Here is a 68929-nt window from a genome sequence, read left to right on the forward strand (position 1 = left end):
GGCAGGAGCTGGCAGGGAGGTGGAGAATGGCTCTAGATTCCTGCCTCTCCACTCTTGCCTTCTTGTGTTAACCAATTTCTGAATCTCTGTGTCAGCCTCAAATTATCTCAAATACATACATACCATAAAGTGTTGCTCTTTATAAAAATAACACTAAAATAAAACATCCATCAATTCATTGAAATAGCCTGCAGTAAAATACAAGTCATATTCCTCCTGGAACCTCTCCACCAGGCACCTGCTGAATCTTTTACAGTAAAAGCTAATACACTCAAAAGTGTTGGGATTTGTGTTTGGAATTGAGTAAATTTGTTTGTACTGCCTGTCTGTCTGTCCATCCCCCACTTTATTTATTTATGTATTTACTTTCAGAGACTTACAGAGATTCTATGTATGGAAAAATATATATTTTGATCGTGTTTTGGTTTTTAATACTCCAAGTTAAATCTGTAAATCCAATACAATTCTAATCAGATACCTGTTCAAGAATGGCTGTGACAATAAAGTTTTGAAAGTGACAAATGCTGAAATGAATGAACAAAATATTGTGCAGTAAAGGAAAAATGTAGACGTATTTATCAACATGAATAGATTTCCTACTACAATGTTGGGTGAAAGAGTTAAAAGCTGAACGACAGAAATAACACTATTCCATTTATACAGATTAAAAACACATGAAATAGACATATATAGTATTTATAATATGTTTGTGTATTTGGGAAAGAAACAGAGAGTCAAGAAAGAAAATGCATGCGAGAGTGTGTGTGTGTGTGTGTGTGTGTGTGCACGCATAGGCGGACAGAACATAAGTCTGCACGGAAGACGGCAGACTGACGGGGAACAAGCCATAAACTGAGTAAAAAAAAAGTGAAATTTCAGTCCTCCTCTGTCACTTATTAAACTGGGTGACCTTAGGCATGTTACTGACTCCTTGATAAAACCTGTTTTCCAATCAGTTTCTTTCTTTCTTTCTTTCTTTCTTTCTTTCTTTCTTTCTTTCTTTCTTTCTTTCTTTCTTTCTTTCTTTCTTTCTTTCTAGATAGGGTCTCCCTCTGTCACCCAGGCTGGAGTGCAGTGGTGCGATCATAGCTCACTGTAACCTCAAACTCCTGGGCTCCCCAGTAGCTGGGACTACAGGTGTACCACCATGCTCAGCTAATTTTTCTATTCTTTGTGGGGGGAGGGTGGCACCCTGGAGTTGTGGGTGGGTATCTTACTATATTGCCCAGGCTGGTCTCAAACTCCTGGCCTCAAGCAATCCTCTGGCCTCAGCCTCCTTAAATGCTGAGATTACAGGTGATTACAGGCGTGAGCCACCACACCTGGCCGGTTTTCTAATCTTTCTCGAATGCCCTCCTCACTCGGTTGTTATGAAATCCAAATTATATTCTCTACATCAAAGTTTCTTTATAAACTACAAGGCGCCATGTGAATGCAAGTTTTCACATGTACTGCAAATAACTTACATGACTCAACCTACATCGATGCTTCTTACCGCGCCACATTTCATACTGAACGGGTCTCCCACATGCCCCCAACTCAGTGGCCCAGAGATCCAGATGGAGGGGATCCTAGGCCCTGAGGCGCTTGGGCTCTGGGGGATAGAGGTGAGTGGAGAGTGTGGAGGGTTGGGCAGAGCCGTTCATTATCACCTTATTTCCCCTTTCCCATTCCCCCCTCCCAATCCCTCCCCTCCCCAAGCAGTTTGTCCCTTCCCCCCTCCTGGCTCTTTCTCTGCCTGGCCTTGAAGTATGCGGAGAATGGAGGGGGTCCTCCCGGGATACCGAGTTGGAGGCAAGTGGGTGGGAAATAGACTGAAATTGCAGTGGGAGGGATATAATTTGGATTCTAAGAAGAATCTTCTGACTTTTCAAGGCAAGAGACCCAATATCATTCTCTCCCCAGAGAAGAGTCCCCTGAACACCTTGGGAATGAAAAGGGGTGGGGGCAGGGGGTGACAGTGAAGACACCCAGCGCACCCAAAAGAGGGGGAGGGGGGAAAGGAGAAAAAAGAGGCTCTCAGAGGGCACAGAGAGAATTCTTATTTCTGTGCTCTCTCAAGAGGAGAGGGGCTTGCATCACGCAGCTAACGAACCTCTTCCCAAATTCTCTGTGCGGGATTTGGCCGCTCCCAGAGGGGGGTCTTTTCTAACAAGGTGCCCCCGGGCCCTGCCCCTCCCTCCCCAGGAGCTGAAGCCGCCAAAGGTTCGTGGAATATAATGGATCATTTTCCAATTTACCAGGGTCTTAGAGATTACGCCGCTAATCCCATCAAAGACCATCTGCTTACATTGTCCCTCCTGAGCCAAAATAAATAGATCCTTTACTCCCTCCACTTCAACTCCTCTGGGGTATTGTAGCAGGAGAAAGTTCGACAAGGCCCATCCCATTTCCCCCTCCCTCCTGCTGCGGGCTGGACAGAAAAGGAGAAAACAAACTTAGCTTGTCTGAGGTGTGAAAGGTCACTTACGCTCCTGACCTGTATTATTCTCGGGAGCCTGCGACGATGGGAATCGGGGAGAAGGGCGGGCCTGGGGCTCTGGGGGTCTCTCAGGATCAGCCCCCCTGCAGAGGTGTGTGGGACAGGCTGTTCTGTGCCCCACTGTCCTGCTGTCTCTGCTCTGAGGCCACCTTAGCCCTGGCCCATTTCTGGTCTCTTTCTAGTCTTTTTGAGTTTCTCCCACCTGTGATTGCTGGGAAATAATTATTGAAATCTAACTTTCACCCCTTCCTTGGCAGAACTGTGGGAAAAAGGACAGGAAAATCTATATAAACACTAATTTGATTCCTTCCAAAAGTCATTTGTTCTATAGGCTTTTTACATTTATTCTCTTATTTGTTCTTACTCTGTTGCCAAAAGGGACTTCGTAAGTGGGGAAGAGAGAGGCTCTGGGAGTGTGCCTTCTAGCCCAAGGTCTCAGTCTCGGGGAAGTTGCTGACTAGAATCAGGAGTGTGTATGGGCAAATCGGACTTCAGGAATTAGATTATGCAGGTTGCATATTAAAAGATGACAACTGCTATGGAAAATAAATGAAACGTAACACTGTGTAAGGGAGTGAGAGGTGGGGCCCCATTGAGAAAGCAGCATTTGAGCGAAGACTTAGAGTAGGTGAGAGAGTTATTAGCGAGGAAATCAGGAGAAAGAGTTCTACACACAAGTAATATCCAATCTTTTCCCATAATTTCATGTCTTGGCTGCTTCTACTCATTTTGTCCTTCAACCATCATTGTTACCTGTTTTCTGACCTGCTCAAGAACCTAAAGGGGCTCCTGGCAACCTGTCTTACCCTCTGCAGGGCAATCTGGAGAGAAAGGTCTCCCCAACTCAGCCAAACAACTGCCTGCTTGGGGTGACTCTGCCCCAGACACAACTGATCTCCGGAAGAGACACATGCTTTACTTCAGAAAGGCAGCACAGGGTGACAGAAACAACATAGGCATCAGAATCAGGAAGATCTCAGTTTGAATCAATCTCAGTTCTGCTACTTGTGAGCTGTGTGATCCTGGGTATGGCTCCTCAACTCTCTGACTCTCCATTTCCTCATTTGCAAAACAGAGATCATGCCTACTCATAGGACTGCTGTGAAAATGGAATGTGATAATGTACAGTTCCTGGTGGGTGCTCTGTACAAAGCACTGTGCAAGACGGAGCAGAGAATGAGCCCCATAGCCATAGAGAAGTTAGAAAGAATTTACTTAAGACATTTAACAGGGATGTGTAAAGCATTTCATTTAGAGACAAAATATGAATTTCCCAGTTACAGTATTTGTTCATTTGAAAGTGTTTGCTGGATACCCCTGTGTACAAGGCACTATGGGACATAAGGGCCAGAATAAGACACATGGCCCGATTAAAGAGCAAAACAAGGACACAAAATACTGCTCAGAAAATATAGACAGAAATTCTATGAAGAGAGAAAGAGATCACATTCAATTGGGATAATGTTGAATCAGGAAAGGTTTCATTAAAGCGGTGGCATGAGCTGGATGGATAGGACCCAAACAGGCAGAGTGTGGAAGAAAGTAGAGAAGGTGAGAGACCGTGCTTGATGATAATACATATCAGAAAGACCTGAGCCTGCCGGGCGTGGTGGCTCACGCCTGTAATCCTAGCACTTTGGGAGGCCCAGGCGGGCGGATTGCTCAAGGTCAGGAGTTCAAAACCAGCCTGAGCGAGACCCCGCCTCTACCAAAAATATAAATAAATTAATTGACCAACTAAAAAATATATATAGAAAAAATTAGCCGGCATGGTGGCGCATGCCTGTAGTCCCAGCTACTCGAGAGGCTGAGGCAGTAGGATCGCTGAGCCCCGGAGATTGAGGTTGCTGTGAGCCAGGCTGACACCACGGCAACAAAGTGAGACTCTGTCTCAAAAAAAAAAAAAAAAAGACCTGAACCTGAAGGTAACCATAAGCTCACTATGAGCCAACAGGGTGAAGTAACTGCTAAAAGCTGAAGTGGCCTTTGGCTCTATGAGGGGAAGAATCACATCCAGATCAAGAAAGATGAAGTCTCACTGTACTTAGAACTGGCTCCATCTGAAGGGAGATACTGACATACAAGAGACCACTGAGGCCAGCCGTGGTGGCTCGTGCCTGTAATTCTAGCACTCTAGGAGGCCGAGGCGGGAGGATTGCTTGAGCTCTGGAGTTCGAGACCAGCCTGAGCAAGAATGAGATCCTATCTCTACTATAAATAGAAAGAAATTAGCCAAACAACTAAAAATAGAAAAAATTACCTGGGCATGGTGGCGCATGCCTGTAGTCCCAGCTACCAGGGAGGCTGAGGCAGGAGGATCACTTGAGCCCAGGAGTTTGAGGTTGCTGGGAGCTAGGCTGATGCCATGGCACTCTAGCCCAGGCAACAGAGTGAGACTCTGTCTCAAAACAAACAAACAAAAAACCAAGAGAGCATTGAGAGGAGGACTAACCATGACAATGGGGGGACTTTGCCTATATGGGTGTGTGGCCACAGGCAGGTGACTTCCCCTCTCTCATCTTCATTTTTCTTATTAGCAAAATGAGAATTATATATATTGCACAGGGTTCATAGTGAGGGTTAGACAAGATTATATGAAAATACCTACTAAAATGCCTGGCGCGTGGGAAATACTTCGAATGATTCTTGAAAAAGGAGTCATCATAAGGGAAGAATTATGAATGAGAAGACTGATCCTGAAGATATGGTATCTGTCTTTAACCATTTAATGGGCCATCTGTGTAGAACACGGGGAAAGAATCAGTGAGTAGAAATGAGAAAGAAGCAGATGAGGGCTTGGCATAAAGAAAAATGTACAAATGGTCAGAAAAGACCAAATATAGAGAATGTTTGGTCAAGAATGACCACCCATTCTTGGTGCTATAGACGTAGATACAGAAGAAGTAATTTCTGTTTTGGGTAAATGGAATAGCTGGTTTCTAATGCCATTCTTTCCAGTGCCAAAATTCTAATACAAAGTAGTGGATATGTCAACTTAAATTTAAAATTGTAAGCTTTCTGAAGTCAAGGATCATGTCTATGTGGTTCATTTCTCTATTAACTACCCAGAATAGTGTCAGGCATATAATAGGCATTTGATAAATATATTTGTTGAATGAATAGAATAAGACAATGTATGTCAAAGTTCTTGTAAACTGTAGAAGACTGCAGATAGTTATAAGTAGCAATGATAATTGCTGATGTTTATTGAGTGTTCTGTTTCAAGTGTTTTATATACATTATTATAAACACAGTCAAGTGTTACAAGAATTCAGCGAGAGGAAAAATGCAGTGTTCACTACTTCTTCTTTCCACAGTGGGAAGAAGCGAGGTCTGAAGGAAACAGGAGAGACCATGGAATCACAACCCACAGAAGAGAGAAAGGACGGAGGATAAAATGGTGGTCTTGGTTTTGCTGTGCTAAAGGAAATAGGGAGGGGCATCACTGGGCTGCATATCCATGGAGGGTCTCTAAAAAAGGACACTGAACAGAGCAACATTAGTAATGGAAGTGATGCAGAAAGGGGGATTTTGTCTTAGAATTATAAAACCCAAGCAGAGTGAAGCTAAGGAGAAGGTGGCATCTTTCCACTGGTACTATGCTCATGACACTGAAGGCTTGCATTATGGTGGCCAACGTGGCATAATCAACTCCCTGTAGCTGCTACTACAACAGTAGCTTTTTAGGGCTTCCTGGCTAGGATAGAATTTATTCAAAGGCCCTTGGCTTTTGGCAGAGCCTTCTTTTCTCTATCAAAGAACCAATACTTGATGGAAAGATAAAATGAAGAGTTTCCATTAGCTGCATGGCCTGATTTCTGCTTTGCTTTTGCTTTGCTAAGAAAGGCTATGATGTCTCTCTCTCCATGAAGAAACTGGAATGCAGGGGCTGAGGAGTCCTGAAGAAGGAATGGGTGAGGCAATAAATTTCCTAGGGTACTATTATTTGATTAAAAAAAAATCCTGTCACCAGTTCTTTCCTCAATCAGTCTAAACTGGGGAGTCCTATCTAAATGCCTCTTCACCCTAATCCAGAATTTTCATACAGCATTCCAATATTTTCCTTTCTTATACCCTTTTGAGTGCTGGAGAACTCTAATTCCAGGGGCTATCTGAAAAGAAATCCTAGGTAATATGTGTTTGGCTCCCCTCAGGTTTTCTCTTCCCTGCCTGCTTCAATGTCTTTACCATTGAAGCCAGTGTCATCATTTGAAAGAACACATGCAGAAAGAGAAAGGGTTCTTAAAGTTGGGGGAATACAGATAGGGTGCCCCTCCTGGGGCAGCCCTAGATTGGAACAGGTACTCACCTCTTGGTTTGTTGCCTTGTGCTGCCACCTAGTGTCCTAAGATTTTAAAATACCATAGTCATATTTTATTCTCGTGTTCACTCATTCAGATTCATTTATTCGTTTTTTTATTTACAGATTCATTCCATATTTCACCAAAAATATATTAAGCCTTCCCTCTGGCCAACCATGAGGCAAGTTGCCCCAACCCTCCTCTTGTTTCTAGGAATCCCTGCTGTCATGCTGCTCTGGACAGTCCCTTCTCCTTTTCTGTGAAGACTCCAGCCTTTCTCCTTTAAATATTCCAGGTAAATTTAATTGCAGCCTCTCTTGTTATGGTTCACACTCATTCCCTTATGTTGGCAAAAGTGGAGACTAGGTGCCTTATAACCTCTTCCTAACAATGAATTTCCAGCCCAAGGCGCAGGATTGATGGGAGTGTCCACTGAACAGACAGCAGGAGGGAGAAATGACACACTATGAGATTAGATAAAGGTGTAACTAATTTGGCACTTTACAGCTAATAAAGAGTGTTAACATACATCAGGACATTTAATTTTTACAGCACCCGATTGAGGCTCACAGGGCAGGTATTAGTTTCTCCATTTCACAGATGAAGAAACTGAGGCTAAAGATAGTCAAGTGACTGATTGACAGGGATACAGTGGCAAAGCTGGGTGAGTCACAGGTCTCCTGGCTCCCATGCAGGGCCTGTTCCTTTAGAGTAGGCTATCCAAAAGAAGAGAATGGAAACCTAGAACTAGAAAGCTCCACGTATGCTGGGAGGGGGAGCAGACAGGCAGATGCCAGTGGTGTCATTACAAAACAGCACATTACAAGCAGTGTGGGACAGAGGGGAGTGGATGTGGCCAGAAGAGAGTGAGGAAGGCCTTTTCCTCCCTGAGGGATGGGATCCTTCTGTGGCACAAATGCTCCTCCTAGTGGCTATGCCAGGTTATGGCAGTGTCCTCCTCCGCACAGCAGGTGAGGGGAGAGGAAAGGAAGGAGGGCTGGAGGGGCTGAGCTGGGCTGGGAAGAGAGACCAGGAAGGAACATCATTTAATCTGCACTGATGTGGATTTCCAGAAAGGCAGGTACATTTGTACTGAAGTATAAATAGATAAAACCCAGTTTGAATGTATTTTATTTATTCCTACTATTACTATAATAACCTAGCATTTATTAAGCTCTTAATCTTTACTAGGTATTGTTTTAAGTGCTTTACTTGCATTATATTTAAATAAATTAATTAAATTTATTATTTAATAAATAAATAAATTTATTTATTTATTTTTTGAGACAGAGTCTCACTTTGTTGCCCAGGCTAGAGTGAGTGCCGAGGCGTCAGCTTAGCTCACAGCAACCTCAAACTCCTGGGCTCAAGCAATCCTCCTGCCTCAGCCTTCCAAGTAGCTGGGACTACAGGCATGTGTCACCATGCCCGGCTAATTTTTTCTATATATATATTAGTTGGCCAATTAATTTCTTGCTATTTATAGTAGAGAGACGGGGTCTTGCACTTGCTCAGGCTGGTTTCGAACTCCTGACTTCGAGCAATCTGCCCGCCTCTGCCTCCCAGAGTGCTAGGATTACAGGCGTGAGCCACTGTGCCCGGGCTATTTATTTATTTACTTATTTAAAGACAGAGTCTCACTCTGTTGCCTAGGCCACAGTGCCATGGTGTCAGCCGAGCTCACAGCAGCCTCAAACTTCTGGGCTCAAGCAATCCTTCTGCCTCAGCCTCCCAAGTAGCTGGGACTACAGGCATGTGCCACCATGCCTGGCTAATTTTTTCTATATATTTTTAGCTGTCCAATTAATTTCTTTCTATTTTTAATAGAGACAGAGTCTCGCTCTTGCTGAGGCTGGTTTAGAACTCCTGACCTTGAGCGATCCTCCCACCTCGGCCTCCCAGAGTGCTAGGATTATGGGCGTGAGCCACTGCACCTGGCCAACCCCCACAACTTTATGAAGTACTCATGGAGACTCTGAGAGGTTAAGCAATGTGTGCCCAGTCCCACAAACAGTAAGAGGTAGAGCCAAGGCTTGAACCCAGACCCATCTGACTTCAAAGCCTGGAACACAACTCCCTCTACCCAACGCTCAAAAGAGAACTGACTGTGTTAAAGTGGGCAATGTTTATTTAGGTCACAATCCAACGAACAAAAATAGTCTCTTTTCTTAGAGTTATCCCTGATCTATTCCAGCTTCCAGGAATGACTGCCTCCTACAAGGCAATTTAGTTCAGAAACACAACAGTTCACCTGACAAGGGCCTGGAATGCAGAAGTTGAAGGATTAGCAAGAATGGACCAAATATCTATTTGATTAATTCAAATCAGTCAAATTAAAATTTGTATGTTGTACACGCCTACTTTGGACACTGCCTAGTGGGAGAGATAATGTTGGAGACACAAACATACCTAAGAAATAGTCCATCTCTTCTGAGAACATAAAAGACTAGTGGGGGAGACAAATATATACAAAAATATTTCTGAGATGAGGATAAATATGAAATTTAAAAAGGCAAAAATAAATACTGACAGTGGGAATTGGAAAAGGTAGAAATTAAGGAATCCCTGGAGGATTTGAAAGGGTTTACTGGAGAAGGTGGCTTCTGACTTGGGTTTTAAGCGTGGGTAGGATTTCAACAGACACATATTGGGAGGTTAGATAGGGAAGAAAAGGAATTAAAGAGGAAAGCAACAGCAAGAGCAAAGACTTGTGGGAGACATTACAGGGCATGTTGAAAGCTCATGTTCTCAGCTAGGTGGAATGTAAGGTTCACCAAGGGCAAAGGTAGGAGAAAAGCCTGGCATTAGAGGGTGGGGAGCCCAGGATATCAAGCTAAAGGGTTAGGACCTCTTTCAGCAACAGGAGCCATGTAGGATTTTTTACTTGCAAGAAGTGATATTTATTTATTTTTTAATTTAATTTAATTTTTGAGGCAGAGTCTCGCTTTGTTGCCCAGGCTAGAGTGAATGCCGTGGCGTCAGCCTAGCTCACAGCAACCTCAAACTCCTGGGTTCAACCAATCCTACTGCCTCAGCCTCCCCAGTAGCTGGGACTACAGGCATGCGCCACCATGCCCGGCTAGTTTTTTTTTTTCTATACATATTAGTTGGCCAATTAATTTCTTTCTATTTATAGTAGAGACGGGGTCTCGCTCTTGCTCAGGCTGGTTTCAAACTCCTGACCTGGAGCAATCTGCCCACCTCGGCCTCCCAGAGTGCTAGGATTACAGGCATGAGCCACCACACCCCGCCAAGAAGTGATATTTAAAACTATGCTTTAGAATGAAATCTGTCAGTTGAAGGAGGTTTACTAATTTCCAGGCTAAAGAACAGTGCTGCTGACCTAAGGAGTTGGTGGGGGGCAGATTAAGAGGAGGCAGATGTATAGTGAACACACAGAAATACAGGGGCCCTGGAAACTGGCTGGATATGGTACCAAGGAGCAGGAAGAGATTGTGGTGAAACACCACACAGAGGCTTGTGCACTAACTAGACTCACTGAATGAATACCACCACTTTCTGGTAGTTTCCTCATCTATAAAAATGGAAACAGCAAATCAGTCTTCCACGATAATTGTGGGAGGATTGAATTTGATTATGTATGTAAAGCACTTGGCATATAGCAAGGCACTCAATACATGGCAGCTATTATTATTATGGTTTTGAATGAACATGATGACTAGAAATATGATGATGACATTGACTGAAATGGGAAACACAGTGGGAGGTGTAGGTTTTTCTCTTTGTGTGTGTGAGCAAGTGGAGAGTTGGCTAACAAATTTAGTTTGAGGCCAGGCACAATGGTTCATGCCTATAATCCCAGCGCTTTGGGAGATGAGGCAGGAGGACTGCTTGAGGCCAGGAGTTCCAGCCCAGCCTGGGCAACAGAGCGAGATCCTGTGTCTACAAAAATAAAATGATGAAAAAAATTAGGCCTTTTTTTTTATTTTGTCGTGACAAGGGATCTGTTTGTTGTGTATGGTGAACGTGTTTTGTTCTCACTCTGTAAAACTGTATCTTGCTCTTGCTCTATAATCCTATCTTTCTCTCTTCAATAAGCCTCATTTTCATGCTTATAAAAAATTAGCATGTAGTCCCAGCTGCTTGGGAGGCTGAAGTGGGAAGATTGTTGGAGCCCAAGAGTTTGATGCTGCAGTGAGCTGTGATCATGCCACTGCACTCTAGCCTGGGCAACAGAGGGAGACCCTGTCTCTAAAGAAAAAAAAAAAAAAGTTTGGGACTTGTGGAATTTGAGGGATCACATCATCCAGGTAGAGCTGTCTAACACACAACTATATAATTTAGGTCTGGAATTCAATTTGGGCTATGAATCATCAATATAAGGGAGATAATTGAAGCCACAGACATAGGTAAGAAAACCCAGAGAGACGAAAGAGAGAAGAGAGATGAAGGTTGAGACACACAAACATTTACAGGCATGCAGAATCACAGCTCTCACTGAGAGAGGAGAATCAGGAGAGGACAGAATTATGCAGCCAGGAGAAGACAGCCCCAGGATGGAGGGCTCAGTCCTGCATCCCAGGCTAAGAGGTGAAGAAGAACAAGGCTTTTGATAGGGCTTTGAAGTTGCTTGGGACTTTGAAGACTGCGATTTCAGGAGTGAGAAGGGGCTAGAACCTAGAATTCAAGGGGCTGAGAGGTAAATGAGAGTCAACAGCTACTTTTTTATTATTCTTTGGAGAAGTTTGATGGTGAAGGAAGCAGAATAGTAGTAGTTTGAGAGGGTAAAAAGGACAATGAAATTGTTTCTTTTTTTCTTGTATAGAAGAGATTTAAGTATTTGTTTATTTATTTATTTATTTTTGAGACAGAGTCTCACTCTGTTGCCTGAGCTAGAGTGCTGTGGCGTCAGCCTAGCTCACAGCAACCTCAAATTCCTGGGCTCAAGCAATCCTGCTGCCTCAGCCTCCTGAGTAGCTGGGACTGCAGGCACCTGCCACCATGCCCAGCTAATTTTTTTCTATATATATTTTTAGTTGGCCAATTAATTTGTTTCTATTTATAGTAGAGACAGGGTCTCACTCTTGCTCAGGCTGGTTTTGAACTGACCTTGAGCAATCCGCCTGCCTCAGCCTCCCAGAGTGCTAGGATTACAAGCGTGAGCCACCACGCCCAGCCTGAGATTTAAGTATTTTATTGGCAGAGGGAAGAAATTAATACTCTATTAATGGGAGATAGTAATGACATAAATAAAAGATAGAGGAGGAAGGAAGAACAAAAGTGCTTTTGGAGGGTCAGCCTTAACAAGGAGGTAGGGGGCAGAAACCTCTGAGACAGAAATTTAGGAAAAGAGAGAGATAGGGTAAGACGATAAAGAGTCGAAAAAAAAATTATTTTGGAAGCTCACACAGGATGGCCTAAAAACCATTGTGAGGCCGGGCACGGTGGCTCATGTCTGTAATCCTAGCACTCTGGGAGGCCGAGGCGGGCAGATTGCTCGAGGTCAGGAGTTTGAAACCAGCCTAAGCAAGAGCGAGCCCCATCTCTGCTATAAATAAAAAGAAATTAATTGGCCAACTAATATATATACAAAAAATTAGCCGGGCATGGTGGCGCATGCCTGTAGTCCCAGCTACTCGGGAGGCTGAGGCAGCAGGATTGCTTGAGCCCAGGAGTTTGAGGTTGCTGTGAGCTAGGCTGATGCCTCGGCACTCACTCTAGCCTGGGCAACAAAGCGAGATTCTGTCTCAAAAAAAAAAAAAAAAAAGCATTGTGAGCAAGAGCAGCAAAAGTGGGGTTAGAGGCCTAGAACAAAGTGTAGAAGACTGAGAATTAACCCTATGGGAAATTGGTGTTGCTTCCCTCTCTGTCTTTCACATAAACTGTGTGTCCCAGGGGAGCTGTGAGGGTACTCAGAAAGGAATGATGAAGGATTTAGGGGAAAGATGTGGCTAAGAGTTGGAGGGTCAGATGTAACCTATTACAGAAGCAAAAATTAAAAGTGAGAATATCCAATTTGGCAAAAGTACAGGCAAATGAACAACATCATATACTGCTGGTAAAATTTTTCTGGAAGGTCAATTTGACAAAATGTATTAAAATCTTTTCAAATGTGCATACTCCTTGGCCCTCCATTTCCAGTTCTAAGTATTCAATCGAAGGAAATAAAAGATATGTACAGATATGTTCAGTGCTACTTGTAATAGCAACAACAACAACAAGAAACCAAATATTCAACAAAGCAATAGAATACAATAAGTGACTAGAAGATAATACTGTCAGCCACTAAAAAAAATGTAAAAAAGGAGGTACTGACATGATCATGACATTAGCAATCGAAAAGAAAATGTGATACACAAATATAGGTATGTTCCTATTCTTTTAAATACCTATCTACACACACACACACACACATTTAGAGAGAGGGAGGGAGGGAGCGAAAAAGAGAGGGAGCTGGCTTGAGCAGTTGGGGAAATAGTGTGACCATTAGCTAGGACAAGGAGTTTAGGAGAAATTAACTGTGTCGGTGCTGAAGATACTGAGTTTCTGTTCAGTTTAACCTGTGAACTAGCTTGGGGAGGTGTCACACAGGTGGCTGGATACATAGGTCTGAAGCTCGAGAGAGATTTAGGCTATCGACATAGATTGGGAGTCATCAGCATTTAGGGGTTGCTTAAACTTCAGGAGTAGATGACACTGCGCTGAACGGCTGAAAAGGAGAGAGGAGAAGAGGGCTGCCAAAGACAGACTCCACCATCACCGCCACCTCAGCAAGCAATACTACCTACAAGGTGGGCAAAAGGAGTACAGACAGCAAAGAATGCCTGCGAGACTGCTAGCAGTCCATAGTTCCACTACCACACCCTGTTACTGGAAATATGTAACCTTGTTTCCACCATTATAAAATGCACAGGCGCCCTCCTCCATTACCTCCCCCCCCAAGAGTCTGTGTGCAATTATGACTCATGCCTTTAATCCTTTACTCCAGGAGACTTCGCACCTCCTTGTGAAGGCCACCAATCCCTTCCATCAGCTGATGTCTCAGTTTCTCTGCTGTCACCTCTGACGGTGCACTCTCAAGTCCACCCTTTCTCAAGCATGGTCAGCATCTCCTGTCACTGGTTTTGTCTCCTTTACCTACAAATACGTCAGGATTTTCTCGATCTTAAGAATTCCAGTTGGTATGATTGTCTCCAATATTTCCTGCCTTGATGTTTGTTTCCTCCCTTTAGTGCCAAACTTCTTCTCCAATGCGTGGTCTACACTCTGTCATCACTTCCACAGCCCTCTTCCTTTTAACTGCAACAAAATGTCTTCCAAATCCCTAAACTGAAACTGCCCTCTCAAAAGTTGTCAATAATCTTATCTTAAAAGCCAGTGGGTTTCATTTGGTCATCAGAGTCTTTGATCTTTCTGCAAGTTTGATGACGCTGACCATTCTTTCCCCTTTGGTTCAGTAAACATTGATTGCACACCTCTTAGGTGCTAAAATTAAAAAAGACATAATGTTTGGTCTTTGAGCATGAGGAGTTCAGCCTACTTGGGGCAGTGTCAATGAATTTAGCAACAGAGATCTATGCCCTGGTGAGAAAGGCTTCATTCAGGAGGGCAGCAGAGGCTGACCTCAGACTACAGTGAGTTGAGAAGTAAAGCCAACTTAATAGTGGGAGGAGAGGGAGAAGAAATAGCAAATGCAACAGATTCTGTTAAGAAATTTGTTGAAAAAAGGAAAGACAAAGAACTTTCTAGAAAATGCCTAGAAGGGACTATAAGACAATGGAGCAGTGTTTTCAGGATGTGGAGAGAAGTAGGAGAGGTAATAGCAAGAGTGACAAACTCAGATGCCTCGAGGAGTCAGGGAGATAATGTAAATAAGAGAGGGGGTCTGGGGTACGCATTAGGGAGCTGTGGAGACTGGAGAGACCATGGCCCATCTAAAGAAGTCAACTCTTTCGTTACCAATGAGGTGTTCTTACACTGAAGGGAAGGTGGAAGTAGACAGGGAAAAGTTGAAAATAGAGGACAGTAAGGAGAAAATTGATGGGGCAAAGTCCTGGAAGGACCAAGAAGAGTTGGAATCTGTATCATAGAACTAGTTTGAACAGAAAGAGAAAGCTCTTCCACTAAAATCACACTTAAGCGTGTGTGATTTTTGGTGTTTTTTTATTATTGTTTTTGAGGGCTTTTTTGTTTGTTTTGAGACAGGGTCTTGCTTTGTCACCCCAGCTAGAGTGCAGGTGTCATCATAGCTCACTGCAACCTCAAACTCCCGGGCTTAAGGGATCTTCCTGCCCAAGCCTCCCAAGTAGCTGGGACAATAGGTGCACACCACCATGCCTGGCTAAGTTTTCTATTTTTTGTAGAGATGGGATCTTGCTCTTGCTCAGGCTGGTCTCAAACTCTCGACCTCATGCAATCCTCCTGCCTCAGCCTCCCAGACTGCTAGGATTACAGGTGTGAGCCACTGTGCCCAGCCAAGCATGTATGATTTGCAGGTGGGAAAGGATTCCTCCTTTTGTTACTATAAGAGAGATCATAGACTGGTGAACCAAAACATCTGGCCTACAGATGTGGGTTCTTTGACCTATACAGAGTTTTAAAATAATCTGAATTGGTTGCCAATGCTTAAAAATCATGAGATTTCAAATAAAAATCTGGGTTTCCACCTTCCTCTTATAAACTGGAAGCTGTGGCAACACTCACATTGGTAACATGAGACAGCTGACTTCTTTGGATGGGCCATGGCCTGTCCAGTCTCCACAGCTCCCTAAGGCTTACCCCTGACCCCCTCATTCATTTACATTATCTAGCTGACTCCTCAAGGGAACTGAGTTTTTCACTTCTGCTATTATTATCTCTCCTACTTCTCACACTGATTTGTCTACGTCACTTTCAGTGGCTTCTGTTTCTTATATTGGACAACTGAATATTACTTCTGTTCTCAATCTTCTACATGTTTTTCCTTTGAGAAGTTGTTCAACTATCACTTCTATGTAGCTTACTTGCAACTCAGTATTATATTAATAAAATCATTAAATATTGATTATATAGTTTAATAGTGTCAATCTATAGAACATAATTGGATAGTAACATTCTGTAACTCAAAAGAACTTGAGAAATTAGTTTAATTTACTAATAAGGAAATTGCGATCTAAGAGAGATTAAACAATTCTTTTTCTACTTCATCACACAATTCTGTGCCATTCATCAACTGAGCTGCTACTTTCTGCAAGGCACTGTGGGGGAATATAAACTTGAGTAAGACAAGGTTCCTTCCCTCAAGGAACTCACTTCTGTCAGAGAAGACCAACAGGCACACAAAGTAAAATGCAGTAAATCCGGTAGCAGAGAAAAGAACATAATATTGTGGGAAAACAGAGGGAAGCAAAGTTCTAATGTGTGTATGTCTTTACTATACAAGGAAACAGACTCACACAGATTAAGGGATTTGTCCAAGGTGACACTGTTAATTAAAGGCAAGCCTAGGTCTAGAAATCAGGTCCCCTAACTCAAACTGCAGCGCTCTTTCCTTTATACCTCAGTGTGATATATTAGCCCTTACCTCTCCTGAGCACTATCCTGTATTGTCAACAGCCTGCTAGGTAGGCATTCCTTCCAGTTAAGGGGGATCAAAATCCTGTAGTCACATACAACAATACATACCACCACCACAACACATCCCATATCTCCTCAGGCAATAAATCCTATTGTCCTTCAAAATGTTTTTTTTTTTTTTTTTTGAGACAGGGTCTCACTCTGACTTCCTGTCTAGAGTGCAGTGGCGTCATTATAGCTCACTGCAACCTCAAACTCCTGGGCGCAAGCAATCCTCCTGCCTCAGCCTCCCAAGTAGCTGGGACTACAGGCATGTACCACCACACTTGGTTAATTTTTCTAATTTTTGTGGAAATGGGTCTTGCTCAGGCTGGTCTTAAAACTCCTGACCTCAAGTAATCATCCCTCTTCGGCCTCCTAGAGTGCTAGGATTATAGGAGTGAGCCACCGTGCCCACCCTCAAAATGTCTTTTATCTAGGCCTTTCTTTGGCAATCACTTCCACTACCCCAGTGGAGAGCCTTATTATCTTAATGTGAGTTTTGCCTTCAGCTCTGATAGACTCATAGAGCCTGAGAGTTGAAAAGATCCTTAGAGGCAGTCTATATCCAACCTTCAACCAAAGGAAGAATTGCTCCTACAGTACTGCTGATCCTCACACTGGTCAGCTAGCTGCTGTGCAGGGCACTTCCTACCTTCGGAGGCAGCTCATTGCACTAGCAGACACCCAGGTAATTATCAAGTTCCATCACTCACCCACTCAACATGTTTACTGACATAGTGTCCTCTATGCCAGATACATTGCTCGAGACACTGGAGATTCAGCTGCACAAGGTCCCCACTGGCTTTAAGTGACTTTCAGTTGAGTTTCTTCATCTCTAAGATGTAGATAATACTATCTTGAAGGCTTGTTATGAGGGTCACCCGATACAACATGCATAGACATGCTCTGCTACCAAGTGCAATTTATGTAAGGTTTTCCCCCTTCTCTCCAACTATGTAATGTATTGGGGACAGTGTGATTCCATCATCATCTTTTAAGTTATATTTTGTACATACAAAATAATTATAATTTATATATGTTATATACATAATAAAATACCCCAAATCTACCATTTAACCCAATAACTAGAACATTACCAAGGGCATCCACCTCTATTTTTTCCCATCCTGTCTCCAGTCTCTCTCTAAGGTAACTACTAATACATTTTGCTTTTTTCCAGCGTTTTACCATATATACCTAAACAATATATTGTTTAATTTTGCTTGCTTTTGAACTTTATAAAAATGGCTTCAAATGTTTGCAGGGTTCTGGGATTACTTTTTTCATTCAATATTATGTTCCTGAGGGCAACCAACCCGCCAATTATTTCAAAAGGCAATAGTGGGCAACCAATCATTTTAAAGGTCAAGGCATGATCCATGCAGTCAGCTTGTGCGCAGCTTGTGTACCATAGGGATAAAAGGCATGCCCGTTGTTCCAGTCAGGGTCCTTGCCTGCCAGCGTGGCCACTCACTGCGTTGGTGCTCTGGGGCTTGGACCCTGGCTAGACAGAAAATAAACCTCCTCTTGTGTGATTGCAAAAAATATATATATATATATTGTGTTCCTAAGATTTATGCACACCAATTATGTACTGTGTACCCATCCTCCAAGCCTCATGTCCTTCATGCAGCCTTCTCAGATCACAGAGCACAAAGTGATCTTTGCCCCCGTTGAACGCCTCTAAGCACTCACTGTTTATTTGTTTTAAAGGACTGAGACTGTGTCTTTGCTTTTCCTTTATCATAAGTGTCATTGCCTCAACTAGACACAAGCTCCTTAGAGAACAGAGAGGTAGGTGGCTTATCATGGTAAAAGAGGACTGAATGGGGAGTTGGGCAGCCTGGATTCCAGGCCGTTTCACCTTGACCCGCAGTGTCCTCGGACTTGTCCCCTTCACCTTCCTATGCCTCAGGTTCTTCACTTGATAACCTATCTGGAGGGGTTGTGAGGAACTCCTGAGACAGTGGATGTAACGCTGTTTGTAAGCTGTGAAGCGTTCTCCTCAAATCAATGTTTACGCTACTGTTGTTGGTCCCCAACTCCCAGAGGGGCCTCTGCACAAAGACGCAGGTGACTCGCCGGCTGTTTTGGGGACCGTCGCGTTGCCCCCGAGGGCAGGGACTGAGGTGCTTCTTTTCTTCGGGATCTCCCAGGCAGCGCTAGGTCTGGATGTAGTGTTGACCGAGGTTAGGTGTTTGGGAAAGCTGCCAGAAGGACTGCATGCGTTATCACCCCGTCAAATCGAGCAGGGCGACGGAGGCGGTTAAGACCACGCATGCGTATCTTCTCCTCAAAGACCTGATGAGACCCAGCCAACATTGGTTCGCTCCGCTGGGTTTTTTCCCATATAGGGTGCTACATCTTTTGCGTACGCATGCGTCTTATCCAGGCTGCGGTTGGCTGATAATCCTGTCTGTCATTGGAAGAGCCAATGGAGTAAGCCTGGAGATCCACTTCCCGCCCAACGGTAGGGCGCTGAGGGCGGATTGTGGTCTTTGTCCGCACCCTCGCCGGCGTGGAGGAAGGGACTGAGAAGTCTGTCCTGGCTGTGGGCAACAAGCATGGAAGTGTCGGTTGTCTCCACTGCCCTCGTTTACTGTGTCACGGAGGGGAGGGAAGTGAGGAGGAGGGTGTGGGGGACTAATGCAAAGGCTGGCGGGGTCGGCGCTGCTTCCGAGCACTGTCCGGGGACTTGCCAATCAGCCACTTACCGAGCTCCTCCCGTGTGCCAGGCACACTGCCCGGGGCGCTCCGGAATACGGCTATCTTTGCCTTCGTGGTAGTTTACAGAGGAGATTAAACAAGTGACTTTATTGCCTTCCTTCTACCCCTTCGCCTTAGATAATTTTCTCTTTCTGAACCTGGAATCGCGCTGTCGTCCCAGCCGGGCTCTGTCTGGCAGGGCAGGGATTGGGCACCATGGCCGGCGCCAGCCTCCCCGACTCAAGCGAGGGTGGCGACACGGGCAAGGACGGGCGCCACGGGTCCCCTGCGGGCGGGGCTTGGCAGGCGCGTGACCTGCCCATGGGCGGGTCCTTCCTCCCCCCTCGGGCCGGCGTCGTTTTCCCCAGCTTTTATTGGGCACGTGGCGGCTGATGCACAGTAAATAGGAGTGACTCTACCCTGCTAAGGCGGGGACTGCTCTTTACGAGACCAAACAAACTGCCGGGTGTGGCCCTTAGAGCTGTAAACACGTGGAAGCAAGTACAAAGCAAAGGCGGGGGTGGTGGGGGGGAAGGTAAATAAATGAGAAGCAATCCAACAGAAAGCACTAACTTCTGGGCCCCCAGGCTGATCTGAACTAGACCTAGCCGGGAAGTGCGCGAGGGGAGGTAAGAACCAGGCAGGAGGCTGTGTGAGCTTCCCTTCCTCTGGAGCCCCGGTTTACCAGCTGTGAAATAAGGCAGCAGGGCAGTAACACACAATGATTTATGACTGAGAACAGATACAAGCTGTATCTCTGCTTCAGTAGGAGCCACTTCGGAGCCTAGGGTGGGGTGGTCCTGTGTCCCTTCCACATCCGCTGTTCCTGAAACGTTTCCACAATCACAAGGCTGGAAAAGTTACTCAGCCAGCCCATGGGACTGAAGGGTGAGTCAGAAGAATATGAGCTAGAGAATTGGCCTGGCCTTCTTGGCTGGAACAATCAGATACCACCCTTTGCCTCCTGCCTCTCAAGAGCCACCTCTTTGCGGGTAGGAGCCCAGTGGGTGCTAATTCTTCCGTGTATCGTATCTGAGTCCAGGAAACTGGGACCCTCAGGATGTGGCACTCCTTCAGGAGCTGGTCTTGCAGCTTGAAAGCAGAGGAGAAACTGAAAAAAGTCACCACGCCCTTGAATATTAAAAAAGAAAATCTGTCGGGTTTGTAGCACTCTGCAGTTTACAAAGTGCACTTTCGCATGCATTATGTCATTTTTGCCTCACTGAGCACATACTGTGTGCCAGGCACTGAGCCAGACACAAAAATGGATGAGGCTGTGCATTTTAAATATGCCCTTTCAGTCTAGCTGTAGAATGAAACTAGAAACTAGTACCTACATTTTCAGGTAGAATGAGAAGAGGCAGATTCCTAGGACATGTCATTGGAAGCTAGGATAGCCAGTTGGACAGGACAAGTGAGGGAGAGAAATCAGGAAAAGTTCATGGATGGAAAATTGTAGGTGTGAAACCTTAGATGATAGGAAAGGTTTCAAAGCGGGGTGTTAAAGCAGTTTTTTGCTCTTCTTACCCAAGTAAGTTTATTTATTTTCATGTCTTTTGACAAGTAGTAGTGAGTATTCTAGCTCTGAAATATCTTCTAAACTCATCTTCTCTCCACCCCTTCCTTGGGTTTAGGTTCTCACTATTTCTACTTGCAGAGGATCCTGACAGGGCCACTTGCCTCCAGTGCTGTATTACATCCAAATGATTTTCAGCTTTACTATCAGGGGGAGCTTTGACTGGCTGGAGCTTTCTAAAATGCAAATCTGATCAAGCCCCTCCTCTACTAAAATCTTTTGATTACAAAATCTTCCACAGAATAAAGTCCAAGTCTTGGCAATCAGAGCCCTTCATAATGAGGCCTCTGCCTACCTCTTCAGCTCTAGGTACTATGTCTTTAAACTGCCCCATAATGTTTGATTTCCTGAAGGCACCATTGTTTCCCCATACCTTATATGTTATTCCTGATATAAGGAATGCTTTCCCTACCCTCATTTGCCCAGTTAACACCTATATGTCTACAAAATCCATCTCAAACACCTCCTCTAAGAAGCCTCCCTGATCTCCACTAGTCTGGATTTGAGTGTGTGTTATTTATCTCTGATCCCAAAAGCCCACTTACATTCTTCTTATGTGACATTTAACAGGGACTCAAGTGTTAATTGTTGGTTCACTCTTCTCTTACCCCCAACTAGACTGTGTGTTGCCTAGAGGAAGGAGCTGTCTTGTTCCTTTCTATATCCCCAGTGCGTAATACACAGTATAGGTGCTTCATAAGTGTTTCTTGCATTTCAGACAGAAGATGGCATGAGCAAACCACAAAGGATCTGTCAAGGAAAGAAGTGGTCGGTCTGGTCTGTTTAGAGTCCAAGGAACACACAGGGAGTGGGATGGACTAAACCTGGAAAGGGGGGTTGTATTGGCTCTTTGAAGGCCTTGGGAGCCAGACCAAGGAGTTTGGACTTTCTACGATGGGCAGTGGAGAACTGTGAGGTTTCAGATTATCAGAGGTGGGCCAAAGATGGGGAGGATGGATTGTTGAAGGGGAAGGGAGGAATTAAAACAGGCAGCTATTAGCTATGTTATACAGAAATAGAGGCTTAGGAAGATTTATGACTATCCAAGGCCACACACAGCTGGTAAGTGGCAGAACTAGCAGTTGAACTAGTTCTGGACTATGCCAAGTCCAGAGATCTTTGTACCACACCCCAAGAAGTATGCAGTAGATGGGGCTTCAAGGTTGTTCAAGTGTGAGATGGATACTGCATTAATATATAGGTTATAATTGCAGGCATAATACTCAAATCCCTGCAGCTTAACACAACACACTTATTAATATTTTCTATTCACAATCTGGTGCTGGACAAACACCTTAAGGTGGCTTAGCAATCCAGGCAGCTTTGATCTTTAGCACTCCATCCAACATATGCTTCTGCAATTCCCACATCAGGGAAAGGGCACTTGGAGAATCAGGAACTAGCTGCATTTCAGAAAGGACACACATTATTTCCCATTACAGTCTGGTGGGCAAAACTAGTCCAATGGCCCAGCTTGACTACTCAGGGGCTGGGATGCACAGCTTTTTGTGTGTCCGGGAAGGGAAGAGAACAGGAAATATTTGTAGGCAATAGTGATGCCCAACCAAGATGCCATGGGATGATACCTATAGGGAAGGAGCGGTGGGCCAGGCAGTCTGAGGTACACTCAGGAGGTTTACACAAGAGAGAGGCTTTGCTTGTGATTTGGGTGTTGGGTCAGGGCTGTCCTGGCCACCTCAGGAAAGGTCCCCTCTTTCATGGGCATGGGGAAGCTAGAGTAAACATTGTACTAGTGGGTTTTCGTTTGTAGCCATGTCTGCAGAATCTGGGGAACTGCAAGGACAGAAGGGAGGATGACCTGACTCAAATGGTTGTTGGCAGGAAACCTCGGTTCTTGGACATGTGGGCCTCTCCATAGGGCTGCTTAAGTGTCCCACAACATGGCATCTGGGAGGGAGAGAGAAGAGATAGAAACCAACCATGATTCATTGTGGGAGGAGACCACACAAGGACATGAATACTAGGCAGGGATAATCGGAGGTCTCTTGGATCTCCTGCTCAGCTCGTCGTTCCTCTCTGCCCCTGCTGAGGGAGAAGTAAGGTTAACTCAGCAATGACTTTAGGAGGGAAGCAGGACCAGTATGGATGGTCTTGTGGGAAACCCAACGCACAGAGACATTCTGTGACTTGCCTGATTCCCATGTCAGCGAAGGGGGCTCTTGAGGCAGCCTGTACATGCAGCAACCACAGCCTTCACCATGCGATATGGATTTTAGGCATTTGTAGGCCTGTTTCCACCATTGTACATGGGCCCTCACACTCCACGTTTGCTTCTGTAGTGCCTAGCATGGGCTAGGGACAGAGGAGTGGCCACACCCTGTTAGTGGTGGGCCATGCCTGCTAATGCACTGCATCTGCCCCGTGGCATAGCTGCGCCAGGTATGAGGAGGCAGGAGTAAGAGCAGCCCACCCTGGCTTTGGGAGGTGTGAGGAAGGCAGGGAGAGGCTCCCGGGCACTGTTTAAGCACTTCAAAAGGCAGAGCAAGGGCAGCTTCCCCAGCTGGAGGGAAGCACGCTGTGAGGACCATGAAGGTGGAGTCTGTGTCTAACACAGTGCCTGGGCAAGTTCCTGCTGCAGAAAGCTGTCAGCAGTCACAGGTCCTCCATGGTGCTACACCCCTAAGCCAAATACCATTTCATGCCAGACTTGACCTTGGGTGGTATTTCTGCTTTTCTTGTGTCCCAGGATCCCTCCTGTGGCTTCTGACTGGACAACCCTTCCTTAGTCCTGGGGCTGCCTCCTCCTGACAGAGCAACTGGAAGAAATTCTCACCTACAAATCCCACCTGAGACACCTGGAAGCACCCTGCCCTGCAAGCTGACCCGCTAGGGTGAAGGGCTGGCCTCTCACCTTGGCAGCCACACCAGTGCTTCCTTCCCCTCCTCGGCCGCACCAAAGAAACCAAAACCCAAGCCGAAGTATCAGAAACGTGTATTCTTTTTCTTTTAATAGTAAACCTCTTTACAACAAATATAGTGAAAGAGTTTTCAAACAAAACTCATAAGAATCTCGAGGACTTTGTCTTTTCTTATTGTGTAGAATACTAAGAAAGCATCACCATACAGCACGAAAAGAAATATTGAAAACAAATCAACAGCCACACACTTGGACTCGCCCTGCCCCAGGACCCAGGAGGAGCCCCAGGAGTGTGGGTGATTGTCGGGTTTTGGGGTGGGGCACCTCCATGGCCTGTCCCGCCCCTCTCTTCCTCTTCCTCACTGCCCTCCCTCCGCCTGGGACTTGAATGGGGAAGAGGAGAGAATCCAGATTCTCCATGTAACATTCCAGCCCCCCTCCCCCCATACAAATCCCATTCCTACTACCAACTGCTTTAGGGGGCAGGGAGAGGCAGCAGAGGGGAGGACAAGGAGTTCCCAAGCTCCATGTCTCCTCCCCTCTGTGAAAGCCTAAATTTACCCTCACCCCACCCCAGGGGATTCCAAAGAGTCAGTTAAAAATATATAGAGATATAGATATTTCTAGATACACTTTTACATCATTTTTGTCTCTCCAAACAAATAAATAATCAGCAAGAGAAGGTGCATTACTTCCTTCCTGTCCAAGGTGGGGATGGTTAAATGGGGATCGGGGGTCAGTTTCGCTGCATTGAGTACACTATTGGGGGGATGGTGTGTTCTGTTGAGGTGGGGGGGTCCTCTTGCCCACTGTCCCTGAAAGCTGTGGGAAACCTGGGGAGGGGAGGGGCATTGGATGACTCCAGTGGTTACTTTGGCAAATGCCCAGTTCTTCAGAGGGAGTGGGTGGAGGCAAATTTGGCTTGTGAGAGGAAGAAGAAATTAAGTCCCCATTTGAGGTCTGGGTTCCCAGGGACCCATTCATCTGGCCAGCCAGGAGCCCCTACTCCCAAGAGAAACCTTAGGATACTGAATTGCAGAAATGTCACATATTCATTCACAGACCACCCCCTGTCCCCAAGGACAGAGAGGAAAGGACACAGACACATCCACACGTGGTAATCAAAAGCCAGGTTTGCCTTACGAGGCAGAGGGCAAAACTGGTGAATATTGCACCATGAACTGCAGGGGCCCTGACCCCCACCCCATGCTTAATGGTGGCCAAGCCCGGCCTACAAAGTGGGTAGACTAATAGGGGGAAGAGCCTGAGAAGGGAAGGCCAGTCATTCAACGTTTATTGAGCACCTATCATTCAACCATTCACCCATTCAACATTTATTGAGCGCCTACTGTGCACCCGGCACTGGGCAAGGCTCTGCACACATGTACCAGACTGTACCCTGGCTTCTTTCAAGCCCCTGATCAAGTCTCATCAGTTCTTGAAACTCCCTCCAGGAACCTGCAGGAGAGATGGGAAGGCTGACCGTGGTCAGCAGGTCGGGGAGGAGGGGTGGGGGTAAGCTGTAAAAAAGGATCGCTGCTCAGTGGGGGAAAAAGCTTCCAGGAGGAAGAGGAACTTGAGTTTTGCTCTGAAAGCAGGCATTGGGTGGGGGCAAAGGGCACTCTAGGAATTGTGTGTCATGGTGTGGGGGACTACGTGGACAACTGTGTGGAGGCAAAGGTTCATGGAGGGAGGCCCTGGCAGAGGTAGGGCTGTAGGGAGACGCAAAGAGGGCCAACTGCCAGTCCCCCTAACTGCATTTCAAACATGTCAGGGCCAAGGGTGAAAGCAGGGAACGAGGGAGGGAGGGTCAGAGAGCTGGAAGCCAGGGCTGTGGAGCTGGAACAGCCACCTGCCCCTTTGTAAACACACACCAGCCACACAACTCAGAGAGGCCCCTAGAGCTCTAATCACATAGATTCGCAAACACACCCAAACAGGCTCAGAGACACACGAAGGTACAGCCATGCAACCGTACATACACACATAAATACAAAGGTACACTCAGACATATAAACACCAGATGCCCTCATGAACACACTTGGTACATGTGTGGTCATGCATGCCCCTCTGCTTCTGATTCATTCCCCTGCGTCAAGTGTTGGAATACTGCAAGAGGCTGGGTCATAGAGGCGGGCAAAGACAGTCATCTGTCACAAAACTGGGCCTTGTCTGACTCTACTCTCCAACTGGGAGGAAACCCCAAGAGAGCGCTGCACCCCTTGGGCAGAGGAGCTGGGCTTGTGTGAGGAGTGGGGCAGACCCCTGCCTGCCTGCCCATGTCACCCAGGCCAGCTTCCTTGGGGCAGGGTGCAGTGGGGGAGAGCAGGCTGGGGGTCTGTCCCCTCCAGTTTCATCTCTCATCCAGCCTGAGGCCTTGGGACCCCGAGCTTCGGCTGCCCCTGGGCCCCTTGCCCACTGCCCCCCTGAGGAGGCAGCAGATAGGGGCAGGCTCAGGGGAGGGTAAAGGGAGCAAAAACAACAGCAGAAGAATCTCGTCTGTACAGTACAGGCCGTTTGAGTCATTATTATTACAATATACTTTGACAAAAATAGAATCTCATTTCATATCAATACAACAACAACAAAAAAAAACAGTTTCCTGGACTGTTACACTGCTAACGTTTTCCAAAGGTCGCTATTTACAATTACAGTAGCCAAGAGGGAAGGTGGGATGCAGCCTGGAGGTGGTGGGACAAGGAGGTAGCAAGAGACAATGGGGTGCCAAGAGCAGGGGTGGGGCGAGGTGCAGAAAGAGCTAACCGGAGGGGCTGGGGAGAAGGGCCAGGAGTTTGGGAGGCAGGCCCTCCATGGACCTCATCCACAGGGACCTCCCACCGCCACAAACCACCCAGTGTCCACTCCCCTGGGTAGTGTGCGTGCAAGGCCCAGGATGTCCCTTCACCACACTTGCCCTGATGAAAGGGCTCTGGCCTTTTGGCACCCCAGGGAAGCCCCAGGCTGACTCTTGTCCCAAGCCACCTCACCAAAGTCCCTCTCCCCATTCTCCCTGCACACTGTGGCCAGCCCTGGGCTGGCGTCAATTGAGGGATGGGGAGCTATTGCACTGTATATCTTAGAGAAAAAGCTGGGGAAGGGAGGGGGCCCCAATTTGCCCCTTGCCCAGCCCTTCTGCCCTCCTCAGCCCTCTTCTCATGGCTCTCTGTCTTTCTCTCCAAATGTGCTTCCAAGAGAGGCTCCCACGTCAAAGCCCTGCCCCGTCCTCAGATTCCCAGGCAACTTTCCCAGCCCAGAGCTCAGCCAGCACCCACACACCTTGCGGGTGCAGCACACACGAGTCAGTTAGAGTGTGTTGCATGTGTGCGCAGGGGCATCTGGGGGCCAGGCTTGGGTATTCTGCCCCATGTGTGTATGGCCTCATCAACAGCCCGGAAGCAGAGGGACTTTTTGGAACCTCTGCCTCACTTTCCCCTTGAAACATAAACCCACCCATCAAGCCAACTTTGGGGTTGCAGTCTATTATATGGGTTTTGTTGTTTGGTAGTCTTTTTGGTTATTTCCCTCTATATGGGGGAGGGGTGGGAGGGCTCCACATGCAGGGCTCGGCACCTGTCCTTTCCCAAAGGCCTATCGGGCCCCCCACCCCCTTCCTGCAGCATATGTGTACAACGTGCAAAGTGTCCCCCCCTTCCCGCAAAAAAGAGAGCCCTCCCAGCCAATGAAAATGGTGGGAGGTGTAGAAAGAGGGGATGAGAGCATCCCCCTCTCCAAAGCGAGAATCCAAATTAAAAAAAATATAATAATAATAATAATATAATAATAATTATACACAAATGTAACTGTCAACAGGACACGGAGCACAAGAAAGGAAGATGGGGTCGAGCGGGAGGAGCCCAGGACAGGGGGGTGGGCGGTGAGATTGTCAACTCTTCATCAGGGAGGCTGGGAGTAGGGGAGTGGGAACCGTCACTTTAATGTCTGTGAAGAGAGGAGATGGAGAAGGGGGTGTGAGGGGGTGGCCCAGACTGTGGGCATGCACCCCCCACTCCCCTCTCCCCATAGGGCCAGAATGCCAGTGGCAGGGCCAGCTGTGGGGGAGGAGGTCATCGAGCAGAAGGACTGATGCTGGAGGGAGGGAGGAAATGGCCTTCGGCGGGGGTGAAGGGGTGTCGGTGATGCCCCCAAGGGCTGGTAGAAGGGCTAGCCGGCCGTAAGGCCTCTCAGGTGGGAGATCAAACAGGTTGGGGGGCACACAGGGCAGTCCCTGGGTGTAGCAGACACTGGTGGACAGGAGGGGTGATGCTACAGTACCCAGGTATCGAGCCGCATCCTCTTCACAGCTGAGCCCTCAGCCTCAGCCTCTGGGGCCGGGCGCAGAAGGCCCAGTGTTGGCCCGAAGTCCCCCCGTCCGTCATCCCGGTCCCCCGTCTCATAGGATCCCCCGGCTGGGCTGCTGAGACCGTCGCCAGGCTCAGGGCGGGCAGCTGGGAACACAGCTGGAGGGGGTGGCGCAGGGCTGCGCTCACGGCTCGGGGACACCGGTTCTGACTTGATGCTGATGTGGGGGTGGGTGGTGACCGTGAGGGCGGCACCCACGTGGGGCAGGGGACTGCCCGGGCTGGAGGAGGGCAATGGGGACGGGGTATAGAGGACAGAAACAGAGGGGATGAGTGACAGAGAAAGTGATAGGAGGTCACAAGACAGAGAGTAAGAGAGAACAGAGGGTGAGAATGGGGGGGGACAGAGGTGCAGGAAAGAGGCCAGAAGAGAGAGGGTTGAATGAAGGGAAGAGAAGGGATATGAGAAATATTAGTTCTCTTTCTATCCCATGTCATCTTCTATAGCCCAGGGCTCCCCACCTACCCCCCACCTCCACCCTGGGGCTGGCTGGGGGAAGGGGCTCAGGGTGAGTCTCCCAGGCCTGCAGAGGGGACCCCAGGGCTGCCACTGTCACTTTACAGGCTGTGCACTACACAGCTTCTCAGGATGTCCACTGGTGACAGATGGACCGAAGGGAACCCAGCTCTCAAAAGGACCCTCCTCTACCTGCTCCTCGTCTCTCCCTTCCCAAACCTTCACGTGGGAAGTCTCCCCGGGACTCACAGGAGGTTGCTAAGAGACACGGGGACCAGGTGGGACTGCTGCTGAGGTGGCTGCTGCGGCTGCTGAGGCTGCTGTGGCTGTGGCTGCTGTGGCTGCGGCTGTGGCTGCGGAGGCTGTGGCTGTTGCGGCTGCTGGGGCTGTTGTGGCTGTTGCCAGGCGGTGACGTTGCCTAGTGACAGCCCCCCAGGCGAACTGAAGGCTGGTAAGGAGGAGAGCTCTGCACTGGTCAACTGGTAATCTGCACGGGAGGAAACGGGAGGCGACGCTGGAGCGAGAGAGCATGGCAGCCCCCAGGGCTCCCATCAGGGAGCCGCCTCCCGGAGGCCCACAGCGATGAGGGGACAGGTGGTGGCTAAGGCCAGATGGGAAGAATTCAAGAAAACTACAAAAATTCTGTGGAGAGAGACATAACACGGGGAGAACACCATGTGAAGACTGGAGTTGTGCTGCCACAGGCCAAGGAACTCTCAGAAGACAGGAGAAAAGCCTGGAACAGATCCGTCCCTAGTGCCTACAGAGAGCATGGCCCTGCGGACACCTTGGTGTGAGACTTCTAGCCCCCAGAATCCTGAGATGATACATTTTGTGGTAAGCAGAAAACAACAACAAAAATCCATGAAGATGACACTCAAAGTTAAAGAAAAGCAGGCCATAATGACCACACGGTGCTGTTTTATACCAGGATGAAGAGATATTTTTAAAAAATAGTGTTGAACTTTTTTTTCTGAATCATGTGTAGGTATCACTTTTATAATGACAATTTTAAAAAAAGAGAAAGAAGGGGGAAAAGGGAAGCGGGCAAGGTCTGATACATGCCTAACTGCCATCTCGTCACCTGTGCGAGGTGGTGGGCACCACGGCGAGCGCTTGGCGAACGGGGCCTCAGAAGCCAATCGCCACAGCTACTGTCCCACCTCTCGCACCGCCCCGTCCCCTGCAGACTGTCAATACATTCAACATGTAGCAGCAGGGTTTGAGCTGCTGTGCCCACACACGGAAACACAGAGGATGCATGTCTGCCACCCGAGCCTCTCACCCCTGGGCCAGAGGGGCTGCCACTCAGGGCGCAGGAAACGTGGCCAAGGTTCTGGCACATCTCCCTGGGGTGTGGGGGTGGGGGTGCTCATTACCTTCCAAAACGTCTACCTTAACGAAGAGACTGAGAAGTCTGCACAGCCACAGAATAAACAGAACCATGAAACGTTTCACACCTTGCATAACACTGACATGTTTCATGCTGCATCCTGTTTGGGACAATTTAGAAAATGTCCTGCCTGAGAGCCATAGAGAGGCTGCACTGTGATAGTGGGAGGGAGGGCGTGCTGTGATGGGAAGCGCACCCCCAGTCACCCCAACACTCTGCCATATGCTATTACTCAGGGAGTCGTTTTTCTGGCCCTCTGTTTTCCTGTAGGGAAGATAGTATTACCTCTGCAATACAGCAATAAGGTTACAGGCATGAGCTATGAGGTCATACTTCGAGGCTACCTCCACTTAGTCTGTGTGACCCTGCGCAAGTTACTTACTCTCTGCCTATAAACTGGAGGTAATAATCCTACCTACATCACACGGCTGTTGTGAAGACTAAGTTAATACACAAAGCATATAAAACAATGTCTGGTTCATAGTAAATATTCAGAAGATTTACCTGTTATTCTTCACAAATGAGGCAACTGCAGCCTCGCTTGAGGAACATGCTCCAGGTCATGCAGAAAGCCAGTGGCCAGCTGAGACAAGACCCCTTTGTTTCCTTTATTTCCTTTCTATCTCACTCTAGAGGTGGTCCCTACTTGCTTCTGGTCTGCTAACATTGGCCAGGAGTTTTGAAATGCTTATACTTAAAAAGAAGAGCAAGGGCAGAAACAGGCCTTAGGATCAACTATTTCCAACACTTGCTTTACAAACTAGGAAGCCAAGCCCAGAACAGCACAGTGCCTTGCTCGAGGCCCCACAGGGAGTGAAGGCTAGACACAACTCCCAGTCCTGCACTGTCCCACCAGACTCCAGCCCTGTCTACTAGGAGGCCTGACTCTCCAGGGCCAGGAGGAGCGCGGCCCCCATGCCACCTGGCAGTCCACTTGGTCTGCTCCCAGGGCCACCACAGCCAGACCTCTGTAGCTAGTGTCAACAAGGGGCCAGCGCCCTTACACAAGGCATTACCAGAGCCAGATCACCCTCTGCCGGAACTTGAACTAGGGCCAAGGACGATAAGCAGTGAACAACTAAACAGCAATGTTTTCACTGGGGTTTTGTTTATACACCTAGGGTCACCTGAAAACACCTGCTGTTTAAACTGAGATCTGCGCAGCTGTTCCTGCAGCAAGAGGAACAGGAGCCCTTGGCTTCTGAGAGGATGTGAGGAATCCCACATACTTACCAGCAGGGCTCCAAGGCTTGGCCCAGGGGCAGAAACTGCTTTCACACCAGAGTGACAAATAGAGTCTGTAAGCTAGCCTTGCTGAGCACCTGTCCCAGGTTCACTGACACCAACTAACTTCCCTCCTGCTTCACAAAGACTGTGACCCGAGAAGATGGCAGAAAACCACCACTGTGGGATTCCCAAATTAACAACAGCTCCTGAACAGTGGTCTGAGCTGCCCTGTGCTAACTGTCCCTGCTCCCACGCCGCCTGCCCAGACAGCCAGATTTCCTAGTGCGGCCCCAGAGCCACAGTGGCAGGGCTGGAAGAGCCCCATAGACCCCTGTCCAGCCAGTCCTCTCATAGACGGAGACTGGCCCACAGGGCATGGCTCCAGAAGCAGTCCTCTGTGAGCAGCGAGGACCTGATAACCTGGGAGTGGGTACACATGCGCCGGACAAGGGGCTTACGGACACCTGGGCAGTAAATCTATACACAGACGCACGCGCCAAAGTGTGGCCCGTCAGCAGCAGGCAGTTTCTTCAGCCCTCTTGCCTGCCATGAGAGGCTCTCCTATGCATGGGGCTGGGTGCTGGCCTTTTACACATGGGGGGAGATGGGATTCCGTGGGTATTTGTGCGGGTGTCCCATGCCCAGCATGGTTCAACTCCAGGATGGGGATTTGGGAAAGAGGGAGAAGTTTGACTCTTCTGGTCTAGTCTGATGTGGTCATAGAACAGCCCTAATGCGAGCCATTCCCCTGTGAGAGAACTAGGGGAAGGCAGACAGAGGTCGCTTCCGCTGAAATAGCCCAGGTACCCCAGCCACATCAATGCTCTGTACCAAGGTGACAAGACATTTCCCCACTGGGAAGTCTTTCCTGACACAGGAGCCTGGACAGCAGGCAAGGATGGCTGAGAGTGTCACAGCCTGCTCCAGGGCAGATGTTGAGTGAGTGACACTGTCCTGGGGACCCAAGATATCCTGGGCACTGGGTGTCCTGTCTGAATTCTTCTACCCAGAGACCTCTCCCATGTCCTCAAGTGGCTCTTCACCATCAGATTCCCCCCAGCCTTCATCTGTCTTCCTCCTTCCTTTCCCCCATCATTCTAGCACCAAGCCAGAATCAGAGGGAGGGACCTCCTTTCCTTCCCCTCCCCCTGCCCTAGAGCCCCCACCTGGCTTTCCTAGGACACTAGCAAGTTGATACTGACCATGCTTCCTCTGTGGCCTCCTCAGTCTCCCTCTCTCTACTCTCCCTCATTCCTTCTCCTCCAGGAAGCCTTTCTGGACTGACCATGTCCCCTCACCACTCCTCAGACCTGAATCATTTGCTCAGCCTGCCTCTGTCCTATCTCCTCCTCAGCCTGGAGGCTTCCTGAGGACAGGGCCTCCCCTCTCCACTAGGTCCTTTATTAAAAATAAAAGATGCCCATTTAAATTTGAAATTTCAGATAAAATGAGTAATTTTTCGGTATATGTATATCCCAAAGACATACTTACACTAAAAAATAAAACATCATTTTATCTGAAATTCAAATCTAACTAGGTATTCTATGATTTTATTTGCTAACTCTGGCAACTATTATTAGAGGCGGCTCCCCCCAGTCTGGCCTTCCTCAGAATGGGGCCTGCCCAAGAGATATCTAACGCTCCCTCTCTGGTCACTCCTCTGCCCCAAGCCCAAGCGCACACCAAGTACACGTCACATGAATACTCACCTGTGTTGTAGGCAGTGGGCATGGAAGAGAAGGGGAGGCCCTGGCTGAGTAAACTCGGCGTTGCCACGGAAACCACTGGGGTGGTGAGTGAGTGGGTAGACTGGGAGACCCCAAGGCGCTGGGCATTATTCTGCAAGAGAAAACTATCTGTCAAGAGGTGGCTGGTGGGTGGGCAGCCTTGTGCCTCCATTCCAGGGCTGAGATGGGGTCCCTGAATGCCAACGCCAAGGTTGGGTGCCTTAGCACAGAGGCCCGTGAGGTACACAAATACGCACTGGTGCATTTACAGAGACACCGAGACCATGAAGAGAAACGTGCACACACAGATTCATTCACACCTACACACATGCAAAGAGGAAGACGCAGGTGCTGGCCCCGTGGCCCCAACACCAACACTGGCCCCATCTCCCGGGGCAGACTGAGAGAAGGGAGATGTCGTTCTTTGCCTGGCTCGTCTCTCTGGAGTCTACTCTCCATCCATCACGCCGCAGCACACGCCCCGGGAGAGGCGTGCTGGCATCTGTGAGGGGAATGTGGAGCCTGGCGTGGCGTGTGCCTGCGCGTATGCACACACGTGTGTGGGGCTGTCAGCTCCATCTGCCGCTGAGTCACTTGTTTATTCCAACTCCACGCTGGGGCCGAAACTGCCGCCGTGTTGGCCGCCAAAGCCTGCCTGCCTTTTCCAGCCTCTCTGGCCTCCCGTCAGGGAGTTGGGGAGGGAGGAGCCCCCGCCCCACTCCTGGCTGAGGGTGAGTACGTAAGTGTGAGAGAGAAGAAAAAAGAGAGTGGCTGTGTGTGCCTTTGAGTGCCCATGGGATGGGCTGAGTGTAGGGGGAGCACAGGAGACAGAGGGAAGGCAGGGAAGCACCTCCTAAGAAGGACAACTCCAGCCCTGGCTTGGGCCTCAGCTTCCCCTCAGAAGGGGAAGCTGTCCAGCTGGCACTCCTCCTAAGGAGGTCCCTGACCTGGGTTCTGAGAATGCTGTGTGGGCCTAAGTGGAGTCAGAAAACCAGTGGGATCCAACCCCCTGGTCCGAAGGCCTAATCCCAGGCAGCAGGGCTGGGAGCCCAAGGCTGGGGGCTGGCCCACACCCCCTTGCACATATGCATACACACGGAGAACGGTGTGTCCATATGAATGTCACATCGCATGAAGACATCCATGTACACACAGGTACATACACATGCACGTCTAACCTCTCGCCTGCACCCCATTTGCCTCTGTGTCCTGCTTGGCACTGAACGCAGCTCCTGGCAAACGACCAAATAAACCAACGACGCACAGTACACACGCAGGCAAGAGAACAAGGGCACACTCATACTTCATGCCAGTGAACCGCAGTGCAAAGCCACAGCAAACGTTTCACAGCCTCACTTACCAGATCTAAATGGTCCTCAGTCTGAGAGCAGAAATGAAACCAAGGAGATGTTCAGTCTCTGGCCTCTGCCCTCCCCCACACCTCTACCCCCACAGCCAGTCCATCCACCTCTCTGTAAAAGAGCAGGATGGCTCTCCCCAGCCTATGAGGACAGAGCTCTTCACTGTGCTGACTGATTTCCAGAAGACGCTACATCCCAATCTCTACCGGTTAGGAAATCCTCACAAGCTAATCCCCATCCCTCCTGCCATAATGGCAAATCCTTCCTACTATCCTCCCCACCACAGAAGCTTCTCTCCCATGTCATGTCCCTTTTTTACTGCCCTTAGGCTGGTACTTTCTGGGTACCAATCTCTTAAAAAGGCCCTCTGGGGAGAAAGAGCTCATGAAAAGCCATGTTTCCCTCTCTCTCTCGGGAAGTCCTAACTGCTGGCTGACCTTCACCTCTCCTGCTAGAAGTCTGCTCCTCCCCCTCTCCGCGCTCTCCCACTCCCCACCCCCTGCCCTTGGCGCAGGCACCCACTTACCAAGTGATGCATTAACCCCTTTCCTCCCTGGGAAGTGATGACTCGCAGGTCAGGCTTGCGGCTGGGGGCTCCAAGCTGGGTGCTATGGGTAGGTGGGGGCGGAGACTTGGCAGGGATGACTTTGTTGAGGCTGTTGCCATTGGCCACAGGGAGGAGGCCAGGGGAAGCCCGAGCACTGACGTAGCCATTGCCTGGAGAAGTGACAAAATGAGGGTAGAAGGAAAACCATAGGCCTACCCCTCAGTCCTGTTAACTTCCCCATACCAATACTCCTGTCACCGAGAACCTCTCAAAGACATGCTTAGGCTTGGTGTGGATGCTGAGCTTTCCAAAAACTTCATGTCTTGGGAATAAGGGGAAGAGAACACTCCTCACTCCTGAATCACTGGGTTTATTTCCCTGCCTCCAATCTACATGTGATGGGGCTGGGTAGTGGGACTCTGAGGTCGGTGGGAAGAACTGGAAAGCAACAGGGGCCAAGAGGTTCTTCTGTAGCCAAGCCTCTCCCTGCCTTCACTTTTCTTTGGTTTCCACAGGTAGCAAGTCTGCCACTTTCAGTTCCCACCATCTGTCCCGGACAGGACCCACAATGACCAGGTTGGGGAAGGGGTGGCAGCCTGGAATCTGGGCCTAAGTGAGAAGCCTGGTCACCAGGACAAATCACCAATGACTCGGCCTGCTCCCTTTGCCATGAGCTGGGTATCGGCACGTGACAAGTTGCCTGCAGGTTGGAGGAAACAAGCCATTCACCGGTGGTGATGGTGTTATTGGTACTGGGAGTCAGATAACACAGTCACCACCATAATTAGACCAGTAATAACAAGTATAATAACTATCTTTTACATTTGCTCACCACTCCACAATCTACACGGACCTTTCGCACATGGATTATCTCATTTAATCTTCACATTAACCCTGCCAGATGGAAAGGACATGTATCATTAGCCCCGTTTACAAAAGAAACTAGAGCCTGGTTGGGAGAAGTGTAATGACCTGTCCAGGGCCACACAGCTGGCTGGAGGCCAAGCTAGGGCTCTCGCCTGCTTTCTACATGCAGAACTCAAGGGCCTCTACTTTTCCTTAAGGTGTGCAAGCATTTCTCTGGCCCCCTCCTTGGAGAGGGAGGGGTATTTACCCATTCCTCCAATTTCCCCGCACCAGTACACAATTATTGCCAGGGAAGTATTATACAGTGCCTGAGGCTGAGCTGAGGATTCTAGGTCTAAGGATATGGGGGTGACCACAGTCATAATCACCACCTTGCTCTGTCCCCTAGGAGCATACTGTTGCCCTGGAAGTTTGTGCCTGCCTCCATCCCAATTCCCAGATCACTCTGGGAATGGCAGGAATGTCAGGGTGACGTCAATGATGACATTCGAAGTCACAGTCACCCAGCCGGACAACAGCACAGGGCAGGAGGGGCTGTCAGCTGCTGGGGAGGGTGGGGCAGGAGGAGCAGCCTTTCTTCTGTGGCTTATGTATGTGAGCTCACAAGTGTACAACTAATGCCTGGGTATTTCTGCAAGAGTGGGAATGCACGTATGTGTGATTCTGTGCCTACTGTTTGTCTAGGCAATGCCAGGCATTCTCACCCTCCAGATCCCACCTAGATGCCCCTATACAACTGGAAAAACTTGGATCTTCCCCTCCAACTAGAAATGTTGGCTTATTCTCACAGTTTGCCCAGAATTCCCTGAGCCTACATCTCTGCTGATCATTCACATCAAGCACTGCTACAGATAGCAAAGTCCATGGGCTTAAAAATCTCTGCCTCTTTATCCAGTCCAGGCCCTGGCATTTTGCTCTCCTCTGATCTAGGTCCTTCTTGGTTCTTGGGCCCCTGAGGCGCCTAAGCGGGCAGACCTCCCTGCCTCTAGATGGAGGACGCTGCACTCACCGACAGGGCTGGGGCAGGCTCCGTTAGCACTGTTCAGGTCTCCCCCCAGCATGGCCCCTGCAGGAGAAACAGAACCATGACAGCTGACAGACCAGCCCCCTTCCAGAGCGAGCACTGGAAACTGAACAGGAAGAGAGGACCCCAGGAGGAGGAGGAGCCACACAGATGAGGGAACGCTGTGGTGGGCGAAGAGAAATACTTGCTGTTTGAAATGGAATCCCAAAGTCCCCATCACCCCTCGTCTCCACCTCCCTTGGCCACCTCCCAACCCACTTACCTGCACTAGCTGGCCGCTGGGGCAGGCCGGGAGACACACTATTCCTCTGTAGTGCTGGCTGCTGGGGGGACAGGAGCCGCGGGTCCGTGAGGGATGATGTCACCAGGGAAGGGGTGACCAGGGAGCCGCTGGGATTGCTGAACTGCAGTGAGCTCTGATTGGACACGGGCACCGTGACAGGCATGGCAAAGTTGGGGGCCGGGACAGCTGACTAGACAGAAAGATGGAGGGGTAGGGTCAGGCCAGGCCGACCCTTACCCTGAGCCCATTAAGCCTGGGAGGGCAGGCATGGGTCCTTCTCATTTCTGGGCTGTGCATCCTAGGGCCAGCAGCTCGAGCTCCTTGCCCTGGGCCCTCTTGGAGTCATGACTGCCACTCCCAGCAAGGAAAAACTTTGGGATCCAGCTCTGTATGGCCCAGGGAATGAGAACAAGGCTCTGTTCACTGCAGACTGGACCAGGGACACCCCCTAGTGGAGGCAGGTTAGTCCTCAGCCAGGCAGGACACACCGGGAGCAGGTTAGAGGCCCTGAGTACAAATCTACATACACAGCTGTTAAAGGCCTGTACGGTGGGTTGGGACATCTAGCCTGCTACAGAGGGCTCACTGCTTTCCCTAAACGATGCTGAGTGCCTTTGCTGGGTCATGAGAGCAGGCCCCAGGGGAACTCGCCCCCAAAAACATCTGGACAGAGAGCACACTCTACTTTCCTGTCCTCTAAGGAGCTTATGTCATCTACACACTTCTTGCTGGTGAGGGGGACACTGCAGGCCTCTCTGGCTTCTGCTCCATCCAAGATGAGTCTCCGCAAGGGTCACAGGTTTACCACGACCAAGGCCAAGGCCAGAGGTCCCTCAGTGGTCACTAACAGCCCCAGCATGGCTCAGAGCAGAACACCCATCAGAGGCAGCCGAGGGCCGGGGCGGGGCGCGAAGCCACACCATGCAGCACAGGGAGGCTCTCCTCCATGCGACTACTCACGGCCAGTCTATAACTCTGCATCATTTTATCAAACTCCTCGTCTATCTTTTTATATTTCTCTTCCGTCTGGGGGGTCAGGGCAAACACCTCGTCCACCTCAGGGCTCTCACATTCCCTGTGCTTCTTGTGCAGCGCCTGGGGGGGAAGGGGCCGGAAGGGGGGCCAACAGAGAGAGAGTGAGTGGGGCTCACCCCATAGCGCCGGAAGAGCCCGTCCAGCTCCTCGCTGGCGCGCCGGTACTTGTCCTCCAGCAGGGGGCTCTGTTCCAGCGAGTCCTCCCCGTCGGGCTCTGGGCTGTCGCAGCCGTTGAAGCCCTTCTTCCTCAGGGTCTGTAACCGCACCACTACCATCAGCTGGGTGAAGGTCCTGCCTGCCTTCCCTGAATTCCTTCGGGCCCTTGCCTGAGATCCCCCTACTTTTCCCCTGACCTCCTCCCTCAGGGGTCCCAGCATCTCCCCAACCCCCTCCCTTGGTGCTGCCTGCCCCTCCCCACTGACAGTGCCTCCCAGGGCACCCTGTAAAGATCTGCTTGGTGGGGGAAGCATCAGAATACAGGGATCACCTGGGAGGTGGGCCTAGAATAGGGACGCACTCTACATGGAGATATTACTTCCAAGGTGCAGGTGGGAAGGGGGCTCCACAGGGATGGGCTGAGGGGCTGGTACCCGGGGCCAGCCCCTGCCTGACCACCCTGTGGGGAGCCATGGCCAGAAGGTACCAATCATTCCCCAGGGGGAGGTAGTTGGGGTGGTTTCCCATCCCAATCCCCGGGCTCTGCTTAGGAGAAATGGGGGACAGAGAGAGAGAGAGAGAGATGGAGACAGAGAGACGGAACAAGATGCAGAAAAGCAAAGCAGGAACAAGCACGTACCCTGGTGGAGGTATACCTGGTAGGTCTGCAATAGACCTCAAAGCTGCCCCTTCCGTGCTCAAAATACCCTGAAAGATACTTGCTTTGTCTTTAAAATCAATGCAATTTTACATTCTAGTCTAGAGTAAATCTGTTTTCTCTAACAAAAAACTAAGAGACTTTCCTCTAAATCTCTGAGTAGGCCTGTGGCTTCCCAGGCACCGTCTTCATCACCTCAAGTTCTGTGCTCCCAAGGTGCATGCACCTCAGTGTGAGAAGCAGGAACATTCAATTCACACAGCACCTTTCAAATCAGGCACTAGCCCCATTTTTGGAAGGGGACATGAAGGTGCAGGGAGGCCAACGCACCTGCCCAAGGCCACCTGGCCAGGAAGGGCCAGAGCTGAATTCCAAAGCTCGTGTCCTTCAACAGTTCACCATGTCGGCTCTCTTTGAAACAGAAAATAGAACCACAGGGACCCACAAAGGGACAGAGACAGAGCAGGAGAGATGGAAACAAAGACGGAGACAAAAAAAGGAGGAGGCAGATGCAGGAGCAGACCAAAAGACAGGAGAAAAGGGGAAAGACAGAGAGAATGAGAGGAGACAGAGTAGAGAGAGGTTATGTCACGCCTCACAGAAGTGGAGACAGAGTCTTCGAGAGGGAGTGGCAGTGGGCTGGGTGGGCAGCCCCCTCCCAACAGCCAGGCAGCCTGGTGGCGGCCTGTTCACCTGTACGGTACACCCCTCCTTCCTCCTCGGGCCCAGGTTCTGCGTGAGAAGATGTGGGTTTAACTGTGTGTGCACAAAGGTGAGGGGGTACAAGGGGCAAGGGACACAGGTGCGTGCGCAGAGGCAGGTCCGCAGGTACCTGCTGCATGGGCACGTGTACATGTGGATGCGAGGGTGGTGTCGGGGTATGTGGGCCCACCTCAATGATGTCGGCATTGGTGCGGCTCTCGTGAGGCTCGTTGTACTCCGTGTACTTGAGCAGCACCTTGTCCATGTCGGTGCTGGCATACTGGAACAGCTTGTTGGAGTGGTTGAAGATGATGAGTGCAATCTCGCAGTCGCAGAGCACACTCAGCTCATAGGCCTTCTTCATCAGCCCAAACTTCCGCTTGGTGAATGTTACCTGCAGAAAGGCGGGTGGGTAGCTAAGTCTGGCTTAGTCAAGGCTTGCCCAGGAGTCCCAGCCTATAGGCAGCCAGACACAGCCCCTGTCCTCAGGTGCCCCCATTCTCAGGGTGACACAGCCCTTGCTCTCAGGAGGCCCTGGTCTGGGGAAGGAGCAGGCTAGCACTCCTCCACCAACACATGGCTAAGGTACAGCCCAGAGCCAGCTCACTGAAGGGAGAGGATTCAGATGGACAGAACTCCACACCTCCATGCTGGGGGCTATGAAGAGGTCAGTGGAGAAGTGTAGAAGGGCCTCCTAAGGTCAAAAGAGGGGAAGCATTCATTTGGGAAAAGGGGTGTGCCCAGGTGTGGCCTAAGCCTTGCATGTGGCTCCTGGATAGGGGCACAGTCCCATCTGGTTGCAGCAGCAGATGAGCCTCAGAGTTCTGGGATATAGTATTCCAACAGTTGCAAGGAGGCTTGTCTTCTCCCAACCTTAGCCCTTCCCCTTCTGTAAAAGCTTCTAGAGTTCCCCCTCTTCCAGGAAGACCTCTTGGAGTGCCTAGAAGGAGCGGAGGCAGAAGCCAGCTCCCTGCCCTCACCCCCTCCACATGACTCTAGGACTTCCTCACCTGTCGGTTCCGCTCGTCGGTGATTCGCTGGATCTGAATCTTTTTCCTCCCCATCTTCTCCGGGGGTCCTCAGTGCTAGGGAGGGGAGGGGCTTGCTGGGTTGTGGGTCTCGGCACACCTTACACTGTGCTCATGAACGGTCTGGGATCAGCGCTCAGTTCATGGTCTGCAAGACACCTTCTGCACAGCCTCCTGGAAGGGGAGGATCACAAGAGGACCCTAAGTTTGCTCCTTAGTCTTGCTTTTTAGGTACACAGGGTAGGCTCACAATACCCTGTGAGAGGCTGGCAGCATCTGAGCCCCACCCTCAAAATGAGGCAATGCTGTCTACCTGAGGCAACAGCATGCCATAGCCAGTCACCACTGGAACTCATGCCAGAGCCCAGGACTCTGCCCCACAGTCACTGCTGCTCTCAGGCTCTAGGGCAAACAGAGTATATGGATCTCGTGGTTTCTAAGGGTCTGGGTCTTAGAAAACACTCCATGTTCCCTTCTTTTCCCCAGAGGCTGCTCAGAGTAGAAACACCTGGGCTTTCTAGCTGCCCTCTGGCCTAAAACCATGGTTCCCGGTGCCAAGATGGGGTGTCTCTGGTGTCCCTGGCTCAAGAACACTAGAGCAGGCCAGGCGCGCAGTGGCTCACGCCTGTAATCCTAGCACTCTGAGAGGACGAGGCAGGAGGATCGCTCAAGGTCAGGAGTTCGAAACCAGCCTGAGCAAGAGCAAGACCCCACTTCTACTAAAAATAGAAACAAATTAATTAGCCAACTAAAAATATATAGAAAAAAAATTAGCTGGGCATGGTGGCGCATGCCTGTAGTCCCAGCTACTTGGGAGGCTGAGGCAGCAGGATTGCTTGAGCCCAGGAGTTTGAGGTTGCTGTGAGCTAGGCTGACACCACAGCACTTTAGCCCGGGCAACAGAGTGCAACTCTGTCTCAAAAAAAAAAAAAGGAACACTAAAGCAGGCCTAGAGCAGTGGTTCTCACACTCAACTCATGGAACTCTGGGGCCTGGAGTCCTGTAGTGGGGGGCTGGGGCTGCAGAACACCTACCTCCCTACACCAGGCGTCCTCCACACTTATCAGTTTTACTCAGTGGGCCTCAGTCTATAGTTTTTGTTTGAAGAAAGGATTTTGTTGCTTAAAACAAACCAACCACTCCCTTAGACCAGAGGACAGCAAGTTTTGGGCCAGATAGTAAATATTTCAGGCTTTGCAGACCATAAAGTCTCTGTTGTAACTACCCAACTCTGCCATTGTAGCATGAAAGCAGCTGACGGCAACGTGTAAACTAATGAGCAAGAGCATGGCAGTGATCCAATAAAACTGTATTTACAAAAATGGGCATGGGCCAGATTTGGCCCACGGGTCAGAGTTTGCCGACTCTTACTCTAGAGATATGGGCCAAGTCTAGTCTAAGAGTAGTGCTTCCCAACTCAGCACCTAGAGGCACACAGAGAAAATATAGGGCCAAATGACGTAGACTGTTGAGGACACTGGCAGCCAGGGGGACACAAGCACCAGGCAGAGAAATCACCATCTCTGTACATCTATAACCTCCTCACGGCCCACTGGTCAACAGCTGCAACTCCAGAGGCAGGATAGGAAACAGAGCCCTGCACCGCCCAACTCCAGGAGGCACCATGGGATGGGAGGGGACACAGGGATGGCAGCACAGCCAGAGCCAGAAAAGTGCATGCTCTCAGGTGTGGGCAGTGCCCATACAGGCTAGGCAAGGCTGCAAGGACTGGAAGGGCCATGGATGGAAACACAGGATGACCTCACGGCCTCTCCAGTTCTGTTATTCTAGGAGTCCTTGCATCAAAGGTAGAACATTCTGTAAGATGTTGGAGGAGGGCAGTGAGCATGGGGCCCATGCTTCTAAAGCCACTCTATTTGGGTCCTGGGAGGAGCCTGAACCAGAGAAGGCCAGCCCTCCCCTCTAGAGTTCCCCCTCCATTGAGGCCCCACCCAGAGACCCAACTGCAGAGTCCAGGGAGGTGGGCTCCCAGCCTCTGTCTGACCCCCAACCCCAACCTGAGCAGAGGTGTTGCTGGGGTGTTTGATGACAGAGAACCACCCCCTACCCCAGCCAATCGGAGTGCCGCTGAGGTTCCTTGGAGCCTTTCCAGCCCCACTCAACATGGCCTCTAAGGACCACAGTAGATGCCAAAGTTCAGCCTTGGCATCTTGCATGGAGGGAAGGGGGAGAGAAAAGATGGGGTATCTATGGACTTGGGAGGAGTACCCCTCTCCACTTGCCCCATTACTAGGACTGTCCCTCAGGCTTTCCCCAGCCCAGCTGGAAAGACAGCCTCTGCTCTACCCAGATAGCTACAGAAAAAATGCAGCTCTCTGGCCACTCCTCAAAGGACCCTCCACCCCTCTTGTTCTTCCCACCCTCTTCCTCTCCTTCCTCTCCTCCTTGTTCTCAAGGTGCTCCATGGGCCTTGGGCCTCTCACTGTCCCCCCTGCACATACCCCAGGGCAACATCAACAACAGCCCAGCCAGCCCTGAGTAGCCCAACAGACACCCAGGCCCCAAATCAGCTCCAGCCACCCCATTCCTCGCCTGTGACCCCAATCTCTGCCAAACTCCCACTGCTAAGGCTCCAGCCCAAGGATTTCAGCTCCCCTGCTTCCCAGAGCAATCCAAAGACTGCACTTTCTAGAGCTGCAGTGGTGTGGGCTTTGGCAGGGAAGGTGAGGAGGGAACACAGAGGGCAAGGGGAGGGGACTATGAAGAGTTGGCTTCTTAAATGAGATTCTCTGGCCCGGCCGTGAAAACCCAAATCTAGACTGGTAAATGCAATAACTACTGCACTCTGGCTTACAGCAGCTACCTTCCTGCTCCCATTTTACTATCTCCCCACCCTTTTGTTCATAAGTACATCCTTGCTGAGATGTAACCTCTATAAGCTGATGACCAACACTGTCTCTTCCTTCAAGTTGGGAGAGAAATTCTCTTTGTTCTCACAACCCTCAGAAAAGTCACTCTTACAGTCTTTCTAGCACTTACCACAATTGTAAATAATCATAATTCCATGCTTCTAGTTAATGCCTGGATCCCCTAATAGGACTGAAATTTCATAAGGGCAGGAATCACAGTTATCTTTTTCACTACTCTATCACCTATAAGAAGGAGCTCAGAAAATGTCTATTGAAAGGAAGAAAAGACGAGTTCATTGTTGTGACCCTATGAGAAGTCCTTCTTGCAGTCTAACCTCTGTCAGTCCTGCTGTAGTACCAGTTCCTCTCACTCTATCCTCTATGAACCTAAAACATTTCCTCTCCCAGCTGTTCCTGAAGATTGTCCATTTGGACACCACCCACCCTCCAAACACCCCTGCTACCCCAGTCCTCAACCCTCCCTACCCTCAGGTTGGCTGGTACAGAGGGTGAGACTCTAAAGTCTTCTAAGGAGCAGCCCTGAGCACATGGAGATGGAGAGGATGGGGTTGCTTAGGCAACTGTCGCCTGGCAACCAGCTCCCTGGCTGATCTCCTACACCGCCCCCCCCACCCCCGCCTCATGCTGGGGGAGCTGGGATGCAAGAGGGATCAGGGCTGAGAAGGCAGAGAAGCCATAGAGACCCACTGAGCATCCTCTGGTAGAGAGATATCAGGGTTAAAAAGACCAGGCCCTTCTGTCCTCAGTCTCTGTCAAGGTAGCCCAAAGCACTTTTTTATAATTCCTTGCTTCCCAGGGCCCTTATCCCATTGCTGCTCCCTCTATGCCCACACTGCCAGAGGAGGAGATGCCCCTGCCTTGGGCAGCTCCCCCCATCTAATCACGAACCCTCCTACAAAGCAGGCTCAGTCTGTACTAACCTCTTTCCCCTCAGCTGTCCATTCCGCATTGTTGCAGGGTCTTTGAAAGCCCTGGGGCAAGAACATGAACTCAAATAGTGACTTTGGAAGACAGGGTGGCTGAGGCCTAGGTGGGCATAAAGAACCCTAAACTGACCCTATCCAAGGTGTGGAGGTCTATCCTGTCCAAGCTTCCCTCCTACCCAATTAGGGAGATTTTAATGAACACCTGGACCTCCTTAATTAGCCCTCTGCCTAATTACCTAACCAACTGCCAGGAGCCAGAGGCCTGGGCATCTGTTCTCCAGATGTGAGTCTCTCCTCCCCAGTCTGGCCTGGCCCCATTCTTCTTCTCCTTTCCGGCCAACTCCACCTCTAGGAAGCCCTCTCAGACGACCTGGCCCTTGGCTGCTTCCCTTCTAACTCTGTAGCCTTCACTCTGCCTGGTATCTGGAACCCAAGGCTTGGAGGGCTTGGGCTGCCAAAGAGACAGGGGGTTGGCAAGGGTGGCCTTCTTGCTCTGATGGTCCTAGGGCTGCCCAATCTTGACCTCAGGCCACAGCTATGACTCCTTGGGCTGGCAGCATCTAGCACCCCTTTGAAGGCTCTGGCTGCTTGACTGTGGACAGTGCAGGGTAGACCTCCTAGGTGGTGGGATGGGGGCAGGCAGAGGGCAGTTAGGCTGGTCCCAAGGAGGCAGGCACAGACTCACTTCTGTGGAGGAGGGTGGCTGAGGGAAGCCTTTGCAAATGGAGAGCAGTGAGGATGCAGGGCAGGAGGCCTATCTGAAAACACCCTCAACAAGGAAGGAGAGCTGAGGGAACCAGAGACCATAGAGGATCAAGAAGGACCCCAGGGACAGCCATTTTTCTAAGCTACAGACCCAACTAGAACCTGCAGGTTGCAAATGAGGTACAAATGACATGCAAAATGTACCCTAAAGGGGGACTGGTTTGGAGGGGGCATGGGAGAAGAAGCAGGCCCCTGCCTCCCCCAATGTAACACCTCTTGGTACCTGAGCAATATTCAAACCATTCTCGGGTTTCAGAATGATGCTATCTCAGTTCCTGTGTGAGGGTGGCCTGGGGCCAGGGGGGGCTGGGGGTTGAGGGGGAGCGGTCAGGGCAGCCTCCCTGGCGCTGCAGCTGCAGCAGGGCTGAGCAGGGCTGTCCTTCTGGGAGCTGCAGGAGAAGTCCTTCCAATGGCTAGCCTCCACTCCTCTCTCCTGCTCTTGGCAGGGGAGTACCCACTTTTCCTTCTCCCCCCTACAGCTTTCCATCTACATCCACCCCCTATCCCAGTGGCCCTGAGGCTCAGAGGAACTACAGAGCATCTGCTTCAAGAGCTCCCACACCAGCACAGGTCAAAATGGAGCAGATGCCCAGAGAGGCTGAGTGAGTGGCCCCATGTCACAGAGCAATGGGGTTCAACCTGCTCTTCCACAGGGTGAGAAAAGGAGCTCTCATTAGGCAGCCCTTCATCCCTCCCTCCCAGGCTGCTCCGGGCTGCAGGCTGTGGACTGAAGGGGAAGGCAGGAGGCGCTGGAGACAGCTGTCATCCCTCCTCCCGCCCCTTCCCCGTGGCTGGGCTGCAGGGCATGAAATAAGCAGCAGGCGCTGGGGGAGGGGGTGACAATCCAATCCACCTGTCACCCCCACAGTCAGGCGGCCTCAAGCAGCCTGCTCACTAACGAGAGAGGAGGCGTGGGTGAGACAGACACAGAGGAGGGTGGCAGAGGGGGACAGACACACAGACAGGAATGGAGACAGAGAAAAAGAGGCAGCGAGGTCAGAAGGCAGAGTGTGGGACAGAGGCATACAAGGGGAGGGCCAGAGGAAAGATGGAGAGGTGAGAGGAAGACAGGACAGAGACAAAGATTTAGAGAGAAGCAGGCAGAGACCCAGAGACAGGTTCAACAACTGCTCACAGGACTCCAGCTAGGCCTGACGCTGGGGGAATAACTTGATGGGATACCACTCCTGCCCTCTGAGAACTTGCAGTCCCGCCAAGAGACAGACAAGGGCAGGCCAGGTCCCCCCCAAGGCGAGGGCAGGGAGAGGAAGGGTGGCCCTTGGGGGCCTAGACTGGGCCCAGGCATGGCTTCAGGAAGGAGCACCTCCACTGCTGAGGCTAAGGGCTCTGCCCCACCTCCCAAGGGCAGGCAGGCCCTGACAGGAGGCAGAGGGGACCACTGAGGACCAGGCTGCCCAACTGAACTCCTGGTCCTGCCTCAATTCCCACCATACCCCCAGGGCTCACAACCTTCCTTGTCATTCTTTCTCTGAACCTCAGCCCTGGGACCTCTTAGCTTGAAGCAGAGACACATGCTGAGGAGCTCCAGGAGATGGGGTGGGAAGGTAAACACAGTGACTCCCCCAAACACCCAGGCTAGGGGGTTGAGAGACATTTTCCTGCGGTTCACACAGTGAGCCCTTCCTTTGCCAAGGATGTGGGGGGCATTACCCCTAGAAAGTCTAAGCCAAAGCAGAGCCCATGGCCTCACATTGTCCCTCTCCCCTGTCCCACACGAAGCCCAATTCTCACAGCCCCTCCCGCAGCGCCTGCTCCCTTCCCCACTGCTCCTGGGCCCCTCTCTGTCCCCGCCCCCTCCCATGGCAGCCTCTTTTCATCACCCGGGAGTGCTTGGAGGGTCTGATCTCAAAGGCAGGGCCCCAGTCCCAGCCTTTCAAAGTTCTGTCTGGCAAGCTCACTACCCAAATCCCTGGTTCCCACCATCTTCCCATCCCTCAGGGACTCCCCTCCCCCAGCCCAGCAGCCTCAGGGCTGGGCAGGGGCTATTTTTAGCCTGGGCACTGAGCTAATTTTAACTCACCAACAGGGGACCTGGGGGCGGGCTGTCGGGCTGGGTGGGTGGGGGCAGTCCAGGAAAGCGGGGCTGGGGCAGGGGTGGTCTCAGGTCCCAGGCACCCTAGGAATCCAAGTGGGGGGCAGACACTGCAGCCTCAGCTTAAGGGACAGGAACTGACTTGCCAAGAAGAGCACCCACTGCAGGAGAGCAGGGCTGGGAGCCCTCCCCCCAGCTTCCGCTGGACAACTCTCCCGTGCCCCACCCTAGATTCCCACCCTCTTCTCCCTGGCAAATCTCCTGGGATGGGGTCATCCTGTTCTCTGCCCAGGAGATGCCTCTCTAGTGAGGGTCTGTCTCCTGAGCCTCCTCTACTTCTTCCCCACCCTGGCTTGTCCTTCCTGTAGTCTAGCTCTCATCCTTCCTGTAGCAGCTGTGAGGCTGTCTGGCTCCCTACGGAGACAGCAGCCTGCCCCCTGCCCAGGGTCCAGCACCTCCTACCCCAGCTCTGGCCTTCCCTTTGTGGCTTCTGGGTTGGCTCCTAGGTAAACCCTGCCCCCCACAAGTTCCTAGAGCTACCCAGACAGATCTCAGGAAGTATTTTGGGGAGGGGGTGGCAAAAAGAGATCCTAGTAGAAAAGAGGTGGGTGAGGTCGGGCAATTAACAGCTCAGGGGAACATAGGGCCTCTGGACTGGGATTTCGGAAGCCTGGGTTCTAGTTCCTGCTCTGGCTCTAACTCAGTGTATGACCTTGAATAAGTCACTGCACCCTCCAGGTGTCACCCCACTGGCCGGTGTTATGGGCAGCTGGAGTGGACTATACTCAAGTGCCCTTCTAGCCCTAACATTCTGTTCCTGTGCTCTCTGGAGAGGTCCAAAGGAAAGGAGGTCAGGATTGTGTGATTCCATGGAGAGGTAACCAAAGAGATGGCCTGGTTGGGTCCCTCATCCCCAGCTGGGGAGGAAAGGCAATGTGGGCACCAGAAGAGAGCAGGGATGGGGCTGAAGGGGGAGGTGCTTTCACTGAATAGTGCTCCCCAACAGATGACCAACAGCTGACAAAGGCTCATGGCCAGCCAGGGCAAGTACCAGGTGAGGTAGCCCTTATACACCTGGAATGCCCATCAGACCCAGGGCTTGGGGCCTCCTGCTTCTGGTTACTGAGCAGTGACTAGCCCAAGGTCACTGTCACCGCTGCTGGTAGGGCCAGTTCTAGAACCCAAGCCCAAGCCTTGCTTCATGCTGCATCCCAGCAGGCCGAGCAGCAATGACTCACTGCCAGTCTTTTGCATGTGAATTTGCATAGTGTCTCTGACCTTGTTCTTTTAGACTCAACTTCCCATTCCAGGACATGGGTTACCCCTACCCAGGATCCCTAGGCACTTATGGATCCCAAGTGGAATTCTTGGCACCTCAAGCCTCTGTTCCCATCTTTGTCCTCCAGAAAACATTCCTGAATTTATAAATACCTTCAGTAATACAGTCTAGAGCTCTCAGTCCAACTGGGTCCTCTACTCTTGCCCAGGCAGGGATGGGGGCATGGGTGAATAAGTAAGTGCTGTAGCTAGAGGAATTTGATAAGATTCATGGGGTAAAGTGTGGTGGCTCCACCATTGCCTGGAGGCTCCCCAGAAGAATCCCAATCCTCTTCGTAGTCCCGAATTTGGGGCAACAGCAGTAGGATGGAGGTGAGCTGCCTTTACTTTTATTTCTATCCCCATTTCTAAAATCCACCCACAGACTGCAGAGTGAGAGGAAATGGCCCAGAACAGCGGGTAGGATAGATGTAAGACCACAGAGTGGACTTCTCAGGGCTAAATCCTTGGACTCATAACAGTCTCTGGGGTTCAAACTTGCTTTGTCAGTAGCCACCCAACAAAACATGGCAGCTGGTGATATGTGGGAGGGCACGGAGGCCCCAGCATTGTACTCCAACCAATGGGAGCTGCAGACACCCAGTCTCCTACCCACCTTGCAGTCTGACTTCCACTTGTCCACTTAGTGTATCTACACTTCTAGGCACACCCTCCAAAACAATGAAGCCCAGAAGTGTCTCCCATCCTAGGAAGTCATTCCTGCTATCTAACTGCCATCTTTCCCACTGCAGCCTAAGCCCATTTCAGTCATCTAGACAAGAGTGGTGGACAAGGGCCCCTGGCCATCAGAAGCCTGGGCTGCAGTGAGGTGGGGGCGGTTGAGACAGTTAGTGTGTCACCTTCCACCACCCCACTCAACTTCCCTCTGGGGTCTCAGGAGACAGAAGTGAAAGTGGCAGCTGGGGCCTTGGGGGCGGGTCAGCTTGAGAGCCGTTGGGATGAGCATAATGCCACCAGTGCTGGGTCTGGGCTGCCTGCCATTGCAGCGGGTGGGCTGATGGTTAGATCAGGGGAGGGACTTCCCATGGAAATGAGGACATGTGGTAATGATGAGCATGGGCCCCTGGCCAAAGGAAGAGCAGGCTGAAGAGGAAAAAATGGAGAGAGATAGGCAGTAGACTGTCTCAGAAGGGTACTTTCTTCCAGGGCAGTGGTTTGTCCCCTTGTTTAAAGCATCCAGATCCCTTCTTCTCATCCATAGCACCGAGGCAGGGCTGCTCTGGCTGCAGCAGATGAAGGGGGTCTGAGCCCTGACTGCTGGGATGTGAGGGCAAAGGCAGGGGGCTGAGGCCAGGCCCTCAGACTAGACAGCACCAATTCTGAGGAAAGGGGCTGTGGAGGGTTGGAACATGAAGGGTTCACCTACAATTACAACAGGGGACCTGAAAGAGGCCAATCCAATCAGAGAAAGCAAATCCTCCTAGAGACATCATGACCTCGAGAAGCCACCAAGGATTTAAAGGGGCCGCTGGGGCAATGGCTGGGTCTCCTTCTGACTGGAAGGACAGTCCTCTAAGCCCCTGGCAGGGGAGGGAGGGCGGGCATCGTGGCTATGTGGGCCTGCTGAGGCAGCCAGCCAGGCAGCTCTTACAGGATTAGCTTGCTGCTTTCAGGAAAGGTGCCAGGTAAGGCTAAGATGCCCAGCCAGATGGAGGGGGGCCCCAGAGGGAATGGGGGTGGGGAGCAGTACCTGCACAAGGCTATGCAAATACATGTCCCCAGACTTGTGCCCCTCACCAATACCTGTCTTCTTACCCATTCTTGAGGACACTGCAAAGACCCCTCTGATTTTTGCCAGTGAGGACCTCTGCTTACCAAGCTTTCCCTGCCATTCCTATGATCTGGAACTATCCTTCCTCTAAGGGGGAAGTCCTGCCTGTTGTCTACTCTTCATCTCTCTGCTGTACTTTACAACCAAGGCCCTAACCCTGGGAACAGGTGAGGAGGCTGAGGGGTTCCTCTCTCTCCCCTCCCCCTCAGTTTTCCACCCTGGGCTGACAGGTGGGGGAGACAAGAAGGAGCAGCTGGGCCAGGACACCTGTCCCCACCCAGCCAGCATGGGCCCCAGGGGCCTGCCATGGGATGTGCATAAGGAGAGTCAGCATAGAGCAGGCAGCTGTGGGGGCTGGAGGAAAGGGGCTCAGAGGTCAGGGAGGTGACGGGAAGGTCTGAAGCACCCCTTCAATCAGCTCATCTTCCCGGTCTAGCCCCACATCATCCCTCACCAAACACAGAACATACCTGTGCTCCAAAGAGAAAAACTGGAGGTTTGAAATCATTCCTCAACCCCCTGCTCCATCCCTTTGCCTCCATGTGACTTGATCCAACTACACTAGGAAGACCCCCTGAAAAGAGACCAAGCCCTCCTCTCCCCACCCCACCCTCCTGCCAGTGTGTTTCCACTTGAGGCTTGGGGGTGGGATCTCTCTTATTCTTTGTTCTCCCAACCCTTAGCGCCCAGTATTTGCTGGTGGGGCAGGAATAAGTAAGCACACAGCCAGAGGGACCCGGTAAGACTCCTGGGGAGAAGTGCGGAGGGGCAGGTTCTAAGACAAGGAGACACCTGGAGGGGGAGGGCAGGGCTGAGTTTAGCTTCCCAAGCCATCCTAGGGTCAAATTAAGACCTACACCTCAGTCCCTACCCCAGACACCAGAAGCACTGCCTACCCCACCCCAGTTTCTGGGTCTCAGCCTTGGCAGGCAAGTCCTGGGCCTAGCTGGGGGTGAAGGTCTGGAAGAAAAGATGCAACCATGTTCTGAGCATCCACCACACCTTTTCCCACTGAACCTCCTTCCTTTCACATATGAGAGAGGCAGCAGGCTAGTGGTCAGTTTCACAGGGATGGAAACCAATTCAGAGTTAGGCAGGGACTAGCCCAAGGTCACCAGAAATAAGTGGCAGAGGTAGGCTGACTGCTGAGCACAGTGCTTCTCCTCACAACCTGGATGGGAGCAGGGAGAGACTCCCTCCACCAGGGAGTCACACGCATTCCTTCCAGGGCAGACTCCCCAATTCTAGGCCTTGGAGGCTCACGACCATCTCGCCTTCAGAAAAGCCCAGGCTCTTGTGGTCCAAGCTGTCCCACTCTAGCCTCTCTCCCCATCAGTCCCAGGCAGCAGCTCAAGGGGACCCAGGAGGGGTCTCTGGGTTTCATTTGTTCCTGCCCTCAACACTTGCTTTGGGGGCTTCCTCCCAGGACACTCACATCAGAAGACAATACCTTAGGGAATCAAAACAATATCCTTCCTCAACTTGCCACCAAATCCTAATTCTCTGCCCTCTGCCAAGGAATCCTACTTGGTCTGCTCTTCCCTTCAACTGCTCCTCCTCTTCCTCTCAGGTCTCCTGGACCTTCTGCCATTGCCCCTCCTGCAGGGCAGGATAGCTCCTTTAGCCTCCTTCAGCACCTTGTAACTGGGAGGCCTGAGTCACTTAAATCTTTGAGACTCAGTTTCCCAATTATAAAAAAACAGTTGTGGAGAGAAATAAATTGTCTCAATATGCGTGACCATGCTCAGCACAGAACTTGGCACACGGGGACATAACAAATGGCATTTTCCTTCCTCCCGTTCCCAGGGAATCTCAAAAGTTTTAGTTTTTGGTCTCTGAAGTATATTGAAAAATTGGGTGAGTGAGGTACTGCCTGAGGGGAAAGCTCCTTTGACCAGGGGACAAAAAAAGCTCCCTCTATATGCTTTCCCGGTCTGTCCAACTCCTAGGGGAGTGGCAGGAGCACCCAGCCAGAGGCACCAAGCCAAGGTCAATGACCAGGCCGAGGGCCCAGAGCCTCCTGGGAGAGTAAGTTTAAATGAGTAAATATGGTCCCGCCTGGGTGTGGCCAGCGACAGGCCAGAGCTTCGGACAAGTCCTCCCCCTCCCAGCCTACCGCAGAAAGGAAAGAAATCAGACAGCAAGCACCACTGCTTCTCAACCCGAGGCTATCGGGGTCCCATGCAGAGTCAATAAACAGCAACCCCCTGTCTCCACGCCTGCCAGGACTGGGCAGGAGCAGGGCTTGGCACTCAGAAGGGGAGGTTGTGGCCTAAGCCCCAGGAGAAGGTAAAAAGCAGATGAGGAGGACCTTGGGAATCACCTAGGCCAAGATCTGCCCCCAAGTGCCTGAGGGGTTCAATGCAGCCTTGATACCTCAGAGTGGCCTTGCTCATCGGGGTGAGTGGGGAGGGCAACAGAGACCAGCAAGACAAACCACCAAAACACCCAGGTGTTCTGATAAGCGAAAGATGAAACTCCTGTATGTATCTGGCAAGCTGCAGCCCCAATAGGAGTGACGTACCCAGGGACACACAGTCAGTGTGAGGGGCAGAGGCAGGATGGGCCAGGACCATGGGGGGTGGGAGTGAGGGGCAGGCATGGAAGTCAGCCAGGTCTCCTTGACTCACAAGTCATGCTCTTTATTTCGCAGACAGGGCTCTGTCTGCCCATCTGTGGTCTAACCTCAATCCCTCCTGCTCCAGTCAGCCCTTCTCTCTTCAGAGTTCTTGCTATGCCCTTCATCTTCTTGCCTCCGGTCCCCTCAACCCCATCCCCACTCTCCAATCCTTTAATCATCTTTGCCATTCGCTACCCCCCACCTCCCGCAGGGCAGCAGCTGCTCCGCGGGTGTCTACATGCACACCTTCCTGCATGTGTGCCACTAAATGCTGTAGACATGCCAGGTGTATCTGGACATGAGAATCTACACAAGACCCCTACCCACCCCACCTTCTGGAAGAAAGGGCCCAAAGGCTCGCTCTCCCACAGTTCTAGGACAAACTCCCCAAAACACTTTCAGCCCCAGGCAGGGGGAGAGAAAATAAAATAAAAATTTCAGGAGACAAACAGTACCAATCCCACTAGCCAAAGGTCAAGGGCTTTCCGTAGAGCTACTAGAGAAGAAAGTGCTTTAAGATCCCTTCCTTTCCTAGGCCAAAGTAGAGCCATCTCTTTCTCCACAACCTAGCTCCACGGGGAAGCTCCATCCTGCCTGCCATAATCATGGGCAGACAGGGCAACATCAACCACAACACAGCGAGACATCCAGCTTCTAGAACAGAATTTCTAGCACCTAACTCTACCCTCTCCCCCCATGAGTAAGTCACCAAACAGGGACAGAAGGACAGACGGTTGGCCGGACTCCGGCCCCATGACTAGCTCATAAAAGCCACCAGCGATTATAGTGATGCTGAGGCAGTGCTGGTCTTGCCACCATCTCCTCCTTCCCTGTAAAAGGGAGATAATTGCCTCAAACCAGTTGGCCTCAGAGAGCCTGGAGAGTCTCAGCCATGGTCCCAAGGGGTGGGGAGAACCCCACCACCACAGTGCCACAAGGCCCAGAATCTGACCCCTGATGATGGGTAGGCCCACATATGATCCTCGTACTCACTTATAGAACCTGGGTGAAACCAACTATGACTTGTGTCCAAGAGGTCAAGACCTATATTACAAACAGGCCATCAACTCCTCTTTTCCAGTAAGGCCACTACCCATTCTCTCTACTAGAGGGGCAGAGAAGAAGGGGATTTGGCTCAAATACAACTAAGGAAATGCTGGGCCCACCCCTTTGTCCCTGGATTCCCCTTGTCCCCATGGAAGTATGCAGGTGGATGGCAAAGTGTCCGACAAGGGCCCATACCAGGCCAGGGTAAGCACTGAGATTCTGGACCCAGTGCCAACCAGGGAGGGCATGGGGCCCAGCTGGCCAGGAAGAGAAGGTTGACAGGACGGGGAGAGGGCCAGGCCTCTGTAGAGGCACAAGGGCCAGGGATGGCCACAGCAGAGGACCTTCCCAGGGCAGGATCGGAGGAGGAAGGTAGGAAGGCCTGGGCCATAACCAATGAGGGCCTAACTATGAGGCCTCCTCAGGGGCCAAGGCAGCCCCTCCCCAGCCTCCCCGATGCTGCTCCTCTAGCCCCCAACCTGAGAAGTCTCCCTCCACCTTCTCCTCCCCATCATATCTCCCAGGAAAGACCTAGGGAAGATTTAAAAAAAAAAAAAAAAAGAAGAACACCCTGCTGGAGAGAGATTATATAACAGCAGCCAGAAAGACTATCATATCTCCCAACCTATGAGAAGAGCCAGGAGCCAAGAGGGGCAGAGCCAGGAAGCCCAGGGGCACCAGGCACAGTGTGTGGTGGACAATGGATAGCACCTGCCACCATTCCAAGTCCTCCACCACTGTTTCAGGCATTGGGTACAGGGTACAGCAGGCAGAAGCTCTAGCTCACTCCCCCATGCCCATTCCTCCACACAAAGGTTATGATGCTCTCTGGGTCCTGCTTTTGTCTTTGGACCATGGCCTCCAAGAACAAGGATTGTAGGTCTTCCTTCCCAGAATCTCTCCCTACTATGAAGCTCTGCCTGAAACAGTGGAAAGACTAAAGCTCTGACACAGATTTGCTGGGTGATCTCAGGTAAAAAACTCAACCTCTCTGGTCTCTAAAGGAGAATGAAAGCTCCTCCTTTCTCCAGAGAAACCAGAGACCCCTCCCCTTACAAATGTACATGCGCACATATACATACCCACACGTGCAAACACGGGTGGCCTATATGGGGGACAGGCAAGAGAGTTACAACAAAGAGAATATGACCATTGAGACCCAAGGGCCCAAATAACCTGTGATGGGGCAAGTGGGGAAAAAGCCATACATAAGCTCCAGTGTCCCCCAGTCACCCCATATAAACAGGTTGTCAGCCACTCCCACAATGATCCCACCCCACCCCCATCTCCTGCTCAACACACTGGGAAACCACAGGAAGGAAATTCATTCCCAGGCAGGCCGTGGGAGCTGGGACAGGCAGGCTAAGTCCTGGGGCGGGTGTGACCCAGCGGGTGGACATCTGTGAATACTGACATGTGCCTTTTCAATGCTCTCCTCAGCTACTAAGACCTTCCTGTTGAAGGTTTGGAGGGGAGTGGGAGGTAGACAGCTCCCTAACTTCAAAACACCCAATCTCAGGCTGGCCTGGGCTCCCCTCCTATCTCCAGGCCAGCAGCAGCCCAAGGTCACCGCCCCAGACGGCAAACTTCCCATAGACCAGGCTGGCCCCTGAATTGCTGCAGAGACCCACTGAAGGGATAGGGGGATGGGTGGATAAGAGCCACCCTCACAAACCAAAGAAACCAGGCCTCTGAAACTCAAAAGGGGGGCTGGGCACAGGAAAGGGGGACACAGGATCCGCCCACCGTACCCTCCCCCAACCCATCAACAATTCACCCTGCAAGGGGAGGCAGAGAGAGCCTCCCACTCAGAAGGGCAAACCTGGAATAACCCAGTCAGTGGCTCCAAGTGTGCCCATGCCTAGGAGCCCTCCTTTCATGAGGGGACCTCAGAAGGCTGCTGAGAGGTCAGCGTGATTCACAAGGGGGAGGGGGCGCCTTCCCCCCATCTCTATATGACCTGAACCTGATAGGACAACCTGATAGGACGGAGGCTGGCACTGGAGTGAGGAACTAAACACATCCTGGTCTTCTTGGCACACCCTCCCAAAAGCCCCCAACACTCCCTAGACCCCCACTCCCAGCCCAGTTCAGCCTGTCATAGTGTCATAGGTGGAGAGAGGAACTGGAGAACTCTTGCCCAGATGTTGAACAGCTGCAAACTTCTGGCCAGGGGCTTCTCCAGCTGGGGCTGCTGACAAACCAGATCAGGGGTCTCAGAAGCGGGGCTAGGAGGTCCCAAGGAAGGGTCCTGCGTGCCCACCTCCGTGGCGACTTCGCGTCCCAACTCCACAGGCACCCGGCAAACACGGCCCCGGAGACACACACACACACACACACACCCCAACCCACCACCCCGGTGTCATCTGAACAACATCCCCCCTCCCTCCCCCGCTTCCCAAACAGCTGCGGCTCCCCCCGCCCCCACCCTCCCGCCGCCCTCCCAGGCCCCCTTCTGCACCATTTCGGGCCAAGGAGGAGGGAACAGGCGGCAAGAGGAGGGAGAGGGAGGGAGGCCCGGCTGTTAAAATGTCAGTCGCGCCCGGCTGTCACCGGAGACCCTTTCTGAGGATGGCGCCCCTTGCCAGACCACTCCGAGGCCGTCGTAAGCCCCGACACCAACAAGCCGGCGCGCCCCCAATCCGCGCGTCCTCACCCCGTACCTCCCAAAACCCAAGGGAATTACAGCCCACTCCACTTGTCCCCCACAGCCGACTCCCTAACACCAACAGTCCCCTATGTAATCCCCAATGCCACACGAAAACAGCCAGCTCCGCGAGTTCCTCCCAGCCCAGGGGGCTACCCCATCCCACCTCTCAGGGGGACGGTCTAGACCACCCTCCACCCCAACCCCAGGACGGGTGGGGGAGGGGGCCTCTTAAAGTGGTAGGCGCATTATTTTTCTCTACTCACCAGCCCAGCTGGGGGAAAGGGGGTGTCAGGCCAGAAAGGGGGTAGCCTTTGCCCCTTGTCCGGGGGATCTTCAACACCGGGAAGCCGCAGCTCCGGACGGGGGGAATAATAAATGAGGCGGGCGTCCGCGCGGGCCCTGGGCGGCGCCGGGGGGCCTGAGCCCCCGTCGTTAGAGCGGGGGCCAGCAGGCGGGCGGCGAGCAAGCGGGGGACCGGGGCCGAGCGCCCGAGTCGCCTCGGCTGTTGTTGATATTTTGCTTCCTTCCTCCTTTCGGGCTCCAAAGGTAACTCCTCCAGCCCCCGGGAGTCGAGGCCGACGTAGGCACAGCTCAGCCTAGCTTGAGGGGCGGGGACAACGGGAGTGACGGACAGGCGGGGGGCCAATGGGAGGAACCTGTGGGGGTGGTGGGGCGGGGCCGGAGCAGGGGCGGTCCCGGGGACGCGACCCCGCCTCTCGCGTCCCTCGGGCTGGCCGGGCCGGGCCGGGCCGGGCCGGCCGCTCCACCCCACCGCCCTCCCAAGCTAGGCAGCGGCGCCGGCAGCGGCAGATCCCTCCGCCTGCCGGGAGGGAGGGAGGAAGGGACGAAGCGAGGCGAAGTAGGGAGGCCAGACCCAGAGGCCTTTAAAGGGATCGGCCCGCGCCCATCGTGCCCCCTCCAAACACGCCGGGCGGCCGCCTAACACTGCTGCCACCACGCGCTCAAGGAGGTCCTTTCCCGGGAGGCTCTCTGAGCAGCACGCACACTCTCACAGACAACGCACGCTACCTCGGCATTCCCCCCACCCCAGCCCCAGGAGAGTTGGGAGATGAAGTCTAAGTAGACAAATTAAGGGGAGACTGTAAGTGGTGAAAAGACTCCATCTCCCCTACTTGGTGACAAAGCCCCACTTAAAGGGAGACGTTCTTTTCTTGGGGGGTTACCTAGCGAGCTCAGTTGCTCCCTCTACCTGTGACGGGCCCCCCTCCCTCTCCCAGCTCGGCAGACGCCCAGCAATTTAAAGCAACAGCTCATAGTTCTTGGGTGACCTAATCTCCAGTGCCAGCGGCCGCAGAGCACTTACTGCCAAGGGGGCAATTTAAAGGGGCGGGACCCTAATTGTCCCCTCCCCCCACCTGCCTCAGGGGAAGCACCAGAAGCATCTTATTATAGAAGGAGTAGTAGCCCTTTAAAATTTTTTTTTTTCTTTTAAATTCCTGGTTGCCCCAGGGCGTGGTGAATCTTTAAATGCCCTACTACAGGAGTGTCAGTGCCATGCCTGCTGAACCACTGACCTGTCGGGCTTCCGCTCCAGCATCCCTAATACTTCCAAGTCCTGCTGTTTTCTACGTGGAGCTTGAGGAAATGATTGAATCTGGCTTAGATTTCAAAGAACCTTGCAGAACAGAAGAGCACTCAGTTCTTTACACACCGTGATTTCTATCTAGCTGGGTCTGATTCACCGGACAAAGAATTCTGGATTAGTGATGGCGAGACCAATGTATATAGAGAGAGGCGGCATGTCATGTTGGTTAAAAACGTCAGCTTTGTTGTCAAGTTGCCTTGGTTGAAACCAATTAACAATTCATTAATTGTCAACACAGGCACATTATTTAACTTTTCTCTATCTCATGATCCTCATGGGTAAAATGGAAATGGTGATAATAGTGCCTAACTCATAAATTTGGTGTGAAGATTAAATTACTTCATATACATAGATCGCTTAGTGCAGTGCCCCATACTGCATTATATTAATATTATAATAACTAAGACCTTTGGACCAAGGTTTGGTCTGCAAAGACCCCTTAAGGCCTCTGTTAGCCCATGCAAGCCTCAAAGGAGGCAAGTTCAGTAGAACTGCTCTGCAAATAGGTTGGAGGCTTATCTTGTATGTCCTAAGACAGGAAGCCAGCAGGCTATTTCCTTGGCCTCAGTTTCCAAACTTTCCACCCTATCCCACCTTCAGGAAACCTGATTTACACAGTGTCCCATTTTCTCTCCAAAAGTAGCTTCCTGGTTCCTCATTGGCTCTGGGAGACAAGGCCCCCAACACCATAAGATGTCAGTTCTCCCTGCTAAGCAGAACTAGCTTGCCCAAAAGATTTCAGGGTAGGCAGAGGGAGCCCATCTGCCCCTTCCCCAAGGACTTGGAGAAGAACAGATCCTTGTGCCAGGCTTGAGGCTGAAACAGTAGCAGGATGGGAACGTGCCCCCCCCTCTCAAGTGGGGAACCTCCCCTCACTTGTGGCCTCTATTTTTAGTGCTTCCCTAGGCTCTAGCTGGAGAAACCGTTTAGTCATCAGGGTGTTTATTTTCCGGCTGTTTCCGACGTTGGGAAAGCAGAATGTTGAGACTGGAGAGATCCAGGGCTGCTGTAAAAGAATTCTTAGGTACAGGCCTGAGAACTCAGCCTTCAGACAATTGGGTCCCAAAGCATAGGGGGGAAAAAAGGAAAAAAAAAAAAAACAAATTGGGCAGGGGCAGCCAAGCCCCCAAGAGACCAAGAAAGCAGGGTTCTCAGCTTGCCTCCAGTTTTGAGGCTCTCCAAGCCAGGGAACCTTCTGGCTCCAGCTCTACTGGAAGGATTCTCTCCAAAAACATAAGCACCCCCAAAATAAGCTCCTTCCTAGGGGCAATTAACAGAATTCCACTCTCAACTTCTATATATTGGTGTGGTGTGCCTCCGCCAACCACAGCTCTAGCCAATCTCAAGCCTGAGGCAGGCTTGCCAGGACTATGATTGGCTGGCTCGTTCTCCAGTCTTGGAATGTTGGGTCTTTAACAAAGGAATGAGGAAGGAAGGTGAGTCACCTGGGGAGGGTTTTAAAGGGCCAGGAGCAGGAGGGAAAAAGGAGGGGAGAGAAAAGCTCAGTGGATGAGATGCAGTGTGCAGGGACTACCCCTCCCAGATGCTGACATAATTCACTAGAAAACAGAGTAGGATAGGCTGACACCATAAGTAGGATAGAGTGTAGAATAAGAGGAAAACCTCTTGAGAAAGGAAAAGTAACAAATATGAAGCTTTGATTTTCATGGACAAAGAAAGAGTCTAAGGAGCAATGCTACTAGAAGTTAGATCATGGAAATAAGGACTTCCTGAAAGTGACTCACTAAATCTTTTACTTCTGGCCCCTGGAGTTCCCATCCCAGAGTTCTCTGGGTGGAAAATGCCTGAGCAGGCTCAGACTCTTGGCTCTCCTTTTTCCTCCTCCCCCTCTGGCTACCCACTCATCTTTCCTAGAGGAAAGTTACCTAACAACCCAACACTGCTACGAAATCCTCTAGGAGTCAGACACTTAGATGTCCACTGAAGTCTTAAAAAGTGTGTGTAAACTCCTCTCTACTGTATCATCTTCATAAGTTTATATGGCAAAGGGACATCAAAAACTTGTATTCACTCCTTCCTAAGCATCCCTAATCTAACTTAATTTGAAAAGGTCTTCCCATCCATATCCCCCGCCCCCAAGGGCTGTTTCTCTACCTGCCTGTGGTTCTATAACCCTAGGATGCCATTACTGCAGGTCCAGCCTCTAATCTATCTGGCTACTAGGTTGGCCCCCTCTCACCTTCTCAGCATCAGGACAATCTCCACAATCTCCCCTTACCTCCATCTCCTCCTCCCTTCCACTGGGCTGATCATTCTTCCTCCAATTTTTGAGTGATCCCAGCAATCACTCCCCACATCTGCACACCTTGCTTGGGAGGGGAAAGACCACCAGCAGGTATACGGTAGGTAATCCTGTGGATGCATTCTTTCTGTGGACTTGTGTATCATCCTGCACCTGCTTGTGTAGTGCTCTCTATTCTGTTATCTACCTCCTCAGTACACTCCATTCTGTACTGACATTTTTGGTTTCCAATTCTCTTCCTGAACCCCTGGAGGGCAGCCCTCTAACTCAACTTTGGGTCTTCAGGACTTTTCAGGGCCTGGCACAGAATGTGCTCAGCAAATGTGTTACATGAACATTTGTGTGTGTGTGTGTGTGTGTGTAGCTGTGTATCTGAGAGGAGATTATAAAAACCTTTATTGAACACCTCTATTTGTCCAGTGATAACTGTGCTAGCTCAGGGATGGGGCTCTAGTCTGGGGCCCCAATAAGTCCCTCTAGGCCAGAGTTGGGGGGGGGCGGAGTCAGCCAGAGAGGTGTCAGGCTGTACTGGCAGAGCTGTGCCCCAAGCTCAGTGCCATGCCTGGGGCAAAGGGCAGACGGCCCACCCAGGAGCTGAAAGGGGCGGGGAAAAGGTGCCATAGCTGGGTCCTCGGTCAGTACATCTCCCCCACATGAGCTCCCTGCCCCCGGCTGGGCAGGATGTGGTGGCAGCTGCAGGAGGGTGGGCAGGATGTGGGGGTGGGGGCAGCTGAAACGCAGCCTGACAGTCGTCTCCCCAGCTCCTCCCTCCTTCTCTCTTGCCCCCCCCACCGGCCCCCTCCCGGTCACGTGCTCCCAACCCGGGCACCGACGGACTATTTCCCCCTTTCCGCGGAAGGACATAATTGTTATCTCAAACTTGAGTCACCAACGACTTCAGCTTACCATGCGTTTTTCTTGCTCTGTACCCCAGGAAGGAAAGTTTGCCAAATACACATTTCTTTAATGTCCTGATCACTAACCCGGGAGTGGCTCCTTTAAATGCAAATTAACCGCCTTCTCTCTCGCCCCCCCGCCCCCATCCCAACTTCTTTCCTCGTGCCCAGACTCCACCAGCTGCCATTGACGTCACGCGTGCGTCAGCGTCGCCAGCCCAACCAGACGGCACGTGGGGGGAAGAAGGTAGTCTTAAAGGGACAGACGCTCGTGGCCTGCCAGGTTTCTGCTTTGAGATTTGGCCTTGGAAAGGAAGAATGAAATGGGATGTGGGAAATTCTCTTGGTGCAGGAAGAGATGCAGGGTGGACGTTAGGAAGGACTTGCGAGACTAGGAGAGTGTATTCTCAGTCAGACCTTTCCTTTAGATTCCTCAGAAGTTTGGGTATTTGTATCTAGGAGAGAAACCGGGGGCAGGAGGAGTAAAATAACTGTGCAGGTGAAGGAGGCTTGGCGTTTAAGACTCGCCCAATTATAATTTCAGCCTTTCCCCTATTCCTGCCCAACATGTCCTGGTCCATGCAAGGACTTTGTTCACTTCTCTAACATCAGTACCTAGAGCAGAGCACATAGTAGGTACTCAATTTAAGTACAATACTCCCACCCTATGTGTGGGGGAATTGGTTCCAGGACATCCTCCATACCAAAATCCACTCAAGTCCCCCATATAAAATGGCATAGTATTTGCATATGATCTATGCGCATCCTCCCATACACTTTAAATCATTTCTAGATTACTTACAATACCTAATACTATGTAAATGCTATGTAGTTGTTATACTGTGTTATACTGTGTTGTTTAGAGCTGGTGCCCAACTCCCACTGACTGGTACCAGTTGGTGGCCTGTTAGGAACCAGGCTACAGAGCAGGAGGTGAGCGGCAGGTGAGGGGGAGCAAAGCTTCATCTGTATTTATAGCCGCTCCCCATCACATCACTGCATGAGCTCTGCATCTTGGCAGATCAGCAGCAGCACTCCGGAGGGCAAACCGTACGGTAAACTACACATGCGAGAGATCTAGGTTGCCCGCTCCTTATGAAAGTCTGATGCCTGATGATCTGAGGTGGAGCTGAGGCAGTGATGCTTGCTAGCCACTGGAGAGCGGCTGCAAATACAGATTATCATTAGCAGAGAGGTCTGACTGCACAATAAATGTAATGTACTTGAATCATCCGAAACCAGCTCCTCCTCCCTCATCCCATCCATGGAAAAATTGTCTTCCATGAAACCGGTCCCTGGTGCCAAAAAGGTTGGGGACTGCTGGTTTAGGGAATAATGACATAGGAAAAAATCTGTACATATTTAGTACAGAAGCAGTTTTTTTCAAACATTTCCAATCCAAAGTTGATTGAATCCATGGATGCAAAGGGCCAACTCTATTTGTAGAACGAATGAATTAACCCATTGAATCCAACGCAAAGCCACCTTCTTTAGAAGGCTTTCTCTAATTGCCCCACCTGGCACCCATAGCACATGAACACTCAGCTTAAGACAGTTTCACCCTAGGCAGGGCGCGGTGGCTCACACCTGTAATCCTACCACTCTGGGAGGTGGGCGGATTGCTCGAGGTCAGGAGTTTGAAACCAGCAAGAGCGAGACCCTGTCTCTATTATAAAAAGAAATTAATTGGCCAACTAATATATATATATATATATAAATTAGCTGGGCGTGGTGGTGCATGCCTGTAGTCCCAGCTACTTGGGAGGCTGAGGCAGCAGGATTGCTTGAGCCCAGGAGTTTGAGGTTGCTGTGAGATAGGCTGATGCCACAGCACTCACTCTAGCCTGGGCAGCAAAGCAAGACTCTGTCTCACAAAAAAAAAAAAAAAAAAAAGACAGTTTCACCCTCTTTTGAGCACTCAGAATATTTAATGACCTTGTCTCTTTATTTCATGCATTAGAGATCACAGGGGCAATGGTTTAAGAGTACAGAACTTGGGATCCTATAAATTTTGGTTCCAATTCCATTAATACTATTTACTAGTTGAGTGACTTTGGATGAGTCTCTTCACTTTACTTCTAATAACTGTTGTATGGGGCGAATGCTGCTTAGACCCAGATTAGCTGTGAGGATTAAATGGGACAATTTAATCTCTGTTGTGGTACCTATTGCAATAATTTTGGAGGGTAGGTTTTAACTGTGGGCTATCTCCCCCACTAAACTAAGCTTCTTGAAAACCAGGACCTTGCCATAGTAATTAATTCCCAGTACCAAGTACCAAGGACAATATGAGGGTTATAATTGGTGCCTTAAAAATGTTTGTCGAATGAATAAAAATGAATAAGTGGAGCCTGAAGGAGTGACGCACACCTGTAGTCTCAGCTACTCGGGAAGCTGAGGCAAGAGGATGGCTTGAGTCCAGGAGTACGAGACCAGTCTGGGCAACATAGTGAGACCTCGCCTCTTTAAAAAATAAAAATGAGTGAACAATTTTCATATTTAATGCAATTTGACCTCCAAATCCACCCCTGAAGTTGTTGTCCAAAGGGAGAAAACATTACAAACACCCCCCCCCTTACTGCCTCCCTTTTCCCCCTCTGTGCTTCAGCTTTTAAAGCTCTGTGGTGAAACGTGAAAGCAGAGTTGAGGTTAATCTCTGCAGTTGAACCAAAAGTACCATATTCTGCAAACAACCCACAAATGATTGGTCTGTGACGGAGACCTAGAGTGGGGAGGAGGGCTCCTGACCTCGCCCCATCCCCGGCTCAACTACTGAAACCCTGTCCCAAGAAACCCAGATGGGGCTTCTGCCAGGGACAGAGGGCACTGGAAGGGAGCTGGAGGAGGAGAGCTTCTTCCTCAGACACTAAGTTATCGTCAGCTTTTCTCCTTGGAGCCTTGTCCTTTCCCCCACCAATTCCTCTCCTCTTTCTGGCTCTGCCTGCCACTCCCCACCCCAACCTCCATTCCCTCCGAGGCTGAGGCTGCCGGTGGCTATAGAGTAGTGGAGGGACAAGATCTCCTATCACCTGATTCCAGCTCCTTGGCCAGAGTAGCAGTAGGCACCTGGTCCTGGTTCAGCCTGTCTTGCAGCTGCTTATCGATCTGATTTTCAATATCTGCCACCATCTCTGAAGTAGAAGGCCTGACAGACACCTGCTCCTGCCAGGGGAGTAGCTATGACCAGAAGGCAGGGAGAGCCCTCTCTTTCCTTGAAGAGAAGGAAGCAGTCTGAGACCCTCCTCTGGCTGTCAATACAAGGAACCCTAGGGGGTTCGGGTGGGTTTCCCCCACAGGAATCTCCCATCAGCCTTGAAGCTAGCTCCACCCCCTGCATGGGTGGGGTGACACCTAGGAGCACTGTGTTCCAGAAAACCCCAAAATAACCTGCCTTTGCTGTCCGGCTGCTATTTCTGTCCATCTTGTTTAATTATTCAAGCCCAAGTTGGGGAGTGAACTATAAAAAGCTCTCCTACTTGGGGACCCAGGAGAGCTGGGAGACTCGCCAGGTTGCAATAGCAGCAGACCACAGGGTTTGGGTGAGGTCACTTGGTCCGGCCTCCTGCCTGCAAGTTCCTTCTGCTGTGTGTCTGCTTCCTCTGCTAGAAGGCAGAATCCAGGCCTCCCTCCCTAAAGCTCCCTCGTGCCCTCATTTCAGAGCCTCTCCACTCCTTGTGCTGCCTGGGAGCTGGCCTCTACCCCATCCCCCCTTCGCTCTGGAAGTATTTCCTCTCAGCTGTCCCTTTGCTGACCTGCTGCCTAGTCTGGCTTCTTAACCCACAGATAATGCGGTGAGACCCAAGCATCAGCGACCGAGGGAGGTGGGGTGGCAGAGGACAATCAGGTTGACACAGAGACATGGACATCGTGCCCTTGCGTGGCTCTCGCTAGTGGCTGGGAGCGGAGACCGCGGTTCTGGCTGGGGCAGCTCCTGGCCCTACAGGGGCCTCTTCTGGAGCTTCTTTTGGGAACTCCGATGTTGTAGCTGGAGGTATGCAGGTAAGGCAGGAAGAAGGTCTTTCTTTTCTGGCCGTAGTTGTCTTCTAATTGGCCCCAGGTCCAGTGTCAGTTTCCATTGAAGCAGAAGCCCCCAGCCATCGGGCTAAGTGAGAAAAGCTAGACTCCCCTGAGGGCCAAAAGCTAGACTCCCCTGAGGGCCGCTTCTATGACCCCCTCCCACCACAGGCATTTCCTAGTAAGGTGGTAACCAGGGGTTGTGGCTCAGGCGATATGGGGTTGCCACAGTGACTGGCCCTTAGAGGTGGGGAGAGGGGATTCATGTCAGCGAAGGGGAGCCGGACAGTTACGCAGGCTGAGCAGGAAGAGGCGCAAGAGAGGCTGGGATAGCCGCAGAGACCCAGAAACACACATGTGGATGAGGGCTTCCAGGATGGACAAAAGGACAAGTGGCAGCAGAAATGGCACTTGAGCCTCAAGAAAGGGAGAGACCACAGAGCAGACCTAGAGCCCCAGGGTCGAGAGAGGGGCAGACACCTGAGAGCACGGAAGTAGCCTGAGATGCCCAGTGTGGGAGGGGGACCCGGCAGCTGGGCAGGCGTCAGGAGCAGGGAGCGTGGCAGGACTTTCCCAGAGACAGTGTGGGGCCTGAGTGTTAAAAAGAGCCTTGGGTTTCACACTCAGGCCTATTTTGGGGCTTGTTCCCACACGTTCCCTGTCAGCAGCAGTGGCAGCTCCCGCAAGGTCCGGCCTGTCTCTCCCTGCTGCGGCTGCTACTAGAGCTCCTAGGGGAGGTTGCTGAGGTGTGGGGAAGAGGCGCCGTTGCTAAGCAACAAGAGGCTGTGCACCTGGAGGGCATAGGAGGGGACCCTGGCACCGTTTGCACTGGGGAAGGCAGGGAGACAGTACAGGCTGGACAAAGCTCAAGGCTCCCTCTGCCCCATCCCCATGACGGCTGCAGAGGAGGGATGTACTCCATCACTCAGGAAGCCTGTTGAGTAGATGAGTGACCCTTCTCCGATTGCTGTGATTGTTGTGGGTGCCAATCTGTGTGACACACATTGGACTGTCTCTGAGAGTGGGCGGGGTGGGGGCTAGGGCACGAAAGACAAAGTGAAGCCTTTCCCAAGATCAGTCTTGTAGGAGGCGTTGAGGACTGGCCTTTCTGTTACAAGGTGGGAACCTCCATGGAAATGCAAAGGCCTGGGGGTGGGAACTTGGTGGGGAAATGACAGAATGGGAAGAGAAGCCAGGTGGATGTGGACGTGTGCTGGCCTCCTGGTCACAGAGGCTACTGAGCGGCCTGCAGAGGAGCATGACAGCAGGGGTCCCCAACCCATCGGCCATCTGCTGGACTCAGTGTTCCCCAAGCTCAGGTTCTCCACTGTGTTTCATTTCCTTCTCTGATTAGTTATTTTTATTTGTAGGTGGACTGGAGTCCGACAGAGGTAGCCATCCATAGGGAAGGACTCACTCTATTCTTTCTCCTTGGGGACAGGTCTGTGGACCTATAACTGAGGAGCAGCTCAGGCCGTCACTCAGGGTTGGCACCGGGCCATCACCACTCTTTTTCTGTCACTTCCTGTATTGGTTCCACTTCTACCCAGAAGAGAGCACCTTCATTCAACAAGCATTTAATAAGCACCCGTGACGTGCCAGCCAGGGTGCTGCAGAAGTGACGAGGGGTGGGTACCATACCGTGGTGGTCGACACCCAGCCCCTCTGCTGTAGGGACAGTCTGCTCGCTGGAATCTCGGCAGTGTCCATCCTCCCGTCAGATACTACACTTGCACTCAGTGCATGTGCTGGTTAATAGCTTCTTGCTGTCTATCCTGGCATGATCCCCAAATTCCTCACGGAACGGGGTGTGCTCCGGCCCCCTCCTGCCCTCAGTGAGGGCGAGGACGTTGCGAGTCTTCATCTCCCATGCCCCAAACCCGGCCCCAGAGGGCCGTGCTGCTGAGAAGACACGAGAGAGAAGGATGAGAGGCCTTCTTCTTCCTGACCCAAAAGAAAGATACAGTCTTGGGGATAAGAAGGGCACAAGCTTGTTTTGTCTTCATTCCTGCTTTGTGCCGGGCACTCTGAAAGGCATTATGTGTGCTATTTTCATCATCATACAGTAGCCCAACAGACAAAGAATTATCACCCTCATTTTACAGAGGTTGGAGCTACAGCACAAAGAAGCTAAGGAACATATTCGTGTCCATACAGCAACAAGTGGCTATGGGATTCCAACCTAGGACTGTCTTTGCCCAGCTTAGGGTCAAGGGAGAAAACAGCTTCAGCCTCACCTTTGGGAGGAAGAGAGCCTGACAGTGTTCACAAGGATGCTGCAGGGGCCCTGGATTGCATGCAGGGGGAGACGGTAGAGTGTAGTGAGGACAATACTTTATGAATTCAGTGTTGACAGTGCTAATGAGAAATGAGAAAGAACATGGCACCCAAAGATCCAGTGTGGTCACACAGGGACCTCCGAATTACTCAGCTTTAGAGGAGGCTAGAAGAGAAGGCCAGGTCAAGCAGACCTGAGACCCGACCCCAGCTCAGTCATTTCTAGCTCTGTGAGCTCGAGGTGATTCGCTGAGCCTCTCTGAGCCTCAGTTTCCTAAGTGATAATGGGAGAGCGGGACTCATAAAGTGCTGCAGAGATTACGACAGGTAATGGAAATAAGGTGCTATGTACTTTGTTGCCTTGCAACAGTGGACGGAGCCTCTCTTTCCATCCTCCATGGAGACACGTAACCAAGGCGAATCCAAGAGGTGCAGACCTGTTGGTGTAGTAGCAGGAAGCCCAAAGCCTGTGGAACACGCAAAGGACAGCAAAAAGACCTCTCTCTCTCTTCAGGGTGTCATATTTTTTTTCGGGGTGTCATATTCGGAACAAGAGTATCAAGAATGGCCAAAAAAGGGGCTTCTACTGGAGCAAGCAGAGTAATGTGATGACAGATGGAGGAGCAACTATAACTTCCAACTCTTTTTTCTTCCTGTTTTTCCCCTAAGACAGACATGTGGAGTGGAAATAAGAGAACTGAAGTACTGGAAATGTGAGCACTGAATCTACAGCTCCGTTCATTCAGTGACTTCCTCTCTCCACCATGTTGAGTTCACCAGAGGCACTGGGGGAGCTTGCCCAGATGGTCATGGTGGCCTTGTCCCTGGTGTGTGAGGAATAGAAGAGGTGCCAAAGACAAAAGGTAGAAATAGGTTCTAAACAAACTTTATTTTTTATTTTTTTATTTATTTTTAATTTTTATAACTTTTTATTGTCTTTAGTCCTTGTTTACAGTAGGAGCTTAAACACGGCTTAAGGAAGTGATGAATGACCATGAGAAATTGGTTTGAATAAACAAACTTTAAGGGGGCGAAAGGTATTTTCAAAACTCCAGACTTTAATCCCTGCAACCACCGTGGAAGGTTAAAGAAGAAAGGGGGGATCCCCAGGATCTAGTTGGGGTTCACTAACTAAGCCCTACAACGAGGAGTATGGGCAACACCTGGAAGGTGTGAGCACTGCAGAGACTCTCAGCCCCCCTCCAGATGGAAGAATCGCAGTTTGCATTTTAACAGGAATCGTAGGGGATTTGAATGTGCATTCAAGACTGAGATGTGCTGCTGTAACCTGTTCTTGGACCCTATAAGCCAGTGAGTGGTTTTACATGTGCCACTCAAAGCTAGGAGTTCCCTTAAGATCGTCTTACTCCAGGGGAGGGGAGGGGGGAGGGAACGGGAGGGGAGGGCAGGGGAGGGAGGGGAGGGGAGGTCCTGTGCAGGGCAGGGTCTGCCTCCTTTGCCCTGGTGTCTTCATTCACTTGTTTTACA

The 68929-nt window shown here is 50.9% G+C and overlaps 1 protein-coding gene across 2 annotated transcripts; it reads right to left on the bottom strand.

The window, feature by feature from the left end:
* Window positions 1–23564: 23564 nt before the first annotated feature.
* On the bottom strand, window positions 23565–56991 carry MEF2D (myocyte enhancer factor 2D). 2 transcript variants are annotated; one of them, XM_012767728.3, is made up of 12 exons: window positions 56649–56991; window positions 40307–40498; window positions 39487–39690; window positions 37897–38034; window positions 36725–36935; window positions 36448–36504; window positions 34551–34741; window positions 34024–34044; window positions 32646–32775; window positions 28566–28803; window positions 27774–28080; window positions 23565–27440 (listed from the first exon to the last, which is right to left on the bottom strand). In XM_012767728.3, exons 2-12 carry the CDS (start codon window positions 40358–40360, stop codon window positions 27429–27431), a joined length of 1563 nt encoding a protein of 520 aa, XP_012623182.1. In that variant the 5' UTR covers window positions 40361–40498; window positions 56649–56991; the 3' UTR covers window positions 23565–27428. The 2 variants fall into 2 exon arrangements, with proteins under 2 accessions (XP_012623182.1, XP_012623185.1); XM_012767731.3 differs by lacking the exon at window positions 34024–34044.
* Between the last annotated feature and the right edge of the window lie 11938 nt (window positions 56992–68929).

Source organism: Microcebus murinus, chromosome 2 (assembly GCF_040939455.1).
Source record: "Microcebus murinus isolate Inina chromosome 2, M.murinus_Inina_mat1.0, whole genome shotgun sequence".
NCBI lineage: Eukaryota > Metazoa > Chordata > Mammalia > Primates > Cheirogaleidae > Microcebus > Microcebus murinus.

Excerpts from the sequence above, each read along its gene's own strand:
- MEF2D (XM_012767728.3), bottom strand. The coding sequence starts at position 40,360 with ATGGGGAGGAAAAAGATTCAGATCCAGCGAATCACCGACGAGCGGAAC. Across the intron at positions 34,045-34,550 it reads AGGGGTTAATGCATCACTTG|ACTGAGGACCATTTAGATCT; the intron begins GTAAGTGGGTGC and ends TTCTGCTCTCAG. Across the intron at positions 28,081-28,565 it reads GTGTCTCTTAGCAACCTCCT|CCCGGGCAGTCCCCTGCCCC; the intron begins GTGAGTCCCGGG and ends GCCCTCCTCCAG.